The sequence below is a fragment of the Neltuma alba genome, unplaced genomic scaffold (genome assembly GCF_004799145.2).
Source record: "Neltuma alba isolate B1F8T4 unplaced genomic scaffold, ASM479914v2 tig00006419_pilon, whole genome shotgun sequence".
NCBI lineage: Eukaryota > Viridiplantae > Streptophyta > Magnoliopsida > Fabales > Fabaceae > Neltuma > Neltuma alba.
In genome coordinates this window covers 1-66,268 of record NW_021634459.1, presented here as the reverse complement: position 1 = coordinate 66,268, position 66,268 = coordinate 1, and the positions used below count along the sequence as shown (strand labels likewise).

Here is a 66,268-nt window from a genome sequence, read left to right as displayed (position 1 = left end):
TCTTAATTAAAATGAAATATCCTGAGTATGACTAGCTAGTGAATTTTGATTGAATAATTGAGCTTAAAATTTTACTTACTTTTATTTAAGGTATTTATTTAATTACTATTTTGAGATACACAAACACACACACACACATGTATACAGTTATCACGAGACGTATTTATTTGAGTCTTTGTTATTATTATTATTATTTAATAGGGCCTTATATTCCCTCATTTTCTTGCAAATTGATCATAATTAAAGCAAGCAAATGTAATTTTATCCTTGCGCGTAACATTTTCATGAGTAAATCCAAGGAGTTTAATTAATCAGATACTTCCAATTCTTTAGAGCCAGCATAAGAATAAATCAGATATAGCTAAGTTGATTATGGGCACGATACAAAAAATGAGATTTTAACATGATAAATAAAATTGTAAAGGCGTGACATTGTTGAAAAATAATGGTGCCCAGATTAGAGGCCAGATTTGGTGAGATTGAACCAGAGCGACATCTCCGGCAATGACAAAGACAAGACAAATAAATAAATGAAAGAAGGAGCCTACAAAATGCATGTGATATAATGTACTACACTTTAAAAGCAGAAAATCAGAATCACCAAAAGAGAATAAAGAAAGATATAAACAAAAGAGTGGGGCTGAATAAAAGACGAAAAGATTAGAGATGATACATAGATACATACAGAGTGATGTCTTTTTTTTTTTTTCACATACAATAGGGATGTTGTGGGTTGTCACATACGCCGTCCAACATTTTCATGAACTTTATAGATTTTCTCCAGAGTTAGCATCATGGGCTTTCATTTGACTCCACCACTCATCTCCTTGAGGAGGGGGGGGGGTGATGGATTCTGTGTTTTGATCAGCTGATCCAATATATTAATCATCTGTCAAATTTAAACATAATTGATTTTGCGCCTGTTTTACCAATAGAAAATTAACACGTAAAAGTTTTTTTTTTCTTGTGAAGTGTAAAATAAATACTCGCGTTGATAAAAATTCCCCTTAATACATCAATTAATAGGAATAGTTGCAGAAAAATGTATAAATTTTAAAAATAAAATGAAATTGGGGTGTCGTATTTGGCACCAAAACTAATCCCTAAATACCTCCAGGTAGTAATAAATTATTAATAATGATGAAGAATCGGAGAATACATACGACAATGCAGACTTTAATTTTTATTTTTTATTTTTTTGTTTACGTGGGAAAGGATTTAATTAGATTTTTTCTCTTGAGCCCAATATATCCACTGATGATGGTATCATTTAAAGATCAAACTCCTAACTATATACTTAAAAAAACCCAATTAAATACTAACTGTCCTATGTTTTCATTACATGTAATGGCAAGCGGCAGGGCATTCGAAGAGAAGAAATGATTGGTAATTGTGGGGAGATAAGAGCATGGGGCCCAGGAAGAAAAGAGGCGTAGCCGCAAAGGGGAATGGTCGGAACCCCAAAAGGGGGCCCACAGCTCACTCCGCCTAGCTCTTAGTGTGAGCTTGCGGGTTATGATCTGATTTGGAATGCACTTTACTATACTGGAGTAGGGGCCTATGGGGGCCACCAACCGCAATAAAGTAAAGAAGACACTACTGCATGGTAGTAGTTTGAATCTGGGTCACGTGAAACACGTTTCATTTCTTCTCATATCATTGAAAACAAGGCTATAGAGACTTGAGACCCCAAACCAGTCACGTTGGTCCTTTGGTTTTTTTTTTTCCTAACTGTAAATTTAAAAATAACAATTGGTAATTAAACAGTATCTCAAATAAAATTGTCTATAAGAGTATAATATTTATACTTAGCACCCAAAAAAAAAGTGATAAAGGTAAATTATGAGCATCCACCGTCAAAGCCGTGCGATTTAGATATCGTACTCCTGCTATTGTGCCGCCTTGCAAGGTTAACTATATGATGATGTTCATGAATTCACTGAAGATGCTTCTGTTAATTTAACCTGTCGTCCAAAAGTCAGGACTTTAATATGAAAGTAAGAAAAAAATATTAAATTATTGTGGAAAGCATTATTTTAACCAGCTGGTAAAACTAGAAACCGAATAACATGAAAGAAGAGGGCGGCTGGTAGATCCGAAAGAATTAAAGAGAAGATGCAATGCATTCTTTTTAGAATCAGTTTACCTTAGCTTTTGTTCTTAGTACACTTCAAAAACAACCTGCATTTTTAATGACTCTGTCGTTTTCTTCTTATTCTAATGGTCACTATAATCACAAATCCGATGCAACCTAGATTTGCAACTTACGTGTGAAACTAGCTAGAATCACCCGGATTCAGTGCTTACATTCCATTGATTTGGATTCATGAATGATTATACGGAGAATTGTTTTGCCTATGTACATAACGCGTGATTCTACGGCCTTCATCATTTGAAACTTTGAACACGTACACCTTTTTTGGTGATTCTCTTTGAAACTAAGCAAAGGATCAACGACGTCGAATATTTCTATATGTACATCACCTCAATATTTTGAAATCTGTGTCCTTTCCTGAGACGAGAGGAATTTGGTGGAGTCATTGTTTCTCAAATTTTCTACACAATACTTATTATGTGATGGAGAAACTCGATTAGAGATTTAGCCACCCACATGTAAGAATCAGTTTTGTGTAACATAATGCTCATTAAGGGGGTGTTTGGATAGAAACCAAACCATGGTTTCAGAAGTACTTTTACGGATTACGAAGTAAATATGTGGAGGAGATTATCTCGTTTTGCAGAAAGTACTTCTGAAACCATGGTTTGGATTTCCCAAACACCCTCTAAATATGACCCATTTAGATTTAATGTGAATGGTTAAAACTGAATTTTTCATTCTTTTTAAAATTAAATAGGCAAGGTACATAATTCAAAATGAAAATAATCTCTCAATTGTAAGTTTTTATGAGTATTTTTTATTTGAAATCATGAATTAAAAATTTTAAATTTAAATAATTGAAACTGTATCTGAATGCTGGAGATATCACCACAATGACGACGGTGGTTATTATTACAATGAGTATTGAGATTGGTTCTCTGCATGCATGTATTTTATCTTTATTCCTCACGCACTACATTTTATTATCTAACACAATATTTATATATACCGATTTTCACATCAAATATATGGTATTTGTCATTTGGGTTTTTGGAGGCATAAGTCACTCCTTAAATAATTAAATATATTTTTTTAAAAATTTCGCCTCATCAATCATAGCATGAGGAATATCGATGCTTCATGTCTGAGACTAGAAATATGAGGCTTTTGAAAAAAAAACATTAGTTCGGTTTTCATGGAAGTCAAATCTGGCTAACTAGTATAATGAGTACTATTAAATAATTTCCATAGAAAATATGGAATGCTTGATTCAAAATACAAAAAATTACCCACAGCTCTTATATGCTATCAAGGTCTCGCATTAGAAAACTAAATAAGAGATGTCTCAATATTTGCAAAATTTTTTTCATATTTATAAGTTAAATTTAATAATTTATGTTTACAACTTTTATATTCACAAGTCAGATTACACTATTTATAAAAAAATTAGATTTTTTAGGAATTTATTTATTTATTTTTTCTGAAAAAAATATACATAGGCATGTCGGCACACACACACAGACATGTCGGCACACACATAAATATATATGTGTGTGCCGACATGTCTATGTGTATTTTTTAGATTTTTTTTAAGATTTATATGGGAGTATGTAATATTTAGGGGGGCCTTGGGATACAAACGAGGTCCATGTCAAGGGAGTTAATTCTGCGGCCCAGGCTTTGAAATTCGGTTCCCCTTCCCACGTTTTTTTTTAAATAAATAAATAAATAAATAATTTCAGGGTTTCTTTTCGCCCACAAATAGTTTGAGCATCCAAGGGGTTGGTCTAAGTGGTAAGCAGTTTGGTACCGCTTAAGTGAAGTCTCGAGTTCGAGCCTCAGCGTGTGCAGAAATTCTGTTGAGAGACTCACTCACCACAGTCAGGTGCACAACGTAAGTGGTTGTTTAGTCAGTGAAACATTACGCCCATCAGGAAAATAAGAGAATAATAATTAATAGCAGGAGAGAGTACCCACACAATCTTAAAAGCTTAGGATTCTTTGTCGGGTTTTAAAGGTCAATATGAGTAATTATTTGCGCATACATGTTTACATATTTAATAAAGAAATCTGTCTACTCACGTGTAAGGAAAACTCACGATAGTAATAATAGTTCATCAAGACTTTTTTTGTTTTTTGCCATCTAATGCATCAAGACTATGCGATACGAATTATTTTAAAGGGTTAAAAGATAAATACTCTCACTATTAAAATATTTTTATCTTATAATTGTAAGTCATTTTTACCGTCCACCAAATTAATTTTTCTTCCCTTTTTTAGAATTAAAATTCGTAATAATTTAAAAATTATACGTGAAAGTATTCAAAATTGATACGAAATCGAGAACTAAATAACTAACTTGAGAATGTAAATAAAATTAGTTAAATTATTTATTTATAATAAATATATTGACTTTTATAAATTATTCCTCTGATCTTAAATATAAAACTCTTTTTGTAGTGTAAATTACACTATAAAGAGAGTCTTATATTTAGAACTGGAGGAGTATATTTTTAATGAAATATCTCTTGCTATGAAGTAGAAACTCAGTACAATTATTAAGAATATTTTGAATATGAAATTATACATTTAAGAGACCGAGCGTGTTAAAATTTTGTGTTTAAGACTAAATCAAATCTCTTCTTATATTAAACATTTGAGGAAGTACATGTCAAGCGGAACTTTACGGGTTTACTTCTAAAGGTGATAGTGAATTGTGACGGTGGGGGGCGTAATTAATTACTGACTAATGGATGCCAGATAACTGAAAATGATAATTTTCATGGAAAAAAAAATGTAATCATTTTTAATGCAAAGGAGTAATTTAAAGGTTAGTAATTTCCTGCTCAGGTGGTAAAAGTTAATTTCCTGCTTTTGTAAAGATCTATGTTTGAGTTTTCCAGCTAACGTTGGGATTACAGCTGCAGAAAATCTGTAACCAAAATATCTACAAATTTAGCGGTGAAATTTCCCTTAATCATGGTTAGTTTACGAGGCTCAATCAGAGATGTGAGGATTTTTTTTTTTTTGAAGGGCGAAGAAAAGTGATGATTTCAAAATGAAAGTGGTGGTGGGTAAAGCCTTGGAAAGAAAGCAAGAAGTTGACGGAAACTTCTTTACAAGTCCAAAAAGTGATTTGAGCTTATTTGACTCCTCCACTCATTATTGCCTAAAACGCTTTTATTTACTTTGCATCAAAGCTCCTGATTTAACTGCTCGATCACACTTTTCTTTTCATTTTTAACTGCTCTGAATCTTACCCATTGACCCTTTCTGTACTTCTCTTAACTGCTTCCCGCGCCATTTGGTATTTCTCAAACATCGTACTCGCTTTCGTCTCCATTATTTTATTTCTCGCGCCAAGATTCACGTGTACAAATACATTAAATTAATGTAAAGGTAAAGGAGTGCGCTTTCAACCTCGGAAGTTTTCCTCAGAGTCAAACAAATATTTGAAAAAAAAAAGGAAGAAAGAAAAAGCATTTGCTGCTGCTTTAGGATTGTAGTTGAGAACTATTCATTTCAAGACAATGGGCCCCTATTAGTCCAGATTAAATCATCATTTGAGTGAGGTTTTGTGGCCCATTACGGTCCAATGGTTGGGCCAGTAATCCATGGTCTCTCTCCTTTTTTTTTTTTTAGAATAACATTGGCAAGCCGGAGCTTGAAATAAAGATAGGAAAAGATCCTAAAACCTACTCAAAAAACGTTAGAACTGAGAATCATCTTGCTGATCTCGCATAACCATCTCTAAGCAGGCGGAGGGGATCGATGGCACGAGCAGTAGTTGGCGGTGGTCGTGTCCATTCCTTGCCATGTAGTCAGCATGCCGAAGAATCTCTCTACCAGTACGACATAGGAGGCGTTTGAATAATCCTAAAAGTACTTCTTAAAGGTTTTTTTTTCACAAATCGAGACAAATTTTTCCACATATTTACTTTTATATAAAAAGATTTCTGAAACCAAATTTTGTTCTTACCCAAACACTCCCATGATTAAACTTCCCAGTCACCAAAGAGTAATTTTCTAGTTTCAGCACACTGAGTAGTCAATGGTCTCTCTGTTAAAACTAAAATGACAAAATTAGATATTCAGTCAAGAAAAATCGGAGAAAAGTATCCCATTAAAAATTTTAGATGTTCATATTTAATATCTGATATTATTTCAAATATGATTGTTTTTAATAGTAGAATACGTACGCTTATTAACAAAAAAGCTTTGTATGGGAGTTACTTCTCTAGAAATACGGGAACTAACTCTGGAAAAAAAAATGAATGTAACATTCCCTGGCCCAGTTTAATGAGTGCGACTTGACCCATCAGCCCGTGGGAATTAGGCTTTCTCGGGCCCATAGTATCCTTAAGCCTTTGTTTCTTTTAGCTAGCAATTCTTTGTGCCTCTCAAGTCTCACCAGAGGCAAAAATAAGCAATGAGCCAAGGGCGCAGCTTGTTTTGCGGCATCCACGCGAATACTTTATAGTTTTGGCTAAAGTATATATTCAGCACTTTAATTTTATAAAAAATTTTAATTTGATCCCTTCTTTAAAAAATATATCTTTAATCTTTTAATTTTAAAATTATTAACAAAAAATAATGATACTGAGATATTAAATATTGATAAAACTTTTTCAAATATTAACATATTAAATTTAATTTTCAAAACAATAATGATTGTTAGAAAAAATCATAATTTAAGTATAACAGTTTTATAGTTAAATGACTAAATATATATTTTTTAAAGTTAATAAACTAAATTGAAACCTGTTTAAAGTTAAAGTACCAAAATGTATAGGTAATAAGTCATCGATATTAATATTGATATGTAATTAATAAAGTGTATACAATTCAAGAAAACCAAACCTGCCCTTTAAACATCTTTTAAAATGTATAGCTAATAAATCATCAATATTAATATTGATATTGGTATGCAATTAATAAAATTTATACAATTGACACCATCTATGAACATGTTTTGTTGTTTTATTCCTGCTACTTCGCACAAGACATAAAAAGAATATGTTGTTTGTCAAAAGCGACATTATATATCATATGTTCACTCCTCTTAATCCCTGTTATTAAAGACACTTACATGTTTTATTCGAAGTATTGATTTTTTTTCTCACCTTATATTTCTAGCTAATTAACAAACCCCATTTAAGTAATACTTTCATTCAGAGTAATTAAAAAATTTTAAGAATAGATAGCTAATTTTGACTTGGACAACACAATTAATTAGAACCTATAAAAAAGATTGAAGGAGATATATCGAAACAGGTCGTTTTCTGTCATCAGCAGTGATTGAACTCCTCATCCATTGCTTTTTTTTGACCGGCAACTCCTCGTCCATTGCTAGACTCTTGGAAGCCAGAAGAAATTACAAAATTAAAATAATTATTATAACAATGATAATGTATGTGGTTGGCATCGATGATGAAGCGTGCGTGTGGCAGAGGGTCGCCCCAACGTCAACGCAAATGCGACTTTACGGAACCTCTCCTCGTTTCTCTGTCACCATATTTATATTCAAACCTTCTCTTTCATGGCTAAAATATTACCCCTCCGGTCCTTAATATATGACTTAATTATTGAGTTGATTTTTATTCTAAATATGAGATCTATTTCTCATATTTATCATTTTTCTCAATTATCTCTATGGATGTTTCCTTGAACCATAATCAATAAAAGAAGAATGAATGATATTAAGAAAGATAATTATAATGTTTTCGAAAAAACATGTTATATTTTTTATAATTAACTAACATCCTAACTTCTTAGGTCTCATATAAAGGATCAGAGAATAACTCCAAAATACTTTTCTGTATGTATTTGGACCACCACCAAACCACGGTTCATATTTCTGCAATGTTGGTTATAAATATTTAATTATCTGGACATAAACATCCATTCATCCAAATTAAGCACCGTCGTGCTTCATCAAGACAGATCTCCCAACACTACTTATCATCCACAGCTAATTAACAGAATATGGCTGTGTGTTGACGATTTTATTTTAAGGTGCATTTGTGTGTGTGTGTGTGTGAAGGACCGAAGGGAGTGACATTTTTCTTTCTTTCCAGTGATGTGTATGTGCGCGCGTGAAACGTACCATTAAGTGAGAATCTTTGCAATTGGTGAGGTGAATGATAAGGAGGATGGGGTTTGGAATCTTTGCTCGTCTTGTCAAGTATTGAAAGAAGATCGAATTGGTCTTCAAAACGATTGGGGGTCTTAAAATTTAACAGGTATTTATGCGTCATTTTTCCTAAAAGTTTTGAAATTATCTAGGCATTTTATAATTTAACTGGACACATTTCCCGTTGAACATTATAAGACGACGGAGATTCAAAAATATCAAAAATATGGGGGGTCTCGTTAAATTTCATAATATATATTGATATTTTATCATAAATGTTTGGCAAAAAAAATTATCACAAATGTAATAAAATGAGGCAATAAAAATATAATAAATATTCAAATCTGATGTGAAAATTGCATATGGCATAATAATATGAGCAAGTCAAATTGCATATTTATCACTGCAAATGGCCAAACAATGACTGATCTAATTTGCACATAAAAAAATTGTATTTATTTTTATGGATGAAAGGTACAGCCATGCAAGGGCGCCGTCAAGACGGATTAGGTTTCCGTTATGGGGGGAAGGGCGGAGCAACAATCTATGCGCGCCGTACCACGTGTGGCCTTTGCTGTGACCTTCTACCTCCCTTTGCTCCTCTCCTTTGTTGTGTCCAACCCCGCCCTGTGCTCCACCTATCATCTTCTGACATCTGGCATTTTCATTTCCTTTCAGCACGTGCCTGATCTAAATGCTCTTTTTTGAGTGAAATCTTCTTCGTACGCTCTTCAATTCTGTCATCCCCATGGAAGTTCTCTCATACTATAAATGTGTCAGGCTTTCCGATTTAAATATACAGTTCGGTGTTCAAAATATTATTAAAAAGTCATGTAAATTTAAAATTTTTTTACATTCATCGGATGCTTGGTTATTTGGCGAGAGAGAATGATTTTAATGAAGAAAGAGGAGAGGAGAGAGTGAAAGGATTTTAATATTACCTTATTTGGATTTATGAAAAGGGAGAGAGGGAAGAGAGTAAAGGATTTTAATATTACTTTATTTGGATTTATGAAAAAGGAGAAGAGGAGAGGAGTTTTAATTTATCTTGTTTGATTCATGAGGAGAGGGGAGAGAAAAATAGTTTAACATGGACAATTTTGTGTTTATTTTATTTAAGATATAGGTATAATGGTCACAACAACATGACAAAATATTGCTATTTTCTTTCAAATTCTCCCAATTTTAGAGGGGAGTTGAAGAGGAGGGAGAGAGAAAAATTTTTAAAATTTTTTCTCCTTTCTCAAATTTATGTGTTGCTAAACAAGAAAATGATTAAAATCTTTCCTCTTCCTCCTCTCAAATCTCATACCAAACACATCCTAAAGGTAACAATCTCCCAAATCTATTGTCATAAAAAAATTAGTTAGATGAAAAAAATAATATTTGACACATTTTTAATGGTAACTAATTTTTTTGTCTAAAAGTTACATTAAAATTTGACGAGATAATATGAATTACATCTATTCAAATATTCTTTATGATATATTCACAAGGATTTACTAGTAATTCAAGAAATCGCACTTGATAATAATGTGCGCCCTGCGCCATAGGAAACTTTCCCTCAGTCCACGTGTCCCCCTAACAGTGGCGAGTTCCCGCGGTCCCAGTCTCCGAGCGGGGAATAAAGGAACCCAGCCGGACAGGACTATATATACCCCGCACATCTGTGAGGAAGGCGAAGCCAAACGCCGTCATTTCCAGGTCGTTGTTGAGCCCTCACTCTCAGAGCTTCTCTGAGCCGTCGCAGCTTCTCTGCCACTAAACGGACAGAGGGAAAGAAAGTGACTGATAGAATAGTGAGAAATGATCGCATCGTTTTGTTGATCGTCCCTCAACAATCTCACTGTTTCTGTTTTTCTGTCTGGCCGAGATCTTAGTCCTCCGACGAACTAGGGTCTAGGCGAGAGATCTCTTTCTTTCAGCTCGAGGTTAGGGTTTTCATGGCTTCCGAGGATGTCAAGACTAGCGAATCTGCTGTCACCAAGATCGTCAATCTCGCAGAGGAGGCGAAACTCGCCCGGGAAGGCGTCAAAGCTCCCAGTTATGCTCTTATGAGCATTTGTAAGTCCCTAGTCGCCGGTGGTGTCGCGGGAGGAGTGTAAGTTATATTCTCGTCAAACGCCATTTTCCGTTTTGGGAAATAAAGAGTGATTCAGGAGGGAAGCATATATATGTTGTGTTATATTTTCGATCGAAGTTTTATTTCTTTTCCATTGTAAATTTCTAGTTCACGGCTTTAATTTTCATGCTCCATTATGAACAAGAACAAAAATTTTCGGGATCGTGAAAGTTTGTTCTATTGTTTAGGAACAAAGACCCACTAATTGCTAACGTAATATGAGTCATTTAATTATGTAGACAGAGTGTGATTAAGATTATTTCATGTCGTCTTTCCTTCCTGCTCGATGAACAACCTGATTACATGATTCAAGCGGGAAATTGCCAGTGATATGCGTGTTTTCTCTCGTTGGATTTCATGTTAAGAGGTGCTCCCATTTTTGGACTCGGGAGAAGATCCTTCTCCTTGATTTAGTTTGTCTTTCTGACTTATTAGAGCTTTGTGTTTTTGGCTGCTTATAATGTATTTTGTGATCAAATTATTATTAGGATTCATTGTGGCTCTCGATTGTATTAAAATCTCCATTTCTTGAGATGGGAAGGTGGTGTCATGGGATGGAGTTCCTTCAAGTTGTTGAAAGTTTCATGATTTGATCTGCATATTTGTAAATCTTCAGCAGTTTTTCATTTTGATGGTTTGGTCTTCATTTGGCCTCTCAAACTACAAATATTCACTTCTTGATTTGATGATTTTAGTATTTCTCTCATTTATCTTTCTTTGGTAGTCTACTGTGAGTACAGAAAAGCGTTTCTGTGATAAGCGCTTGAACAACCGCATAAATATGCATGAAAACATTTTAGGGTTAGTCAGATATGAATCTATATACCTGCATTTGCTAAAGGCTAGATCTCATATAATACATCATTTCAATGAACTGTATGCTGCTTATGCTTTTATTATTTTATTGTTATATATCCCAAGTGCTTTAGCACATTTGTATTTAACAACACCTCTTTATCATGTATCAATTGATTTCTTAGTAATGAAAAGCAGTAGAAAAGTTTCATCCCATTTATTTTGTACGTGAATTTCCATACTAGTGTTACATTGCTTTCCAACCAAGAATTTGGTTGCATTGAAGTTGATGTTGACTCCTGTGAAAATTTATCAGCTATTGAACCTAGTATCCTGTCCAATCAACTATCATCTTGAACTTTAATTCACTCGAAACTTCTTCGTATCTGTAGGTCTAGAACAGCAGTTGCACCACTGGAACGAATGAAAATTTTGCTGCAGGTTAGTTGTTTAAGTTGTTTATAGTTGATTGGGTAAACATGTCATTTCCTCTTAACTGTGTATGCAGGCATACAAGTTCATCCTTCGAGCTACTGTTGTGTGTGCTTGTGCATGTTCATACATCTGACATGTCTCTGGGCCTTGCCGTTACAGGTCCAGAATCCCCACAATATAAAATATAATGGAACAGTTCAAGGACTAAAATATATATGGAGAACAGAAGGTTTTCGTGGCCTGTTCAAGGGGAATGGTACTAATTGTGCTCGAATTGTCCCTAATTCTGCAGTGAAGTTCTTTAGTTATGAACAGGCTTCCAAGTAAGTTTTCTTCAAGAACTACAGTGTTGCATTGATTGTTTAACTGTCGAGCATTTTGTACTATTTGATGTGCTTCTGCATGCCATGTTCACTGAAGCACTATTGGAAACATGTATATCATTTTATTTGCATACTTGTATCCTACCATTTTAAAAATCATTGTACCCTGTATCCTAGTTGTACCAGTGCAACCTTGCCATGTTATATTCCATCACTATGATGGAAGATTGGCTTTGGCAATCCTCTTTTTTTGTTTTATTTGATAGCAATCTCTAGCTGCACCTGCAAGGACATCTCAGATTTGCTTTTTATGCACCCAACTCATATATTTTCGATATCTCAGTTTTTACCCCTAACTGTTCCTTGTTATTCAACAGAGGAATACTGTATATGTATCGGGAGCAAACTGGAAAAGGTGTGTCCATGTTATCATCTTTTTCTGTGGATAATATTTTTTTGCATTGTGTATTAAGATGACATTTTTATCACTGTAACAATCTGTTTCATGATCTTTTTTTTTTTTGGCCATTGTTATGTCGTTCTGCTTCTTTGGTATTATTATCAAATCTGTATATTAAGATGCATAGCTGCATGTCCGTTTTGTTCCCCAACTATTCAAGACTAAATTATGTCATCTACCACGGTAATAGTGTTAACCCATGTGGTTCTACTTTAATTGGTCTCTCTGTTGTGGATACTGGTTTATGTTGACAGGCCTTAAATTGGGTTTGCCAGTTCTAACTGATGGAAATTTCTTCTTTTCTGAGTCTTTGTTATATTTTCTGGCCATGTATTGTGTTTCATCATGGTTGATATAAACTTGTCACTTTGTTTCTTTCCATTTAACCATACTAAACTTCATTATCAAATATTTAGATAATGGGGCACTTTGTGATGAAGAACAGTGAATACCGTCTAGGAATCTAGGATTATATGTTTTAATTTCATGCCAATTGTTGACTGGTCAAGCACTTGAATTTTAATACTTTTTTTAAGTTGCTTACACGAATTCTAATATTGTTTTGTGAAAAATCAATTCAGCATCCCTGTCCCATGAGAGTCCTTATGCTTCTGGGTACATTGGGGGCTTTATCATTTGAATCCTAGGACCGCATAAATGCATCAACTGAAGTGACCGTTTTTGGGCCTGAACATTGACAATATTTGGCAGTATGGTCTAAGTATTTTCATTGCACATCCTGCAGAGGATGCTGAACTGACCCCAATTCTACGTCTGGGAGCTGGAGCTTGTGCTGGAATAATTGCCATGTCTGCAACTTATCCGATGGATATGGTTCGAGGCAGGATTACTGTACAGGTGCTTTTTAATTTTTTAATCTGTTCCTCATATAAAATATGGCTTTGTATTTTCCAGGATGGTGGCTTCTAAAGTATAGAGATAATATTTTCTTGGTGCTGCAAATTGAACTGGATAAGAAATGTTGATAAAATATGTCCATCTTCCTATATTCTCACTGTTCTTCAGCAAATTTTTTTTTAAAAAATAATTTGCAGACAGAGAATTCCCCGTACCAGTACAGAGGAATGTTCCATGCTCTTTCAACTGTGCTCAGGGAAGAAGGTCCACGTGCTTTATACAAGGGTTGGCTTCCTTCAGTCATTGGAGTCGTGAGTAATTTTTCCATAATCTAAATTGTTCCTTTGGTCAAACATTTATGGCCATGGTCCTAACTTCATATCAAATCCAATTATTGTACTTTTTCTAAACATTGACTTCATAGGAAGCCCTGCTTCACTTTATCTTCCCCACCATTGTGCCCACCAGCTTCATGGGGGGTGTCTGTTATGAAAAAGCCCTGAAAAGAGGGATGAGTTGGTTTGTTGCAGCTGTACACTTTTGTTTTGATTTTATTATTCTTGAATATCCTATTGGATGCAACTGAATAAGAGATCAAATTATAGTCATATGGATTCTACACCTGGCCATCTATGACCTGTTGATGAATTTATATCTAGACTGAAGACATTTAGGGGCAATGTGAGCGAGGATTCATGAGAATCCCATACCAACATTGGGATGTTACTATGAATTTGACATAGATATTTACCTTTCAGCAACGTAACCTGATTATTGCTTTGAGACTACTTCTCAATTGGAAAGGCTTTGCTTAATATTGGTGGAATTGATTTATTCAAGAAATAGAGACCTGCTATTCTGTAAAGTTTCCTAAATTCTCTAGAATTTGCAAGGAACCTATCTAGTATGATCTAGAAAGGCAACTAGGCAGCAGTGGTGCCAAATGCAGGATCAGTTGTATCACAATAGAATGCTGATTGCGTGCTTCATAAGTATTATTGACATCGGAGTTCTCTTTTTTTTAAACTTCAAATAGAATCTCTCATTTGGATCCTATGATTGGATTTCCTTTTCATACTGTTTTCTTTTGCAGATTCCTTATGTTGGTCTCAACTTTGCTGTGTACGAGTCTTTGAAAGACTGGTTAGTTAAAACCAAACCATTTGGTATAAGCCAAGATAATGAACTGGGTGTGACAACACGACTGGCATGTGGTGCTGTTGCTGGAACTGTTGGACAAACGGTTGCATATCCACTCGATGTCATTCGCCGAAGAATGCAGATGGTGGGTTGGAATCATGCTTCTTCTATTGTTGCTGGCGATGGCAGAGGGAAGGCTCCTCTTGAATACAATGGAATGATTGATGCATTTAGGAAAACTGTTCGTCATGAGGGATTTGGAGCATTATACAAGGGTTTGGTTCCCAATTCTGTAAAGGTTAGTCTGCACCTAATTCTCGTTCTGCCCAAGTGCAGGGAAAACTGTCTTGTCTAATTGTCTAAATGATTTTACTTTCCGTAGATCTTATCAGAGCAGGGCAGGTTTTCTTGAAAAATGCTACAACTGCTCACTGAAAAACTTTTTGTGACACTTGCATGTGTCATCCAGATCATGTCTTTGTGGGATTCCCACCAAGTATTTATATCGATCCCAATGTTTGTCCTGTTTCGAACTGTAAAATAACAAGCCTACCTGATGAACCTAAATCAACTAGTTTAGTAGTTATAATTATATCCAATTGTTTTGAGTGTAATATTGGTGTGTCTTGAACTAATTACTGATGTTCTCATTCCAAATCATACTGGTGAAATGCTAAGATCAACTATGCAGACACATGTTCTAGGCTTTAATTTATTTATAAACCTTTTTGCTCAAAAGAAAAAAAAGGTTTATTTATAACCCTAGCTGGTGCTGTTTCAATTGAGATCACAGGATTGTTTTGTAATCACAAGACTTAAGATTGGCTGCTATTAAACTTTCATTGGTTGTGGTCCAAAACCATGGAAGACTGCTCACGTGCATGATACGCTATTATTCTCAATCCCCATTTATAGAAGTCATCGCATGCAGTATGATGATGAACATGATTTTGTTCATGAATTTATATTTACCTGATTTGTTTTGAGGGTTTTAATCTTCCTTCATTTCAAACATTATTTTGATTCACTTGATGTCTTGCAGGTGGTCCCATCTATAGCAATAGCCTTTGTTACATATGAGGTGGTGAAGGACATTTTAGGAGTGGAGATCAGAATATCAGACTGAAGGTTTGCTACCTCATGATGAGTGTTCGGGTGTGGTGACTTTTGCGGGCAAGGGGATGCAGAGAGATGGTAAATTAGGGTTGTTTTCTTCTTCGTTTTCATCTCTCCAAGTATGAGTTTAGGGAAGCTCGAGCTAGTGTTTATAAATCTAATTCCCTTGTTTCTTGTATTTCCTTGTGAACATTGTGGTAGCTTTTAGCATCTCATTCATCTTCCATGTCAATAAATGTTGGGAAGGTTCAATGCAAGGACATATCTGCAGGGCTTTCTACAGGAATCAAGAAAGCATTTTTCTCTCTGGAATATGCAGTGACTGATTCCTCGTTCCTCTTCATTACCCCGACAAAAAGAATGCACTGTTTGCTGCTTGTAGGAAGCATATTTTAACATACTAATAATGTGATTTTATATTCTATAACCATTGAACATGGGTTGTTCTGCCATAAGAGAAATGAACATATTTGTGGTATTTATGCTGCAATGTGACTGGCGAGATTGTGTTTCAATTACGAGGGTGGATGAATTTGCATGAAATCCTCTCAGGGAGGGTTAAAAAAAAACAAAAATACAGCAAGGATAGGCATCCACTGGGCTTGCTTTTTTTGTTTTAGTGAGCATGCATTTAATACCCCCTCCTCCTCTCTAGTTAGATTATCCTGAGAACTATATTTTGGATGAAGTCAGGAAAGCTGTCTATTTGGAATGAAATTGATCATCACTATGAAATTGTTTGGCAAGATCTTAAGAATATTGAAAAGCAATTTATTATTTTAGGTGTGATTAAATGGAAAAATGGTTTTGAAAAGACAGTAATGTGGTGCAACCAACTTTAAAAAAAAAAAAAAACCACTCAAATCTGGTCCTCAATCTACTGGACTTTCAACTATAGACGGAAAACAAAAATCTGGTAAATTTGCGAGGTCTGTTTTGATGGGTTCAATCTGTTGGAGTCCATAATTACTTGATCCAAAAATTCCACCTCTGGCCTCTGGGGAAGGTGGAACAAGATCGAGGAGCTGAAGACGAAGGAGGTATTTCATGGCCTTGTTGCCGGCCCTCAAATCTATGCCTAGTATTCATCCGATCCGTGCGGGAGGCCTTCCTAGTTCGCATTAATGCTTTTTTAACCATGTTGACGAAGGTTCTGGAATTTATTATTAACTGGGAAAATTATTATGAGATCTCATAAAGAAATACAATTACCAAAAAAATTTCATAGAAGTGACCACCAAGAATTTATTGCCATTTCCTGCACTTATTGCCAGCTGCTAATGTTGCATTAAATGGGATTAGCTCAATTTAAAGGAGGTACGTTTGGCTGTGAATGCATGTTGAATCCGCCGACTCACGTAAACGCCAGTGTGGTCATGGGAGGGGCCACGCCATTATGCCGCTTTTAATATCCCTCTTGCACGTGACCCCCGCCTCTTGTAGGACCCTCCACTTTCTCAATTTACATTCTTATCCTCACCTCCCCTGGGCGCCTCGTGGTAGAACACATTTTTTTTTGAAAAAAATGTTTTTATAAACTACACCTTATACAGATATGAATGGTATAACTTGATTCTTTTTCACACTTAATGAATTATATGATTAAATTGTGATCAAATAAGAGTTGGAAAAGCAGACTCATGAAGAAGCTTGGTTTTATCCCTAACAATTCAAAGCTCTGTTGGTCAGAAGATTACCAATAAAAACCATAAATCCACAATATTTATTAACCCAACGAAAGTTCTAACAATTAATAATAACCCTTAATCAACTTGTTGAAAGGAATTAAAGAGTTTACTATGCTAAACTAATCGATCACATATGTTCATTTTTTTAAAATAGTTAATGTTTCTGCTAACAGATTTATTCAGATAATGCATGATGTGAATATAAATCAAACAAGGATAAAATGTTACAAAGAAAATAATAAAAATTGCGCTTATTCATTGGATTAATTTATCTACCGCTCATGGAAGTCAAGTTCATTTTTCATTAAAATCCTTTAATAAAAGTTTCGTTTTAGAGTTCATGTGATGCTTCAACACGTTACAGTGCCCACATTGAATGGGATCAAGATTTTAGTTCCCAAGCATACAAGGGACTCTCTTCATATTGATGTACTGGGATGAATTCTTGCTTTCTTAATTTATTTAAAAAGGTGGTATGGAGAATGGCATGACCTGTGAATAAAGAGAAATCCTTGACCTTTATGTAGAGCCCAGAACTGTGTTCGTGCATACAAATTCCAAATCCAGAATAATTCCAAGCCAAGAGGGTCCTGCTGGCTGACGGCCACGGAAGAAGAAAATATCGTGGATACACTTTTCACCTCAGACATGAACATTACAAGAGTCACATTATTCAAAAAGAAATTTTTTTCACGTCCTCTACTAAATTGTGTCTTTAAATATCTTCATCTAACATTCCCCAAGTTTTGCTTTTCAAGTCCATTACTCTCAGTTCATGTCTCTGTTTGGTTTCATAATCTTGCTTCTCACTACCGTCCTTGGGAAGAAGATATTTTCCCTTGCAACTCTGGTTAGCTGGTGATCCTCTTCTTTGTCTTCTTCTGCTCTTCGCTTTATGATCTGAACTGTCATTGTTACTCTCCCTCACTCTCTACAGCCTTATCCATTGGTAGTACTTTTCTCTCTAATGCAATTCCTGGTGTCTTTAGGCACATCTTTGATCCTTTAATGGTGGTATCTTTTTGATATTACTGACTTTCACTTTTGGTAATTACTTGTTCTGGGCTGCTAGAAAATTATGTTTGGATGAACTGTTCTTCCATGTGCATGATTTCCTTCTGATGAGGGCAAAGTGGTTGAGTTCATCTTTTGGACGTGCATCGTGACCAGTTTGTTACTTATTACTCAAATATTAGATTTACGCATTTATAGGTTATTTCGACCTTAGGAATAGGAACATTTTGCACTTTAAATGATCATTCAATTTATTGGTAACTTGACTATTATTCGAGCTTATTGGAGTTCATTGATTAGATCTTGTTTCCAGATTAAATTAACTTAGTTGGAAGGAATATGCTTGGATTGGAGAATCGAGGAGATGGAAATGTTTGATATAGATTTAAATCGTGGGAAGAGTCTTAATTAAGCATTCTGTTCCCCTCAATTCAAAGATACGGCTAGAAAATCATTAAAATATTTATTATTCTCAAACTGAAGGCAGGGATTCTCAAATATACTTATTATAAATCGTCTGACGTCGAACTTTTCCCATGCTGAAAGCCTACTGATTTTTGTACCTGCTGCAAACTTATTAATCTATATTTTCTGGTGTAGATTTAGTTTCTTCGGCTATTTATTCAGAAAATCTTTGGAATTTGGCGAAGGAACCATGTTTGGATTGCATGTATTGATGATTACTAGGAGACATGGCTGCAAATGGTGGGAAAGGGACTGAAGAACAGAAGAGGAAAGCTAGTGATTATTTTGGGGCTGAAACATGTCAAGTTCACCAAGAATGAGAACATCTGCGAGGAAGGATTGGCCAGAGAGCTTTTTGAATGGCAATGATATCGGTAATGAGGAGAAGCATTTGGATAGGTGCCTTACTTCCTTGGCTGGGTCTGGACCTCATAGTGCTGGTTTATGTTCTACAACAAGCAATGGGTGCATTGTTGAGGAGTTAACTTTTAGAAATCATAGGAACCCGAATTCGGCTTTAGTTAGTCATACACTTAGTTCCAGACTGCCTCAGATAAATCAATCAGGTAACGAATCTGAATGTGTGAACTCAAGTAGAGAAACTGCACCAAAGGATGAAGAAAATATATCCGACAGGCTAAGCAAGGAAACTAGGGGAAATGCTTCTAATTTTTGGAGCTTGAAGTCTTTGTCCAGTAAGAAAATGAATTATGACCCAGAAAAAATTGCTGAAAATATAGGTAATGGGGACAAGACGATGACTTTAAGCAATGCACTTCTTGTTAGCACTGCCATGCAGGACACTTCATCTACGTACAATTTTTCTCCATTGGTACTGAAACAAAAACTGAAGGGAAAGGGAGTTGTCTGCAAAGATGCAGCAGACAACAGTGTTGAGCCCCATGGAGCATTTATTGGAAAGGAGGATAAAACACCTGCCTTTATGGCTAAATCTCATTCTGATACACTGCTGAGACCTAATTCTGCTGCTGCTGATAAGCCTTTGCAAAAATTTGTCATGTCCAGTGTAGAATCCTCCAATAATGGGATCAACTTAAGAGAGTTGTTGATTTCTTCGGGTCATAAAATTAGTAAACAAGGAAGACTACATATTTTCAAACAAATCCTGGAATTTGTCAATTTTGCACACTCACAGGGAGTTGTATTGCAACACCTAAGACCCTCTTGTTTCACTTTATTGCCTTCAAATAAAGTTAAGTACACTGGTTCATTAGTCCAAGGAGAGTTATATGATGTCCCAGCATGCAATACAGCTAGGAAAAGGCCCATGGAAGAGGATTTCTGTTCATGCCTTAGTTTGGGTGCAAAGCAGCAAAAACTCCACGAGATAAAATCTATTGGGCAGCGGCATTGCTTTAGATCTATTTGTGCCTGCAGGACTAAACCAGTGAATCTTATTGATTCCTTCAAAACTGGATCAATGGGCCCATTAATTACAGAAAGTGTGCAGCCAAATAGTTTTAGACACCAACATTCCACAGATGAAAAGCAAATAATTGACGTGACTGCCCAGTTGGAAGAGAAGTGGTATTCTAGCCTGGAAGTTCTCAATGATGGAGGCTGTACATTTTCATCCAATATTTATAGGCTTGGGGTTCTGCTCTTTGAGGTACGGAATCTTTTTTTTTTTTTTTTTTTGAAAAAAAACCCTTGGCTCCTATCATAAATCTGAATCTTGTGGTACACCTTCGTGACCAAATAATTTTCTCGAATTTGGTTTGTATATTTGCTGTATTTATAGCTTATGTTCAGATAATTTACTTTCCCAGTTTGCTAGATGATGTTTTATGGAATTTCGATTGTCATGACTTATCAAGGGTGTTTCCAAATATGACAGGTCTATTTGATGTATCATTATATTCCTAAGCTTGTTGCATATAATGCAGATTAGCAAGTGCTTTCTGGTTATGGTGTTTAATTTGAACTATTCTGGATAGAGAAATGGTTCTTTTATGCTATTCTATCGGCACTGTTTGGAAGCTACATACAATCTGAAACCTTATCCAAGTCTTTTTGTCATACAAATGTCAACTAAGTAAGAAAATGGTTTGGATTACGTGAATCTAAAATGAAAACTTTACAAGACAACAGGTTTCATCTCTCCCTGTTGTGATGATTTTACGATAATCTTGCAATGAATAAACGGGAGAGAATGCTTTGGGAAACCTTGATGTGCGTAGGGATCTATTACAAATATTTATAGGAGCGTAAAAGCTGTATGGCTTGAGATTCTACTAATGCGAGACCCGTTTGACTAGACAGAGAGATGAACTAATACTATTCTAACAAATCACTTGACATAGAAAGGAATGAATGGAGATACTGAATCATCAAAAGCCAACATCTTTTAATTTCACGACAAAAGGGGGAAGAAGATTTAGAAGTTCCATGGAAAGAATCAACTGAAAGTGAAAGGCCATCCGTTAAGTTGTTTGCAAATACATATCTGCAGTGCAGAGCTCTACTTAGTAGAACTTCTTAGATGTAATACAGAGCTCCATTTAAATGCAAATAGTTTGCAAAGTAGTGCAGAGCTCTACTTAAATGTGACAACCTTTTCTCTTACTTATTCCAGTTTCAATGCAGATCATATTATCCGATAATATATACCTCCCAAGCTGGAAATCATCAAACTTTGCTTTACTTGCTTCTTTCTCGTGTCTGAATTTTCCCCTAAACAACGGTCAAATAGGCAAATGTCTTGAAGTCTTTTAATTTACCCACTTCTCAATCGTTGAATTTTGTTAGCCATTTCTGTCATTCTTTTCAACTGTTAAGATCTTCACCCTAGAAGCTCTTCATGATCTTAGCATAACTTGTGCTCCTCTCAGTTGCTATGCAATATTGAGTCTTGGGAAGTGCATTCAGAAATGATGTTGGATCTGCATCAGCGAATCCTACCACCAAAATTTCTATCTGAGAATCCAAAGGAAGCTGGATTTTGTCTTTGGCTTTTGCATCCTGAACCTTCTTCTCGTCCCACTACTAGGTAATGTAATGCACTACAGATTTTATATTTTGTATCATTGTCACTACCATCATCCTTTTATGGCTAAATGTTGAATGGTGTTTATGAAAACTCAAAATATCAAGTGATAAAATATAACTAGCTGCTGTTCTTTATACTGGGCACCCCTTTTCCTTGTTTATTTTTGTTAATGAGCATCTCATTGTATTAAAAAGCATTAAATGTAACAAGAAAGATTGAACTAGCATTGTTTCTGCTTTATCATCCTTTCAAATACTTCATTAGGTGGGTAATTAAGCATTTTCGTACTGTACAGCGTTTGTGCTTGCTGACTGCCCTCAAAGCAAATGATTATCATGTATTTGCTTTTCTTAGTATGTGTTGAATAATATTTGGTCAAAAGAATTTTGATTCTGATGTTAAAGGTGCATCCTTTTTTTTTTTTAATCAAATCTTTATGATTTTCCTTTTTTTTTTTTGGTATATTCCAGGATGATTTCGGAATCTGAAATATTCCGTGATTTAGTGAAATTGAATTCTCAAGATGATGATATCTTGGTGTCTGATGATGATGAAGCTGAAACAGAGCAACTGATATATTTTTTAACCTCACTTAGAGAAGGAAAGGAAAGACAGACTGCCAAATTAGCTGAAGAGCTAAGTTGCTTAGAAGAAGATATTAAAGAGGTTGAAAGAAGGTATTCGCTTGGGGCAGCTTCATTATTTCCTATGGAAAAAAATGGCTTTTCTAAATTCAGTAGAAACAGTTCTCATCTTCAAGATCCTTTCAGTTCAGATATTAGCAGATCAATTCAGGCATCATGTGTTAATGAAGCCAGATTTATGAGAAATATCAATCAGCTAGAGACTGCATACTTCTCCATGAGATCCTGGATCCTGCTTACAGAAGATGCAGCTGTTGCGCCTTATGATAAAGATGTGCTAAAAAGTAGATGGAGATTGTCTCAAGCACATAATGACAATGAGGAGCAAAGAATAAAACGGAGATCCACTGATCGTCTTGGATCCTTCTTTGAAGGTTTATGCAAGTTTGCTCGTTACAGCAAGTTTGAAGAGTGTGGCATATTAAGAAGTCAAGATCTTCTTAATTCTTCCAATGTAATGTGTGCATTAAGTTTTGACCGTGATGAGGACTACATTGCAGCTGCTGGAGTTTCAAAAAAAATCAAGATTTTTGATGTCAGTGCAATTTCCAGCAATTCTATTGACATGCAGTACCCCATAGTTGAGATGTCTAATAAATCAAAGCTTAGCTGTGTGTGCTGGAACAGCTATATCAAAAGCCATTTGGCATCTACTGATTATGATGGTGTAGTTCAGGTTTGTATTACTTGCATATTGACATTGATTGATAAAAAACCCTTTTTGGACCCTGCTTAATTGCTCAAACTTCATGGGCTGACTAATTATTTTGAAAATGGCTTATAAACTTGAGGTCATACAAATTTTATCTATTTATTTATTCTGCTGTCGGTAAATTACAAATTTTAGCGTAGGAGCGAAGGAATTAACGGCTGCTTTTAGGAACCTGAGCACAACTCTTCTTCTCAGCCTTATGATTGCTCTGCTGCGAGCTACATGTAATTGAGGCTTACTATCTAAATATCAGAGGTCTTCTCTGTCCACCACTAGGGGGGATGTTTATGGATCCCTTCATGAATAAATCTGTCAAACCCTTTGGCCAACATAGACATATTATACCAAGCAATTTAGGGAGTGGTTCTAAATAATATTCGCTTAAAATAACAAATTAGTATGTTGATTGAATTTTTAATGGTCAATATATCTTTTGATACTGTTGGAAGTCACTCCTTTAAACTTTCTTTCGAAAAGCAAAAAAAAGAAAGAAGAAATTCCTGAGATACGATGGTTCTACCTCCTAGACCTGGTGGAGTAACTCTCGAGAGACACGGTGGAAAATGTTAATGGAGAGTTGCATGAATGCCGCCAAGTTCTTGATCTCCTGGGCATGGTGATAAACTCTTGGAGGTTGCTTAGTATATACCAATAACAAGTTCAACGAAGCGGTGCATTTTGCCATATTTTGATGGTGTCTGCCTGAAACTTATTCCCAAAGCAAAGTGAATTTCCTTTTTTTCCTTTAGTTTTACTATTTCCAATTGTTTGCTTATGGTTACGTCTTCACCGAGATTACTTCTTTCTACACCTCATCATTTGTCATGTACATACAAAACTGTAATTCATTTTGTTAACTTTTTTCCCTTCATATCTATCATCATTAACAATTGACGTACATGGGTGAATCCAGATGTGGGATGCAGACACTGGTCAGCCATTTTCTCAATACATGGAACACCAGAAGAGAGCATGGTCCGTTCACTTCTCTCAGTCCGACCCTAAAATGTTTGCTAGTGGAAGTGACGACTGCTCTGTGAAACTATGGAACATCAGCGAGGCATGCTTTCTTTTATGCATAATACCTGCAAAAGACGTTCATCTTCATGTCTGTCATGATGAAACTAGACATCCCCTGAAAAAGGAGAAAAAGAAAGAAAGAAAAATATAAACCAGGAATTCCTTTAGCCGGATAGACATGAAGTTGAACATTTTCCCTCCACATCATATAAGAAATTACTGAAATGTAATTGTTTTTGCAGAGAAACTCCATTGGCACCATATGGAACCCCGCCAACGTATGCTGTGTTCAGTTCTCTTCTTACTCAACAAATCTTTTAGTTTTTGGATCAGCTGATTACAAAATCTATGGTTATGATCTTCGGCACACTAGAATCCCTTGGTGCACATTATCTGGTCACGGGAAAGCTGTCAGCTATGTAAAATTTCTGGACTCTGAAACACTCGCCTCAGCTTCCACAGACAGCTCTTTGAAGCTTTGGGACCTGAAGAAAACCAGCTCTTCGGGGTTGTCTTCCGGTGCCTGTAGCTTAACCTTTAAAGGCCATACTAACGAAAAGGTTGGTCACTCTACATCGTTATTGCCCATTTATTTATTTTCCTTTATTTGTTTGTCCTAATTGCTCATCTTCTCCATGTGCAGAACTTTGTGGGTTTGTCTGTCGTTGATGGATACGTTGCGTGTGGTTCAGAAACTAATGAGGTACAATTTTTTGAGTTTTGGTATGACCTTTATTTTGTTATCTTGTGGTTAGTCGAAAGTTAATTTTTGTCATGAAACCAGGAAGTCATTTCTTTGTCATGAAACCAGGAAATCATTTCTCTTTCCACAATTATTGTGGCCCAAAAATATACTAAAATTCCTTATCATAAAAGTTACGCATCCGCTATTTTCAGAGTGATGGAAAATGGCCTTTCAGTATCGCCTTCTATGGTATATGAGATATCTATTCTAACATTACTCAGCTTTCTTATCGCATATTTAAGGCAAAATTCTTAACAGTGTACCTTAATATGTAATTAAAGAATATGCACAATGCACAGGTACCCATAGTCATATCTCTTTGTGAAATAGCTTTTTCCCCAATTTTTCGTGAACCATCCCTTTTTTGGCTAAAATTATTCAATAAATGTGGCATGTTAGTAATACATAGAATATCATTGGTCTTCATGGGTCATGAGCCTAAAGTAAGGTGCAGATAGATTTCATCTATTCTCAATGATTAAGTCGTGCATAATGGTCCCCTTATTTAAATCCTTCGGATAATATACATAGAACGCCCCACCCTTTTTAATTGCACTGATAATCGAATTTGGGATAAACAAATTCTGATTCTAGTCTTTTTTACTACCTACCTTCCAGGTGTATTGTTATCACAGATCTCTGCCAGTGCCTATCACTTCTTACAAATTTGGATCCATTGATCCCATTTCTGGACAAGAAAATATTGATGATGGTAATGGGCAGTTTGTCTCTAGTGTCTGCTGGAGAAAGAAGTCTGGAATGCTTGTTGCTGCTAATTCAATTGGAGCTGTAAAACTATTGAAGATGGTCTGATAGGAAGTCAGGAAAGATGACGAATGGTGTCACTAAATATTACTGTGCGCTTATCAGCAGACTGGGAAAAGGCTGAATGAGGGTCCAATGGCATTGGTTCAAAGGAGCATGTTGGTGGATTTATTTTCAGTAGATAGTTCATCCTTTCTGGTGGTTGGTTCACAATATGCCATGAGGAACATTCACTCACCTAATTCATATAAGCTGCTGATCAACAAATATATGAAACATGTGCAGAGCAGGCTTGAACTGCATGACTGCTGAAACTGAAGCCTGTGAGTCTTTTTAACACTGTGACACTACCACTGATGCATCTAACTATTTGATCACTACAGTACGCTGGCCTAAGCAAAATATAGAAGCTTTTGATTCAACAAATTCTGATCTAGGGCCGACTTTCCTCGTCAACAAGCTGGGATACGAGGCTGACCTTAAATGCTTACTTGAAATTGTGAGTAATGCATATTGCTTCACAGCACAGCTCTACACCCTAATGTTGCATTCCGTTTGGGAAGCGAGAAAAGTATTGCTAACACCGACATCGGTGATTACTTTTGTGTTATGTTGTAATTCATCAAAGTAGTGGAAATGCATATCATCTGTGTCTTGCATTTACGCGAAAAGCTGATCATAGATTATAGAATGGTTAAATTATTACTTTTATTCTATCATTTGAAATTCTGCAACATTGCAATCCTTATTGGTTGTGATTCCTTTCTAATCGCTCAATAAAAATTCTAGCTCCCATTCATTGTTGCCTGAAAAGAATATCTTGCTAAAGATTGATCATGAATAAGATCCCAAGTCGTTGTCTTGACACATTTGCTCTTTGACATGTTGGTTTCTTTGCTCTTTTGTACCATTGTATTGAATTTTAGGGTTCCCTTTTAGCCCATTATGTGTTAGCAATCCCAGTTCTAAGCAGCTGACACATTTCTCTCACTCAACCCTTAACCCCCTCTTCTATATGTCCAATAATAGTCCAGGCTGCTTTTATTTCGCCAGAAGAAGAGTCCTACCAGAAAATTCCAGTTCAAGTGGAAAAAAAACTATGGATTACACATCCTTCAAATTGATGACAACTAAGCCAAAAGTATAAACAAAATGAGAGACTTTTATCTTATCTAAAGTGTATTTATTTCATCTTTCCTGCTTTGCATCTATTTGGTTGGATTAGTCAGTGAAGGCTAGGAAATCCATCAAGCATTGAATGAGCCTGGCTTTTCAACTATCTATTGGTGTGATTACAAGAAGGCAACCACAAAAATCTATACAACTACTATCCTTTTTCATAAGCTGCTTATGTCAAGAATGCCTATGTTCAAACTGGTAAAATTTCTGGAAGCAAGTTTAATTATGTGATCATAAATGAGCAGAAATTTGAGTATATAATGGTCAAACTGCTTGCATGGTACCCGAAGATCTCGTGTTGGTAAGCTGATATCTAAGGAAGCTCAGAATCTGAGACATGACAAGGAGATGCTCTTCTAATTCTTGAACTAAATGTCATTAGGTGGCTCCCTGAAGTCAACTTAAGACTTCGGGAACAAAGAGACACCCGTGGAGGCCTGTTCGATTGTCTATTTGTTGTAACTGCATTGCAAATCAATTGAAGATGTCAGAAAGCAATTATGTTTTTATTCAAATATTGAATGAAGAAGTTAATGCAAGAAAAGAAGGCAAGTCAGGGCAGCCTTTGAACGAATTCTTCTTTATACTGAGATGTCTACATTGCAGATGCAACTGAATTGCTTTCTCAGGCGCGAATGTATCCATATTATGTTTTTATTCAGTGATCATATCCAAATTTCAGGACACAGAATAGTCGGCACTGTATATATCAATTATTTCTTGCATGTTTTCTATGTATTTCTCCATTCAGTAGTTCTGTTTTCAAAATATTCGGTAAAATGAGGTCATATTCTGCAGTCGAGCAAAGACAGACTCCGTCGTTCAAACTGCTTCCTTTTGGCTTGCTGAAGCGCAGAATCCTCCAACTTAATGCACCAAAATTTAATACATTTTGAGTTTTCAATTAGGATCATAATCATTTGCCTTTCCCTGTTATCGCGCATGTTGACGTGCAATGCAAGCATCTTAATGGCTTGCTTTTCTAACTATTTTGGGGGGTTCTAACTAGTTCTTGAGGTTTGCATCCCTAAGGAACCATCGGGTTTGTTATGTCAGTAATGGACTACGAGGAGGTGGTCTATTCGTTTCATTTAATTTGAAAATTAGCTGCTTAAACATAATTAACTGAAGTATCTAATAACTTAATGGATATCTGAATAACATGAGCGAGTCCAAAGATAACCTGGTTGTTTGACGCCTCTCAAGTTTGTTTTCTTGGTTTGTGGAAGCTTTATAAAGTCCAGAAAAAGATTTCCTTTCCGCTGTTGATGGAAACGGTTCATCACCATAGGTAAAATGTTCATCACCACAAGCTGAAGCATCACTTCCAATATCAGAGCTCTCCCTAGAGCTCAAACTTATCTTTTCTTTCTCTATAACTCTGTAGGCAAGCATTTGAAATGGAATTTGTGATATTGGTGATGAATCAGAGCTCTCCCAAGAAGGAAACTTTTTCAAAATCGCCAATTCCACATCATAATAATCTACCAGAGGTACTAATGAATCTAGCTGGTTATTGCAATCAGGATTCATCACAAGAAACCGTTTAATGTAACGAAGAATTCTGCAGATGGAAGAGAAGCTTGGCCGTTGATTTGGGTCGGTATGCCAACATTTCTTAGTCAAGTTAGTGACATATTTTGGTACAGTTAATGGGAAAAGTGGTCTCTCTCCTCCTCTTATGTACTTGCTCATTTTGTCTCCTTGAAGGTGATTGTCATCAAAAGGGATTTTACCAGTTAGAAGCTCAAAGCAAACCATCCCGAAACTATACACGTCTGATTTTTCAGTGTACATGGAATTTCAGTACTCTCAGTTTGTTCTAGCTCTTCAAGAACTTCCGGAGCGTACCATACAAGTGGGAGGGTCCCATTTTGATTTGAAACTACTTTGTGGTTCAAATTCTTAACTGAAGATAGCCCAAACCCTGAGATTTTGGCATGCATGTACCCTTCTGAAGATGATCCTCTAGGTTTGACGACAATTTTCAAAGGATTTAGCTCTCCATGATATATCTTCTTTGAATGCAGATATCCCATTCCTCTAGCAATTTGAAGCATGATAGCAACTGCAACTGCAAGTGTGAACTTGGGCCATAAACCTCTTTGATGTAGGTGCTGAGGTTTCTGCTGATCAATTCCATTACCAAGAAGAACTCTTTCTTTCCGCTGTCAACAAACCCACAAAGGAATTCCATTATATTTGTGTGGGAAAGTGATAAGAGTGATGTGATCTCTGGCTCTAAAGCTTGAACATCCCCAGAAAACTGCCTTACCACAAAGCTTTCACCTAACCATGTAATCTCCTTGTACCGACCACTATTCCCAAGTCTTCGCCTTACCTGGTAGTCCTTTGACCCCAGCAAGATTGAGCTGGGCAGAAACTTATCCTCCATTGATTCCGATCCTTCTAAGTTCTTTAATAGCAGTTCTGTCAATTTCCTTCCTTGCCTTCTCAAACCTGTCATTCTCTTCTCCTGGATTTTGTTGATGATAAACCACCTATCTTCCTCCCAAACTGTCTCGTAACGGTTGCAGAAATCCTGAGAAATAAGATACCGCTTCCCAAATTTCGATTGGAAAAGATTCATGTCTATGTATTCCTTCCTGTACTTGTTTGAATTGATGATTTTTCTCCTCTGCATTTCATCCTGATCCCATCCTGATGTTTCCCCTGCAGACTCAATCGCTTCAACAATAATGGGAATGCAGGAGAGCAAGTTATGGATGTAAAGCTCAACACAATCTTTGTTCTAGTACAAAGTAATGGCTACGGCCCACCAGTCTTTTATTTCCAAGCACTGCTTAACGTAAGCTTCTCCTTCTTTGAATATCCTATGGATCTCCTTCAATGGCTGTTGAAGAAACTTCCACTTGTCATGTTTCTCTTCAAATCTAAGATTCTGTCTGATCTCCTCTGCAATTGAATCGTATGCAAAGGTGAGGACATCCAGCAATAGACAACGCTGTCTCTGGTTGATTTGGATGTTGTCTTTGAACACCATTAAAGCCTTAATGCTTCCTAGCTGCCGAAATTGCTCCGTGCCAGAATTAATCTAAGGCAGGCCCTGAAAACAATATGCACGAACAGCAAGCATCCAAAAGAAAGAGAAGTGAGTGAGTTTGAAGCATTGATACTTGACAAAATAATTTTCTACCATATTGTATCAAACACAACGCAACACAGAAATTTTTATAGATGATAAGTTATATGAACAATCTAGGACAAGAATTGTAGAAACTGACCAGAGAAGAACCGTAGTGGATGTATTGGCTAATCAATTTTGGGTCATTGATCCAAGATAAATTTCCTCAACTTGCTGAGAAAGATTAATCAAACCCAGCAAGTTGGTGATGAGAAAAGTGAAGAAAAATCTATGAAAAGGGTCTTTGATGATGTTGACCTGGAGGAAAGAATACTACAAAGCCCAACGTGAAGAAATTTTTCCGGAGTTTTCTCAGATTTTCGTTCAAGAATAGAAAGTTTCATGGAACGTGAGTGTCACTGGGAAGAAGCTGGTGGTGATTAGTGATGGACGACTTAATTGTTGTGGGCTGTGCCGCGAGTTTCGATACGTGACTTGAATTAACAACTTCACTAAAGGAAAAAAAATAAAATTTTGTTTTGACGAAGCTTGTGATTTATGTAGAATACATGCAACGAAGTTATTATTTCATTTATTTGGTTTTTGTCTCCGAACTTTACTGGGATTAAGACAACTCTTATAGATATTAAACACGTTTTTTAAATTAAATCAATTTCAAAAAAAGAAGAAGAGAAACTTCCTATCAAACACATTTTTTCCTGCGCATGTGCATGGGGCGTAAAGAAGGGGTGAATTATACTGTTCATCCTTCGCAATTTGCAAATGGCATCAGTCGTTTTTCCACTCATATTAAAATTGAAATCCAAACAGCATATATTTACACGTAAAACATTTAATTTATAATATTTCTGATTAAAGATTTTGATAGATTTCATGTGTCAGACTCTGTCTTTTAAGATTTTATTCCCAACACAACACACAATGAACACGCAATACAAGATAAACGATGCGTTCTCAGGCTCTAATTGAATCACTGTTTTACACTCAACTCGGAGATTTTTCTGTGCAGAGATCTGCAGAAGAGGAAGACGATGCAGTGGTACTTGGTCGCTACGCTCCTCACCATTCTCACCTGTTCTCAGGTTACTCACTGTAACCTCAATGAGAAAGTTATGCGATTTTCTTCTGTGAACTCTTTGTATGCATTCTCGTCAATTATGCATCTAACCCCTAAGCTTCTCCATTGCTGGTTTATATTTATTTTCATTGTTACTTTTTGTTTAATTTTTCATTGACATGGTGTGTTTTTTCCTACGCTTAATCTTCTTTACTGAATTATGTTTACTCTAAAATGATGCCAATGGAGGAATTTATCAATTGAGGAATAACAGATGGGAGGACTGAAGGTGTATGAATCATTGGTGCCCGATAAAAGTTAAGAATCCATCAAGAGGTTATTTGATTTTGATGTTTATCGTGGCAGGGAATATTGACGACACTTTCACAGAGTAATGGAGGGTATAAGTATGATTATGCTACTGTACCATTTCTCGCTGAGGTTTTTAAGGCAAGTTAATAAACTAGAGTGACAAATTATCAACTTTGTTTCGAGGTGCATGAAATTGATTGATGATTGTAGTATGGACATCTTTGTCTGCCAATATGCAGCTTGCAGTATCGACTGGTTTGCTATGGAAGAAATTTCAGAAGTCATCTCTGCCAAAGATGACTACGGAGTGGAAGACTGTGGCTCTGTACCCCATTCCTTCTATTATATATTTAATTCATAATAACGTTCAATTCGCTACCCTTGCCTACGTGGACACATCAACATATCAGATAATGGGAAATCTGAAGATCCTTACGACTGGAATACTATTCAGGTGCTTCTGTTTTAAAATTAAGATCAGTTTTAATGTCATTCTTTATTGTTGATGTTCATAGTTTGATTCTCAGTTATAGCTGATGTCAAACAACTTTCTCTAGGCTGTTCTTAGGCAGGAAGCTTTCCAACCTGCAGTGGATGGCGATTGTGCTATTAGCTGTTGGGACAACAACAAGTCAGGTGCCAAATAACAGACATACAATTTCAGTTTTCTTGGTTCCAATTGCTGAAATACCTGGAATTCCTTCATAATGTGCTGTAAAAGGATATTGTAGACTAAAATGTCCTCATTAATGTGTAGTAACTAGGATTTAGATGAACCACTTGTTTTAAAACTTTCTGACTCATTTAACCCGTGAAAAAAATACATGCAAATCTACGAAGCATGAGCAATCATGTCCATGGTGTGTGGTAGCACAGCACCCGCTCCCCCCCCCCCAAAAAAAAAAAAAACCCACAAGAAGAAGAAGAAAAATGATAAAAACAGATTATGATTGTGATAGTCATGGGAGCTGCCATGCCTTGAGGGGTTCCATGGCTGGAGGCCACAAAACCACTTAGCCATCATGCTCTTGGGGCACGGCTACCACTGTTGACTCCATTAAGCTTGAATATTGACCTGCATATGTATATATGTTATTGATATGGAATCTGTAACATTCTATATTGATATAGCTTAAGGGACATGGAGAGACTTCACGCGACTCCCTTTTCTCTGCACCAATTCAGGGATACATGTTAGGAGCTTTGTCTGCATGTCTTTCAGCATTAGCTGGTGTTTATACTGAGTATCTGATGAAGAAAAACAATGACAACTTTTACTGGCAGAATATACAGTTGTACACGTAGGTATTCTTTCATATGCATATCATGTGAAGTGTGTGTGTGTGTGTGTGTGAGAGAGAGAGAGAGAGAGAGAGAGAGAGAGATGCATGCACGTCTATGCTAGCCATTCAAACTACTTATTTCATAATCTATTTGTAAGTCCCAACTAATGTGTTCTGTTTGTTTTGAATATATGCTAACATAGGAGTTTCATGCTCTCTGTGTTTAGACTTAGATAATCTTTCATTGTCCCTTCCTTGAAATTGAGAGGAATTAATATCTGTGCTGTATTTTTAGAAAGTATTTATTGTGTATTCTTCTGTGAACTAAATGATTGTATATGTAGAGTTTGAAAATGTGATAAATAAAGCATGAGTAGTGTTGTGGCACTCAAGAAAATGAATATGTTTTTCACAACCAAATAATTGTGTTACCAGTACCTCTAGGGGAATAGATACTAAACTGAGCTTCTTTCTCCAGCTTTGGTGCAATTTTCAATATGGCACGGCTTCTTCTGGATGATTTCAGGGGTGGATTTGAAAAGGGACCCTGGTGGCAACGTATTTTCAATGGATATACTATCACTACCTGGATGGTTGTGTTAAATCTTGGGTCCACTGGTCTTTTAGTTTCATGGTTAATGAAATATGCTGATAATATTGTAAAGGTATCTCCATTAGTCTCCTATGAGCTTCTTTCTCTCGCATTTCTGTGAATAATCCATGTATTCAATGTATGTCTTGATGCAGATTTTTTTCCCAAAAATAAGGTTTTCCTTGTGAGCAAAAGAAGTGATTGTAATTTGAAACTGAATCAAGCATAAATTTACTGTGTGCAGTGCCTTCTCTATGTCATCAGTGTTTTTTATGCCCGCTCTCTTTAGGTTTATTCCACATCAATGGCAATGCTACTGACCATGACTGTATCAATATTTCTCTTCAACTTCAAACCCACATTGCAGGTAAATTTCAAGTCTATGTTATGTAATTCATCTTGGTGTTGGTAACTCGTCCGTGCTCTCCCTTTATTGGCTTGCAGATCACTTTGACCTTGGAAAACCACATGTGGATATAATCATATCATATTATTTTGCAGAATGGGCAAAGCTGTTTTTCTGTTTATCTGGTTGAGTTCGATGCCTTCCATTTTGTAGAATGCTTGGTTCAGTTTTTTTTTTTAAAAAAATTTAAATTCTTTATTCAAGTGTTGTGCAAATTTTTGTCTATGCTGTGTTTATTTTTTGGTTCATTATTGCTGGCTATTTAGTGTAAATAAATAGCCTTGTTTTTACTTTCGCTGTAGATTCTAGGTCAAATCTGAATCCGTATGATTCCTTGAGAATTTTAACACTCGTTTTAGTGGATGCTGATTCTGCGTTTCTTTCCCATTTCAGCTTTTCTTGGGAATTATTATTTGTATGATGTCTCTACACATGTATTTTGCCCCACCAAGTATGCTAGTGGATATGCCATTAACAGTAAGATCAGATGAAGAGAAGCTCATAGAAGCATCTGTTGATCGTAGAGCACGTCCTTGATGTTATACTCTTGGTAAGCCAATCTGTTGTATACTTGTATATAATTAATTTTACTTTTTGCCTTTTTCCTTTCTTTTTCCCCCCAATCCATATATACAGGATATTACCACATGATGTAGGGCATTATTATCTACGCAAAATGTGTAGAACCAGGCTAGCATTTGTTTGAAGTTTTGAATAAATTAGTAGACATATCTACAGGTAACTGCAAGAACGTTGCCTTGTCATCTACTCATCTTTAATTGGATTTGTTTTATAAATTATGTTTGTGCAAGCCTCTACTAGAAATTTTACATGTTTATATGTACCTTAGCTCAGTGTGGCCATTTTTGGATACTGAAAGTTGTGAGGGAGGGATAGTAATGAGTTTAGTTGCCTGCAGTTTTCCTATTTAATTCAGTGTTAATGGTTCTTTTAACTTTAATTATATGTTGCACTTTTGGTTGGCTTTGAGCCTTCGATTAGTTTCATAATGCTAGTCCTTTTACTCTTTATATAGTTTGAGAAATTTGTGTTGGTAACTACTGTTTGTAAATCACACCTGAAAGCCGTACATTATAAAGTTTGCTTCTTCTTTTTTCCTAAAATCTAAGGCAATGATAGCAAGTTTTACAGAATGTCATAGGCATGTACTCAAACAATCTAACAGAAAGTCAAGATAGTTTTGAATTCTATGCACTCCATAGTTTACGAAAAGGAAATCATTTGTACTTTGTTAATCAAGCAAATTGCTATATGTTTGTAAGATTTGCCCCGGACTAAATGGTAGCATCACCTGAGAATTGGTTCTACGTTTACATTCTTGCATTTTCCCCCATACTAGTTCATCTGCTTGTATGTAAACAATTGGAAGTTATGGTTTCCAATATTTTTGTTCATGGCTCTGCAGGGATTTTTAACCCCGGGCTTGCCCTTCAACTGTCCTGTGGCAGTCCTACAGTCCCTTCCAATTTCCAAATGCTTGGGCTTCCCTAAATAGCTCAGTTAAATTCTTGATGTATTGCCTAGTGCTATAAAAGCGGAGGGAGATATCGAAGAAAAAGTTGGATTCAACAAGAGTGCATAGAATGTGGTTTTGATGGAAATAGGATCTTGCCATTGGATTTGGTGAGTGTTCAACATCTCTTGCTGATATTGACCCCTGTGGCACAAGAAAGTCATGGCACCATATGTGGTCTGTATTTCTCTGTGGCCGGTTATTGTACACACTGCACAATTCTTCTTCACTAATTAATTTCATTGGTGGAGTTATTCACACTGGGATGAGAACCATTTTGTACAGTAGATGCACATATTGAATGCTTTCTGATTAAATTAGAAATTGCAGGTCATGTCCCACTTCGAAGGAGTGACTTTGTGGTTATGCAGTAGTGAATTAACTGTGTCTGCGTGACCATGTTTGTGGTTACATTAAATAGACAGAAGCTAGTGGTGCTGAATCAGCGTATGCAAGGTGGGAATTCTTTACCTCTCAATTTAGTGTGGTGAATTACCTTGTCTGGGGTAAATACCAATAGCGGAGGAGGTTTGGAAACCATTATGAGATTATATTGAAGAGGTTTTTACTGTTTGGGGAGAAAACAAATTTATGGATTCTGAGAGTATTTGCTGTTAGGTGAATCCAACATGGAAAGTTAGTTGATGGTTGTTAAATGTATTGTGCTGTCTTAATTAAGTCTTGTGTTTATCGTTGTGTCAGGTGGGGTAGCCTCCATAAACTAGATGCTTCATGAGCCAATAACTGAGATTCTCTGCGGCTCCCGAAACTGTCAGTTTCAGAAAAATAGACCTAATATAATGTTTCGATCTAGAAGATTATAGACACTTAAGATTTTTGTGATCTTTTAGACGTTGTAAAGGTTAGTGAATAATACTACCTCCAGTCTTTAATATAAAACCTTGTTTGACTTTTATTTTGGTCTTAAATATGAGACCTTAATTCATTTTATCTCTCATATTTATGTATTTTTTTCCCAAAGCAGTCTTTCTAATAATGGTAGTTCTAACCCATAATCTTGATTAGCAAGGATATTTTAAGAAAGACAATACATATTTATTACAAACAACTAACTTAACTTATTTTTTTAATCTCTTTAAATCAGTTAACTAGCTTTTATAATTAGGACAAAAGGTAATAATATGAATATATGGTGTTATCAACTTCTCATTATGGAGTCTTCTGCCAATATGACTCAAGTATTTGTGATGCTCATGACAGTTCCTGCGAGTGTTGAAATTAACCGGAAGAATTGATGCCGCACAACTACCATATGTTTTCAATAGGATGGATTGCTTATAACTTCGTATATTCTCCATCTGATTTATTCATTTTTTTTCTGTAGCCCATATTTATTTGTGTTATTTCAAAGAATATAGTTTTTAAGAAATATTCTTTATAATTTTAATTTATTCCTCCAAACAATCTCTTTTGAATATTGCTTCGTGAAACATTTGTGATTATTTTGTGCATGAAATATAGCTCTAACACTTAAAAAAAAAAAGGTTTTGGGGCTGAAGACTCGATTAGTGGACAGATCATTCTAATAGGAAAATGCATTCAAAATTTCGAAGAGACCGATGAAAAATAAATTTTAGAGTTCCATTCCCTTCTTTAATTTGTTCGTTCTCTAATTATATTCAAAGAAGACATGATGCACTTGTAGCCTAGGTTTCGCCTTTCTAGTCCCTAAAGAAAAACACATCAATCCTTCCTAGTCAATCGCCACAAAAACTTGTCCTTTTCCACTTTCTTTCTATCCCTCTTTTCCCCATTCACATCCATTTTCCCCACTTTTTTTCAATTTGCATCCATTTAATTTTTTAAAATGCCAATATTACTTTCTTTTGGAGGAAAAAAAGACAGCATAATTGCGACTGCACAAACTGTAAAATCCGTCACAAGATTCTACTCTTATTATTTACATCGTTTGAAAGAAGAATTGACAATGACATGCTTTAAAAGGTTGAGAGGAAATGGAATTCTCTCCTCTTTGCTTCTGCATAGCTCTATAAATAGGGAACCCATTCGTCCTAACGAAGCAAGAATTATATAGGTGAGGATGAGATCAGAGTGAGACAAAGAAATGAGCATGAGTGGAAGAGGAGGAGGAGGAGGAGGGAGCAAGACGAAGCAGAGAAGAAGAGATGGAAGCGGTGTGGGGGAATCATCAGGAAGGGAGTTTCAGATGCCTCTGCACTATCCAAAGTACACCAAGGCTGATTACGAGACAATGCCTGAATGGAGACTCGATTCCTTGCTTCAACAGTACGGCCTCCCTCTCTCTGGTGATCTTCATCAAAAGCGACTCTTCGCCATTGGAGCCTTCCTCTGGCCTTACTCTCACTTCCCTTCCTCATAATCTTCCCACTCACTTCATTCTTATTCATACCCTTCCTCTCTTCTTCTTCTTCTTCTTGAATTTAGAGAAGCAAGTATTAACGCCCTCAGTTACAAACAGGATCAAACCCACAACCTCGTGCCGGCAAAAAAGGTTTTCATGTCACTACGCTGCACAATGCAATTGATATATGCTTTGTTATTTCATGAGCTTTCCATTGCAACAAACCCTTCTAGCTTTCATGGACTAAGGACACAAGTTTTGTATTATTGACCATAATCTGCATCATTTTGAATCGTATTCCGTGTTTACTTTTTGCTACTTTCCAGAGGCTAAAATACGAGAGTTCATGCGTGAAATGAATCTCGAGTGCTTATTAAAGTTAGAGCAAGTTTTGAAACTCAATAAATATTGAAGTTATTCATCAATAACAAAATTCAAACTCATGTTGTCGTGTGATATGATGAGTTGTATCATTATCGAGTGAATTAACGTTTTGTTTTTCGATTCCAATGTTGTGAAACTCCAAGTGAGAGGTGATTGGTGGCTGTTGAAGTTATGTTTTTTTTGCCATAAAAGTCAACTTTGATATCTTACGTTTTCACTCCCCATGATGACATGTATTTTTGGATCAAGGATTTTATAGGCCATACTAAATGGTCCACTGCCTACAAAATAAAGTATATTTTCCGGTAACGACTTTCGGTGATTACTGTAAAATAAAAGTCTGACTTTTTTTAATGGATATGAAAAGATTAAGAGAATGAGATGGGAAAGGTACCTAGTGAGCTTTTCATTTTTACTAAGAAATGGGATTTTATTTCTTTTAATATTTTGCAATGTTTATCCCCTTTTTTTAATTATTATAATATAGCATTTTTACTGCATAGTTAAATGATTATTAAATTCTTATGATGATTCCTTTACTCACATAAGCTTAACTAGCTTTTTTTCTTTTGTTCTTTGAAAATGACCCAGACCCTTATCGTGTTCACAGAAGATCTAAAACGCAACCTCATAAGTAAAATTTAATTAGATGATAAATGTCATTTGAGTCAAATGACTACAACTGATGACGATGTCATCGTAGGTTACACCACATATTTCTTGTTATTGTCATTTTGCCATTCTAATAAAAAAGCGAAACTTTAAATAAAATTCAAAGTATTAAATTAAATAATAATAATAATATATTTTATGCCAATTACTTACTCTTTGCATCAGTGGCATATATGCGGTCCAGATTTTGCCTCACTTTAATTAATTGTAAGCATTGATTTGTTCTTTTATGAGTGTTGTGTTGTGATCCAAATCTCTGGGTGTGATCTTAGATAGTTACGCACTGCCTAACACAAAACACACTTCGCTACTTGTTAAATCCAAAAGGCCAAATTTCCTTTGTCCGTGCTTCTTTGTTATCATATCCTTCTGGGCCAAATTCATAGTTTCTATGCTTTGGTTTGGAAAATTAAAAATCAGTTAAAAGAACAAAAACTGGATGATACTGGATGGACTCCATTGCGTTCCACATAACTTGAAAAATGTGTTCACTATTCACAGTTTATGAATAGTCACAGTGTCTTGAATAGGATTACCTCTAATAGGAGGATACCTATGTTTTAACCCAAAAAAAATGAATAGCACAAATTTTTTATGAGATAATATCTCCGGTCTTTAATATAAAAGTTAGTTGATTAATTTAAGTATGTAAAAAAACTAGTTAAGGTAGTTATTTATAATAAATAGATATTGTCTTTCATAAAATATCCTTATTAATCAAGTGCATTGGCTAGAACTATTATTATTACAAGGAACTACTTTAGAAAAATGAATAAATATGAGAGATAAGATAGATTCGGGTCTCATTTAAGATTAAAATAAAAGTCAAATGAACTCTTATATTATAGATAGGAAGTAGTATCAGAGATGTTTATACTGATAATAATAAATTGTTACATATGCTGAGTGTTTTGATTTTTATATACAAGGAAGAATCCTAGAGTAATATCAAACATGTTCTATTTAGTGGATCAGACAAGAGAAATTAAATTATCATGAAATATTGTCCTATCAAGGTGTATTAGACCAAAAGTCAACAATGCCGCTTTTTTTTTGAAAAAAAAACAAAAGATCAATCTGTTTAAAGGTAATAAACATTTGTCTGACCAAAAAGAAAAAAGCAATAAACATTTCACTCGCTAATGACATCCCTCTCAAAAAAGTTCGTATAAAAAGGTTTGAACTTTAATTATTATAATTGTGAAAAATCATGACCCACATTTTAATTTATTCTTATTTCCTGGTCCATGACCCAAGTAATATGATTTTACGAAAGATGGATTTAACACGCAAACAAAGTTTATACTAGTTCTGGTTTTTAATATAAGACTTTATTGATTAATTTGGAGAGATTAATAAATAGTAAATTATTTTAAAGTGTTTATATTTATCTTTTTTTTTTTAAATCAATTTAACCTAGTTATAAATTGATATATTATCTAATAATATGCATAAATATCTTAGAGAGATCATATAATATATATTATAATTAAGTAGTTTAATAATTTTTTTAATCTCTCCAAATTAATTAACTCAGTTTTATATTAAAGAGCAGAGAGAGGCGATGCATACTTAAATAGTTAAATGTGATGTCTAATATAGTATTCCGAGCAGTCTCATTGAGTCTATCCTTAAACTGATAACAACTATACATCTTTTTTTTAATTATTGTACGTAATTATTTGTATCATATTATTCGTAACTTACGGATAATATGACTTAATATATATCTTCTATTTATTATTTGGAAAAAGAAAGTATATTATTAATGCTATCTGTTGTCCTTAGTATAAAACCTATATGTTGACTAATTTCGAGATATTAAGAAAGTTAAATAAATTACTTTAAAAAATTATATTTATCATTTTTCTTCAAATTAATTTATCTAGATTATAAAATGAAATATAATTTAATGATACACATAAGTATTTCAAAAAGATCATGTAATATACTACATCATGTCCTTATATAAGAGCTAGTTAACTAATTTGAGTAGATTAAGAATACTAGTTAAGTTAGTTATTTATAATGAATAGGTATTATCTTTCGTAAAATATTTTTACTATTCGAATGTATTGGCTAGAACTACTATTATTACAAGAAATATTTTAAAATAAATAAATAAATATAAAAGACAAAGTGGACTAGGGTTATATATTTAGAACCAAAATAAAAGTCAAACTAGTTTTTATATTAAGGACAGAAGGTAGTACGCTATAATTAAGTACTATTACATATAAAATAAGTCTTATATTTAGGACTTACTTTGTTGCTTTTTAATTTTTTTAAACTAGTCAGTTGGATCTTACATGAAATATTGATTTTTGTTGTTTGATAATTCGGGCAAGCCTCATGCATTCGTTTTTTTTTTTTAAGGCGAAATATTAAAACTGATGCCCAACAGGTTTGTTGGGCCTTAAAATCCAAATCGATATTGTGGGCCTTTGGGCTTCACATTTCATGGAATCGAAAAGGAGGGGGGAAACCAAACTAGAGTGTCTTGACTTTTTCCCTTTTTTTTTTTTTTCTTTCTTTCTTTTTCGTTGGTAAGCAGATGCCAAGTCGCCCTCAATTTCGGAGTTTCCGCGATCGTTTCCCTCTTTATTCAAAAAGGTCTTCCCCGCCACCATCAACACTCATCATAAAGTTTTCCCTGAGTTTTCCGATCCCATCCAATCCCCTCTACAGTTCTACTTTCTCCAGAAACAAACGGAAAATGCCGCGAGAAATCATCACGCTTCAAGTTGGACAATGTGGCAATCAGATCGGCATGGAGTTCTGGAAGCAGCTCTGCCTCGAGGTATCAGCAAAGGCATCCTAGAAGATTTCGCCACTCAGGTTTTTTCCTCTATCTCACTAGCGCATTTGTCTGTTCTACCCTTGCTAATGATAATTCTTCTTTACAAAGAGAATGAGGGCAAAGAGAGGAATGGAATTCAATTATATGCTGCAATCTACCTGGGAATTTAAGGAGATTTGTCAATTACTTTATTATTTTAATTCAATTGGGCGAATCTTTATCAATTGCTAACGTAAAATTTTCTAAAGTAGAAGTGAATTTTAGGCTGGCCTTGGTGAAGATGCATTTAGAACTCATTGAATTCTAGTTTTTGTTTTAGCTTGATTGTTTTTTTCCAGATTGCAAACGATGAACTTGAAATTTGAACTGGGTCCATTTTGGTTCGACTGAGTCAGTGAAAGGGTTATAATGTTATACACTTTTAATCTCGAGGAAAATGATGATGGATATCCTTTCTTTCGATACTCTAATAGTCTGCTGCCCAATTAAGGCCTTCTTAGTTTCTGTTGTAATGATAGTCGTCATCCAATTTGTGGTAGGAAGTGGTGAGATGACAAGATCGGCGAGTGAAATTTCTAGCGATAAGCGTGCAAAATTATCCAACCGGGGAAGATTGATTCTGTATTTACTTATTATGTCAAAATGCTGCAGGGAGGTGATAGGAAAGATGTGTTTTTTTATCAAGCCGATGATCAGCATTATATACCACGAGCTTTATTGATTGACTTGGAGCCAAGAGTGATCAATGGAATTCAGAATGGGGACTACAGGAATCTATACAATCATGAGAACATCTTTGTCTCAGATCATGGAGGGGGAGCAGGGAACAATTGGGCCAGTGGCTATCATCAGGTTCATCACTATACTATCCTATTAGATTTGTTTTGTCCTTCGAGGCTTCTTGCCTTATGCAAAGTTCTGTAGCGTCCAAGAAGTTGTACTTCCTTCTTGACAAATATGAATAACTGAACACTGGGACTAACTGATACCAAAGGGTTGTGGTGAACTTGGAACCTAACAATGGTTTATAACTGAATATATATTTTTGTATTTTTTGGAAAGAGGACTTTCCTTTTGTTTCCTAAGATAAAAACTTATCCTGGCGTGATGACGCCATGCATTCTGGCGTTACATGAGATGTAATTGTTACACCAATGTTACGAGGCAATGGCATTTACAAGCACAGTTTTTCTTTTTCTATGAGCAATACTGATGACCTTATTATACTTAGCAGTTTTGTGTAGGCATGTCTGAAACATTTGCAAACAGTGAACTAAATACGATCCTAAAAACAACATAAAATTTAACAACAATTCTGATAACTCACTCCTTATTATATTATGAGTGTTGCAGATTAAGGGACAATATTGATGGGGATTGGCTTGTTTTGTCTTTATGCTTGGCATTCCATGTACCTTTTACCATTAATGTGAAGTACAAGTTTATTTGATGAGGTTGTTAATGTCTGGCCAGGGACAAAATGTTGAAGAAGACATAATGGACATGATTGACAGAGAAGCAGATGGCAGTGACAGTCTTGAGGGTTTTGTTCTCTGTCATTCAATTGCTGGAGGAACAGGCTCAGGTTTATTTTTCTCCCCAAATCTTTGTTCTATTTTCTTACATGTTCCTTGATTTTTCATTTTTATTATTGACGATTTTTGCATTGGTTGTATCAACAAAAGCTCAATATTGCTTAAAAGGTTGGCTTTATTTAGCACCTGGTGTAAAGTAAAAAATTATATCAGTCCAACTCTTGGGCCTGGAAATTGCACTGGACTCGCAACCATCAACTAGTTTCAACTAAAAATACATAAATGTTTGCTTTGAACTTGTTGCATAACAAGATTGAAACTTAGGAATGAGTATATTGTATACTTTTCTTGTGTATATGTTATCAAACAATATTTTTTATAACTAGTACTTTAATATATTTAAGGCAGGCATGGGATCATATCTGTTGGAGACTTTGAATGATCGGTACAGCAAAAAGCTGGTTCAGACATTCAGTGTGTTTCCTAACCAGATGGAGACAAGTGATGTGGTAGTGCAACCTTACAATTCACTTTTGACACTTAAGCGGCTAACTCTCAATGCAGATTGTGTTGTTGTTCTTGATAACACTGCTCTAAACATAATTGCTGTGGAGCGCCTTCATTTAAGCAATCCTACCTTTGCTCAAACAAATTCCCTAGTATCCACCGTGATGTCTGCAAGCACAACTACCCTGAGGTATCCAGGATATATGAATAATGACTTGGTTGGTCTCCTGGCCTCACTGATTCCAACAACAAGATGCCATTTTCTAATGACAGGATATACACCTTTGACAGTGGAACGTCAGGTGAGATCCAAGTTTTATATGTATGGTTCATGTAATCTTTTATATAAAATAATTTGTCGTGCATTCAAATGTTGGATGAAGTTGTAGCTTGCGGAGTTTTCTTGTGTTATCTCTCTTTTCCACTCCTCCTTTCATACCCACAGGGTCTGTAATTTTCAATGGAAATAAATTTGTTGGTGCTTGCTGCATAATATTTATACTTCATGTTACAAATTTAGCAGAATAAAATTAAAAATCCAATGCCATCTTCTGGCAGGCTAATGTAATTCGAAAGACCACAGTACTCGATGTTATGAAAAGACTTCTTCAGGTATGAAGACTTGAAACGGCTAAACTTCATGCCTAATGGCGTTTGCTCTGCTAACATAAATAGTATTGGCAGGCAAAGAATATTATGGTCTCTTCATATGCTCGAACAAAAGATGCTAGCTAAGCAAAATATGTATCAATTTTGAATATAATTCAAGGAGAAGTTGATCCAACACAGGTATTATTTATGACTTTTCTTGGTTTTTTTTCTTCCTGCTTGTATGGAACCTCTGTTCTCAAATCTGCAATAAATCAGTTCACCTCATGCCACTTGCTTAGGTCAAAATGTTAAACTTTTCGCTACTCGACTTTGACAAAGAAGATATTTGAAATGAAGTTTTTTTTTTTTTAAAATTTATTTATTAATTTGATGTGTTATGTAGATTTGATATCTTTGGTTTCATACACTTGGATTAGTTTAGTTCACCGTTTGACACCCAAGGAAGGGGAAGAGAGGAGGAGGGATTGGAATGAGCAAGAAATTCTAGCAACTTTTTCAGCAAATTAACGACTTTACTTAAAAATGAGCAAGTAGAGGAAACGATCCGTTCCGATTTGATTCTGGTTTCTTTGATAAGACCAGACCTTCTTGCATTTTCCTATTAGCATATTAAAATCAAATAATGATTCTTCCTCCTATGTAAGCGTAGCATTCCTAGTTTTGCTGATTTCCTCCCACTATGCTTTTTTGTGTTGCAGCTTTCCATGAAATGTTTTTTCCCCCCTGAAAGGTCAATACCATTTTTGCAATAAGTACTTTAATCCATTATGGTGCTTTCTTCCCTTTGTATTCAGGTTCATGAAAGTTTGCAAAGGATACGTGAAAGAAAGCTGGTTAATTTCATTGAGTGGGGTCCTGCAAGTATTCAGGTATTGTTTCTGTAACACAACAAGTGAGTGTTGTTGCATCTCTTTTATTTGGGATAATATGTGTCATAATCTGATTTATTTTTTCTCGTGTTTGTATGGTAGGTTGCCCTGTCTAGGAAGTCACCATATGTTCAAACTGCACACAGGGTAGGACTCTCATCCTTGTTTTAGTTTTCTTTTTATCTTTTTTATGATTTTCAGCTTTCAGCTTATCCTGAATCTTAATATTGGCTATCCTGTTAAGAATATTGAAGGAATGTGGGGTGAAATGACAACCTTTAACTGTTATGCATGATAGGTTAGTGGTCTTATGCTAGCAAGCCACACTAGCATCCGGCACCTTTTCAGTAAGTGTTTAAGCCAGTATGAGAAGCTGAGAAAGAAACAAGCCTTTCTGGACAACTACCGAAAGTTCCCAATGTTTGCTGTGAGCCAATTTTATGACCGTAATCTGATGTCACTTTATGAGCATTTGTTAGTTACTTTTTTGTTCTATACTAATACTAGCTTCATAGTCGGCATATCTTCTGAAGCTGACAATAAAAGATTGGCAGGATAATGATCTCTCAGAATTTGCTGAATCAAGGGACAATTGAGAGTTTGGTTGATGAATATAAGGCTTGTGAGTCCCCGGATTATATCAAATGGGGAGTGGAGGTAGATTCTATATTTACCTCACTTTAATCTAATTTTCTCATTTTAAGTTAATCTTGCATGTTGGTCATTTTTTCCTGTGTAGGATCCAAACAATATGCTAACAGGACAAGGCAATGCTGCGGGAACAGTGGACCCAAATTCAGTAATGTGAAGCCTAGCACGCTTTGATAAAACTGTTCTTCAGGTCTTCTTGAACTTTTATGGCTTTCTTTAACCTTCTTTAACGAGGAAGATTGAGTAACTTGCATGCCACTCCTTTAGTTCCAACAACTTGCTGACTTCTAGTTGGTTTCCTTCAAAGGAAGTAGCTTCCGGAAGGGAGAAATTTAAGTTGTGATTTTTATTTGAAACTAGATGCTCCACTGTTTTAAGTAAATAATGGGCTTAAGAAAATTTTACCCAAGCCTCCTTTTTAGTTTTCTTATACCCCCCCTTACTCCTCATCTAAATGAAGCTCCAGTGTCTAAGCTCCTTCTTGATTACTTGTTACTGAGGTGATGGGTTCGAAACCAATCATTGCAGGTACAGGGAGATCAGGAAAGGGTTTTATGTAAGATAAGTTTTAAAGGTTTTGAATGAGCTTTTTCACCGTTGCGGTATCAGACTTAACCATTTGGACATCCACGCATGCGTGACTGGGTGGTACAGAATCTCACTGTATTCTTTTGCCATCTGGATCGGGGGTGTTTTACTAGGGTGTCCTGCTGTTGCTTCATGATGAATCTTACAAAACTCAAATTTCGAAAAGGAATTCGGTTTTGTTTATCATGTGGCAAATCTAGCATTGCATGTGTTAGCATAGTTCTCTGTTATATTGTCCCCTAGCATGGTGGGTCCACTGTGGTTGGTGCTGAAAATTCTTAATGTATTAAGCAGCCAAATTCTTAATACGAAAAGGTACCGACCCTCTGTTTTAAGTAACGCCATTATCAGTAGTTCTGCAGAACAACAGTCCAATATAAAAACAATAAAAGTTGTCTTATGTGTATATATATTGGAATTCCCAAATTCCTGCAGATTTCAAATGTAGTTTTCTGAAGTCTAAAATTGTCATGTGAATGTACAGGTGTTAAATAGGTGTTTAAAGGGCACCTATTGTCAATATCCCAAGATGTGAGGTGAGAACATTCCACGTTGCTTGTTAATCGTTGTATTCTCATCGATCCCATTGAGTGGTCTCAATTTTATTGGGAATTAAGATAAATGGAGAAATTTTAAAATTTTGAATAGCTATTTTAGTCGTTTTTCCCCTTCATAGAGTTGGCGTTTTCACTTTCAATGCTGATTTGTAATCCAGTCAGATGTGAGATGCATCGCATGGTGATTTCGATTCATAATTCCTGTGAAATCAAATCGAGCAAATAGGCAGGCTGTCCTTTCAAGTATGGTATTGTAAAGACAAGTTTGGATATGGTGTAGGGCATTAGGGGAGTCACGAGCGTGAGCCTGAATGGGCTTTCATTCATGATGCCAATACCTGTATTTCGGTTCCATGATCCGCCACAAGGTTCATTCAGCATTCAACATTCAACAGATAGAACGACCATGTCACATGGGAATTGTGGTGGACACTTAGAGATGATGAGACTCTATCCTATTGTGTTCCACGTAGAAAATACAGAGGCATTTTTTTTTTTTTGGTTAGGTTTATCAGGACTCATGATAATTTAGTTCAGTTGTCTCCTATTTGTAAATCATAATTTGCTATAAAGTTTATATTTCATATTATAGTAATTAGATTGATATTCATGTGTTTTTTAACATCTTAATGTTCTTTAAGCAATGGCTCCCACATATTCCTTCCAGAAATACAAAATTGATTTGCTAAACCCGTGAATTACATAAAATACATTTAAAATTTAAGGAAATGTCAAATAATATCATAGGGAAAAAAAATTAGGGTCAAAAGCAAAACAACTAGACTACATTAAAAGTAAATTTAATATTTAATAATTTAAAATACATTTATATTAAAAATAATGTTATAATTGGAAAACTCCAACAGTAAAGATATTGGGAGATCTAAAGAATATGGAAACAAATTGAAAGGAAGAAACAATTTTGAACCCGCCACGATCCCACATGGCCTGGCATGTTTAGTTGCAACTTGCGGTGCGATTCAAGAAGGGACGTGCGGAAGTGGTCCCATGGCAACCAAGGTTAAACAATAGACTCAACCCTCACCTTGATATTTACCTACCACCTTCCCTCTTTTTTCTATTTATATTTTCAATAAAACCCTTCTTCTTCATCGTCGCCATCGCTCTCACACTGCAAATCCCTCAGCGTCTCCAAATCCAAATCCAAATCCAATGGCATCGTTGAGAGCATTTCTCGTAGTTTTAAGTCTTTTATTTGCCATTTTCTCCGTTTCTGTTGTTGTTGGTGAGGCGCAATCCCTCTCTCCTGCCGCTGCTCCTTCTCCTTCCAGTGATGGTATTTCTATTTCTCTTCTCTGATCTGTTCTTCAACTTCTTCAATGCTTTCTCACAGTTTGATCCATTAATCATTGCTTTCTCATACTTCACTTTTTCGCTTCATTCCTTTGTACAAGTTCACTCCGTCTTCGGTTGAACGTCTTCTGAAGAATTTGAAACTATTTTCAGTCATGGATTTTGACTTATCTCTGGGCCTTTGTTGGGATTTTGACTTCTTGTGAATTATGGTTTCTTATAAATACTATTCGAAGGAAGTTTTATAAAATGTAGTGTTAATTGAAAGAAAGAAAAAAAAAAACTTTTGAATTTACTATGTCTCTTTACTTCTCAATTCGTTTATATATTTTTTTCCCGCCAACCATATATAATTTATTTGTTGATATAATTTTGTTCATATTGTTTGTGAATTCAGGAACGGCCATAGACCAAGGGATTGCATACTTCTTGATGCTTGTGGCTCTGATCCTCACATACCTCATTCACCCCCTTGACGCCTCTTCCTTCTTTTGATTACTTTGTATCTCTCACTTTCTTAGTTAATTTTAACATTTTTATCCCTTTATGGGCTGCCAAATTATTTTTTGGTGGCGTTAATTTTCATATTGATATTAGTCTGTAGTCTTTATTATTATTATTTATATGATAATTAGCTAAACGGGACTTCTGCGTGTTGTAGGCAATTTTTTTTTTTTTTGGCTGCATAACGATTGTTCAAATTGCTCACACTCCACCCATAATTGTTCCATTCGAAATTCATGATCAGATTGCGCGCGCTCTACCCTGTAGCTTATAAACATGAATTAACATTTTACAAACAATAACAAGAAGCCTTATCTCATTATATGACATCGGCTATATGAATTACACAATATCTTTGTCTTCTATCAACAATTAGATCCTTAAATATAGGTTGTTAACCAAAAGATTCCATTCACAGAATAAAGAAATAAATATAAAAATAATATATATGTGATTGGTTCTGCCACGGCCCGTTCTTGACTGATTCTCAGTCTCCTGCTTCCCTATTAGTCTATTGCTTTTGGATATTGCACCAGTTTCCAGTTCAACCAGTAGGCCCAATTTGGCCCAATTTGAAGTATTGGACTGGGCACCTAAGGTCACCAGGCCCATACACACTTTAACTGCCGAGAAATCATGTTCATAGTTAACCTTTTTGGGGGAGGGGGCATTGAATTAAAAAAAATCTATGCAAAAAATTCTACACCCTTACATTATATACTTATGGCCAAAAAAATAACAGAGGAAGTCTGCATATATCGAGAAGAGAAAGAAAAGTTGAAGTACAGGTCATTCATTTAGAAAAGAAATTAAAGAAGAAAAAAACTGTAATAATACAATGTATGAAATATCTTTGAAGCAAAACAATCAAATAAATTACACACATATCCACGATGTAACAAAACTCGAATCTAAACGAGTGCCTCGTGTCAAATATGCCTATATAATTCTCCCCAAAAAAAAAAAAAAGTATTGATGGAGATCACCCTCTTCCTTTGAAAACATCAAGGTGGCTATTCGGAATGTTTCTGATATCTATGCTTGATCTGCAATATTGAGGCCTTCTTCTGCAGAAATACACTGTGGAGGAAACAGTAATGGAAGCTGCTATGACTTTAGCAGCTCCTCCAATTACTCCCTGCCACGTTTCTGGAAGAGGAAACAGAAATTTCATGCAACAAAGTAAGAAACAGTTGGTTTTCTTCTTGTTCAATCTCCAACCAGCAAAAGCAGATCTTCCATTGCCAAAGCTTGAATTCAATTCATTGATCACGCTATGTGGCTTTCCCCCATAATCTGATACTTTCTCCATCAGAATTGCTCTGCTTTCTTCTACCTGCTTCTCTGCAACCTGCCTGTTTATAAAGTGCCATGCCCTCATTTTCTGCGCTTCACAGGTACATTAACAATGGAGTGATGAGTGAATGAAAGAGAAAGCAGTGATGGGTTTATTATGAAGGGAAGAAGACGAAGTTGTAGTAAATGGGGTTACCTGCAAGTGAATGAGCATGTCTTCGACTTGTTTTAAAGAATCTCTCAGGCCAATCAATCTCTGGGTTTCTTCATCAAATATTAATGGCGCATCTGCAAATTTGCAGAGCCATTTCTCTTCATCTTCTGAACAGCAATACTTATTGCAGAAGCCCACAGAAGTGTTGTTCTTCTTCTTCTTCTTCTTGGGACTGTTGATTTCTTCATTTACTTTCTCCTGCAAATCGCTTGCCCTCTCTATCAGACTCTGCAAATCTGAATTCATCTTCTCCTTCTAATTCATTTAAGAACCCCACCGCTTAAATCAATGAAATTAAACCGCCAACCCTCTGTTTCATTTCTTTCTTTTCAAGTTTGGGATATTATTATTGTTGCCAGCTTTCACTTTTCTTTTCTGTCTACTGCATACATCTTGCTTTTCTCTACTTTATTATATCTAGGACGCCACTATATAGTATATACCCTGTTTCCATGCTTCTCATTTCTTTGTTCCCCGCCCCCCCGGTTGTGCAGCTCTATATATTTTTTTTTAATTTACCAGAAAAAAAGTCAGTTGAATCCTAAAAAATTGAATACAACTTCTCATTAAATGGACATGAATTGTACAATTTTAAGTGAGTAATCTTTTTTTATGAACCAATGTTCTTTCGTAATTTAACATTATTTGATTGGGTCGTTTTAAAAAATAATCTTTTGTATATCAAATGGCTTAATTGTTTGAAAAACTTAATAGATCAAATTATTGAATAATACCCCTCATTCTTCAAAAGGTTTGTGGGGCAAATTGCTGTAAAGCCGTAAGCAAAAAACATAATTAAAAAAATTCAATAATAATAGAGCAACTTGTAATAATAAATTTAAGTATAGAAAATGACAACTTCTCACTTATTATTATTGAGACTATTTTTTTTTACAAGGCACTTCATTCAAATTCTTCTGTTTTAAATATGAAAAGTACCGCCTAATTTGTTTATTCTTTTCTAAGAAGGCTCAGTAACAACATCCATAAAATTGTATAACTAATACATCGTTGATAAAATATATGTATACTCTTCCAGTCCTAAATATAAGACTCTTATACATACTAGTATAAGGGTCTTATATTTAAAACTGAAGGAATATATATATATATATATATATATATATATCCTTTTCATTAGGTGAGGTTTGATAGGAAGATGAAGTTGCTTGGTGCTTAGCCGTCGTGAACCCCACAAACTGAAGCCAACATCCCCTAATGATGCCTCTTTATATGAATAACCTAACATGTTCATGAGGTGTACTCATATGTGGCTGCATGTGTTGGCTTTCACAAGTCTAAAGTATTGCACATATTTATTTATTTTGTTAAATTCAAACAAAATTATATAAATGAGTCTCACATAAATAAATCCTCACAACAGAACAAAAAATTCTCCTACTTTTACACGACAAGAATGATTTTTAAAAATATATAATTAAAAACGATAACGATAGCATAATAAAATGCATGTCCTAAATATAATGTCAAGGCCATTAACGGTGGGCAAATTTCTCTATTTTTTTCTCCTCTTGGCAATATTCTCCCCATCTTTTTTGATAAATAATTAATAAATAATAGTCATTGCATCATAATAATCTCTTGATTTCTATGCTTGTGCGCATATTTTAACTTGAAATATCCGGTTGTAATATAGAATTTATAAAAAAAATTTGATATTATACATAAACTTTAAATAATACTCCTCCGGTCCTTATTATAAGACCCAATTTGACTTTTTATTTGGTTCTAATTATAAGACCCCAATCCATTTTATCTCTTATATTTATGCATTTTTTCCAAGATAATCCTTCTAATAATGATAGTTTTAATCAATATACTTAATTAGCAAAGATATTTTAGGAATGACAACACTTATTTATTATAAATAACCAACTTAACTTACTTCCTTAATCTCCTCAAATAAATCAATTGGGTCTTATAATTAGAACCGGAGGAGTACTACTTATCATGGACAGCATATTGTGCTTTCATATATCATAAATCTGCATAATAATATTTCTTTTGTATCTTTTTGACTAAGTGCTTTAGCAATTCCTTCTCCCCATTTCTTCTTTATTAGCCTTCTTTTTCCTTCTCTTCTACTTCCATTGTCTCTGGAGTGTCCAGTATAAGGAGACACGCGACTCACATTATTCTTTTTGAAAAATTATATGCTTGTGATCCTGGAATTATGACAAGTGGATTCCCTGTATTTGCAAGAAACTCAACATCAACTATATTTTTCCAATCCTAATGTTGTCCTTTATTTGTATGTTTTTTGTTTAATATTATTAATATAAATAGATCATTTTTTAATTAAAAAAAGAAGAAGAAGAAATATACTATCTCCGGTCCTAAATATAAGAGCTAGTTGATTAATTTGAGTAAATTAAGAAAACAAGTTAAGTTAGTTATTTATAATAAATAGGTGTTGTCTTTCCTAAAATATCCTTATTGGTTAAAACTACCATTATTAGGGACTATATTGGAAAAAAATAAATAAATAGGAGAGATAAAGTGGATTTGAGTCTTATATTTAATACCAAAATAAAAATTAAATAAAATCTTATATTAAAAACAAGAGCTAACATTATGCAAGATATGACTCGCCATGTTACCAAAAACTCGTCACGGTGAATAAAAACCATTTTTGGGACATTTGTGCAGAAACACCGTATGTCACCCCTAGCTTCACAAAAATTCATTAAAAAGAGTCACGAGGAGGCCCAAATCATATAAATGGGCCTAAGACCATTACACAACTTTTTGGGTTAATGAATGGGCCCTACGGTAAGGCCCAAACGTCTCACCGTCAGCCCCTAATGCTGGGCCAATAACGCATTTTTCCCAACCAGCAGGGCAATGACAATCTTAACCAAAAGGCAACAAAATAATTATCTACGTGCTTCGTTGGGCCCCATAATAATGCCGAACAGAAAATTTATCAGAACCAGAAGCGCATAATCTGTTCCCTCCCCATCCAAACGATAAATTGAAATAACGTAATATTAGCACGAGACCATCCCCATTCATTTGAAACAGAAACAGCGCTCTAGTGGTTACCCCCCCCCCCAAAAAAGGGGGGAAAAAGAAAAGAAAAGGCCCTCTAGTGAATTGGGGGGTAGGTGAAATGGGCCTGGTGGACCCTACACGTCTTGGGGGAGACCATGTGTCAGGAATCAAGCAACACGCTCCATTAAAAAATGATGGTATTTCTTCTGGGGTTGATAGCCATACAAGATTTCATTGGCCCACTAGGGCCCATTAGGATATTAGATGGGCTCAAACCCACAGGACTCCTGACTTGATCATGAAGCCACCTAGCTTTCGCATGATCTATCACCTCATCACCTCTTTTCAAGTTAGTGAATTCCTCAACTTGACATACCCAAGTTTAAATTCCAGTCAGAAGAGATGCTTTACCTTTGGAACAGCTTGAATATAATTAACTCTAGTAGAAAAGTACATGCCCTTTTTTTTTCCCTTATTTCATACCATTAAACACACGCATGCGAATGCTCGTTTCAAGTCTAGAACCTTATTCGAAAGTGCTGTCACTTGGATACTTAGGGGGTGTTTGGATAGAAACCAAACCATGGTTTTAGAAGTGTTTTTACGGATTACGAAGTAAATATGTGGAGGAGGTTACCTCGTTTTGCGGAAAAATGATTTTGAAACCTAGGTTTTGATTTTGCCAAACACCTTTTTAGTGGTCACTTGTGAGGACCCATCTCATCTCGTGTGCCTCTTTTTCTTTTCTTTCGTTGGTGATTTTCTTTTTTGGGGGTTGGAAAGCGTTCAATGAACTGAAACGATAATAAATGGCATGTCGTATTGGGTCTGACAAAGCGAGGGTGGCAGGGGAGATGCGAAGCTGGATCCCTGTTGGAGGGGCAGGCCCCCCCTCTCCTCTGCTATTGCCGTTTATCGACGTCTGCTCGCTCGTTTCAACGCTGCTCAATCATCTGTGATTATTTTTAATAATATTTATTACGTAGTATCATTCTAAATGCAAAATCTTATAGTAGTAAATTCTAAATATTAGTTTCTGATTTAGAATGAAGAATGAGTAATTTTAACATGTGGCTGGAAAAGGGTGGGGTGTCAGGGCAAGTTGGATGGCTTCTCTGCTATTCTGCCCCCGACACACTTCGACCGACAGCCGCTCGTACGTAGCATCCTTCAGTTGTACTGCAAAAGCGTAAGCCTCCGAATATGGCTCTCTCTCTTCTTTCTATTCCAATACTCAAAATCTGGAAACTACATTTCACTTCTCAAAACAAAGCTACTATTATTCTTCAAATCAAAAACTCACTGGCGTTTTCAAATACTATACGCAGGTCTTCTAATTAAGTTTCATCTCCTGGATACAACTTTGCAACCCAATGAGAAACCTGAAGTTCTCACAATGTCGTGTTTTTAAATGCCAGGAAGAGCCTACCTTGATTCATAAACACGGTTCATTTAAAGAGTGTTTGGGTAAGATCAAAACCATAGTTTCAAAAGTGTTTTTACAGTATACGAAGTAAATATGTGAAGGAGTTTGTCTCGATTTGTGAAAAAGTATTTCTGAAAAGTGATTACGGGAATATCCAAACACCCTCTTATTTTATTTTTGTCGTCCACAACAGATCTTTGCTGCCACTACTTAATTTTCTTAAAGAGAAAACAATGAAAAAATCTATAAGCTCAAGTTTTTTAGGTCTATGGTCAATAATATTCCCACCAATTTTTTTTTCAATTTATTCTTGCAGTGCCTGTATATGGGAATTCTATTTTGTTTTGGATAAAACAAGAGGTCAGGTTAATTGTTATGCAGGTGTTTCTGTGAAGGCCACCAATAATAGTAAACAAAGGAGTAGTCATGGCCATCTACTTCTGGATTTAAACAGACAACAAACATTTGATTCATTCAAAGTAGCCAGAGACAAAAAAATTTATTAAAAACAAAAAAAAAGGTTGTGCGCCATTTATTTACACTCTTACTGTGGTAAATTACAAATTTATTTTTGATGCTGTTACTGCTGAGAGATGAGGTACAAGGGAAGAGCAGGGAATAAATGTAAAGCTGGGGGACACTTTTTCAAACAAAAGACAGTGATGCAAGTTTCTCTGTGATTTTTGAATGTCATGGTCTGAAAGATACACATGCATCAGACAAAGGCTCTGCTAAATCTGCAAATCCTCCAAGTTGTTGTCCTTTTCTTTTTCTTTTTTTTTTGTGACCAACCCCAAACTTGCATTTAGCTATACGTATCCGTCACGGGCCAACCCTTCCCCTTATTTTCCCCCGTAATAAATGCAAAAAAAGGAGCGAGCAGTTGTTATTTTTTTGTGACCAACCCCAAGGTGCTTTTCTTTCTTTCTTTGTTTTTATTTTTTTGTTGGCCAACCCCAAGCTTGCATTTACATAGACAAACACACACGTTTGTGCGCTATATGTATGTGTAAAGGACAGTAAGACCCTTTCCGTGCGTCCTTTCGAGGGACAACGCCGTGCAGCTGTCCGTCAAGGGCCAACCCTTCCCCTCATTTTCCCCCTGTAACAAATGCAACCGGAAAAAAAAAAAAGAAGAAGAGATTCTGTTTTGGTTCGCTGAAAAGAAAAATATTGAGTTGAAGCCGGCGGTATATACATATAATAAAAAGGGGAATTAACTCTTATCTAAGAGAATTAAATACCAAAAGGTCATTTGAAATAATCAAATTAATCTAAAATTTTAAGAGATCTCATTGTAAGGGATTTTATTTGTTTAATTAATAATTTTTTTTTGTAATATGTATTGACAACTAAAAAAATAGTCATTAACAACTTAATACGTATCATAAAAATGTAATACATAAGTTGTGAATATCAGTTGCGGTAATTATTACAAAAAAACAAAAACAATTTGGTAGTTAAATAAATAAAATCTCCCGTAATGAGATCTCTTGAGACTTTAAATTAATTTAATAATTTTAAGACACTTCTTTGTATTTAGTTCTGTTAAAGGGGAATGATTCAAGAAGAGGAAAATAGAAGAAAGAGGGGTAACACGTTGAAATGGTCCATCGCATGCGGGCTCTGCTAAAATTATATATTTTGCCTCCGATCCTAAATATAATATTCACTTTGTGGTAAGATCGAAGAGAGTATATCATTATCAAAGCGTAGTGCTAATAACGGAGGTGGAGAAAAATAGAGAAAGAGGGTGGTTAGAGGGTGGGAAAGTGGTGGCTCCCAACTAGCTGGCACTGCCCTGCTTTGTGTCTAGGAAAAAACAAGAGGAGGCTCACACAGGGATTATTAGTGCAGAGTCATGCTCCATGCTCTCTGCCGACAAGTATTATTACTGTATTAGTCTCGGGGATCAACCTTCCCTGTGACTCTCCACGTTACGACATCTCTGGGTTCCACATATCTTTAATGCCCACGACAACCTTAGCTCGTCTTTCTTATTACGGGGATTCTGCAGAATAACCATGTTGCATTACAATTACGAGCTTCATTAACCAGGTAGTAGTTGCAACATCGTACAGTAGGATTTTATTGTTGAAACCCCATCACTCGATTTAAAGCAAGTTGGAGCAGCGCATAACCTTTCTAATCACCAAGTAGCTAGACTAGGGCCCAATGAGCATACTAATATTCATGATTAGGGATCAACAAGTGAATAATGAATCCATTTTTTTGTCAATTTCTAATATCATGAGCATTGGAACAAAATCTTCAGACCCACCCAACTCCTGGAATTAAAATCTGCAGATAAGTAAGTGAAAGAAGGAAAGCGATACTTAGGCCACTGAAACCACAAGAGAACATATATAAAGGCTGTCCGCGATAAAGAAGGTTTGACCCTCCTAAAGACGAAGATGCAGCATGTGCGGCTGTCAAGTGCCAAAGGTGGCAAACCGTAGATCGTGAAATAGTGAAAACAATTCTGCTTTTATCTCTCTCTCTCTTCTCTCTCTCTCCTCACTTCGCTTTTTGGCACATGTCTATCCCATTCCCTCACACAAAATATCTATCCCTCCCACCAAACCCATCCTTTTTTCGTTACGCACCAACCCCATCACCCCGCACTATTTGCATTACTTCCGTAATCATCACCTTTTTCCGATCTCCATTCATTGCATTAACATCAAAATTGCTAATCACTTTACTTAACAAAAAGCCCCCAATTACAAAACCGTACCTTCCAAATCAAAATACATTAACACCAAAACTTTTTCTTACAGAACAAAAATTAATTTCCAAATTTAAAAAAAAAAAACTCATCGCACCATGCTCATTTTCTTTACACACTGCAGAAAAACATCGAACTTCAGTCTAGTTCATCGCTGTTCAATCCTCCCCTGTTAACTTCGCCTTCGGATGATGATTTAGTTGTCCGTCTCAGACCCAGTTCTCAGCACTGTCTTGCTCTTGAAAGTAGCTGTCTACGTCCCATTTACAGGATTCAAAATCTTGATCAAGATGGAATGGACTGTCTCTGAAATTTAAGTTATCATTTGATGTGAACTGGTCGAAGAACATTGGGAGAGGGGCTTCACACTCTGAATATCGGGTAGAAAATGGAGAATCTAAGAACAATAAATTACTGTCTCGAAAATATGACTCTGCTTCTGCTTCTCTGGGCTCTGTTTTGGGTTCTTCTAGAGGCTGAAACCTCAGGACAGAGGTTGGGGAAGAGGCACGAGGCTCTTTAATCAAGACAGTGTTGTTCATTGAGGTTGATTCGGATTCCTCGACGGGTTCGGCAGTTTCAAGCGGTGGTTGGAGAATATTTGTGGTGGCATTCGGACCTTTAATACGGATAGCTGCCCTGTCGTACGACATGGCAGCCTCTTCCGCCGTGTCGAAAGTGCCCAGCCACAGCCTTTGCCTACTCGTCGGATCTCTGATCTCCGCCGACCACCTGCCCCAGGGACGCAGTCGAACACCGCGGTACTTCTTGACCTTCCGCTCGACCTGGTTGGACTTTTCAGGTAGGGCCTTACCGGAGTTGTTCCTGTACCTCTGCTTGGAAGAAGAGGTATTCGTACCTCCTCCATGAGCCTCGCTGTTCGCTGAGAAATTGGAGCATTTCTCAATTCTGATTTCGTTAACGAGCCTCCTCGTTCTTCTGGGTTGGAAGCGTTCATCTTCGTCATCGCCGCTTGAGGTGTCAGTCGCGTAGTGATCGGTGACACTGATCCGAACAATCCTCGGAGCTCCATTGAGAAACTCCGATTTTACAAACTTGTTCGTGATTATCTTAGTTTCTTTCATAGTGAAGAAGAAGAAAGCAGTAAAATTTGCGCATCAATGGCGAAATAAAGAGGAGCCACGGGAGGAACGAGAGGAAAGGAGAGTCGAGGAGAAGTAGCAGAGTCAAAACGCAAGAATCGCGAGTATATATACTAAGAGGATCTTTTATTTCACACTGCAGATTTGCGGGATTTATAAAAATTTTAGGAAGGTTCATTAAGAAAGAAAGTTTACTAATTTAAACTAGCGTTGCTGTTAAATTTCAAAAAAAAAAAAAAGTGAAAATAGGAATCTTAAAGGGGGACCAAGGCGCGGATTCCGGTGAGTCCGATGCATGCGACTCGCCGCATTTGCGAATAAAGCCGTTCCGCCATACGACATGTGGACTGTTTGGCCCGGTAAAAGTGTCTGTTTTCTCTTTCTATTTTTCCCCCCAAAATATCAAACAATTTGGCAAAAAAGTGGTAGTATGTTTTAATTTTAATTATTACAGTTTCTGACTTTATTATTATTATTACTGATTTATTTTATTTGAAACCTTATCAGGTATAACTTAAAATTTTTTTTAACTTGATTTCTTTCATGATATGACTATGTTATTCATTTTAACCATTTGTTCATCCATTTGAATCTAAACAGTTAATTTGTCATTCTCTTTCTATTTTTATACCTGGTAAAAGGGTCTGTTCTTCCTTCCTTTCTTCTTTTTTTGTTTTTGTTTTTGAAAATAATATACTTGTAATACTTGGTGTCCAAGTCATGTGATGGCATTCCAACTAACTTGTTGTTCATTAATACTATATATCACTACAATTAAAGATACACAAAATCAGATAAAATAATACTAGCATTTCATTTAATAACGTGTGAGTTGTATGGGAGTACGTACATTTCGAACGAGAAGTTGACCGTGCTCTGTGCTCATTTAATTTCAATTGAAGGATATAAGTACACCTCAATTAACCACTCAGGTTAAAAAACAGCGCATGTTAACTTTTTTAAAATAAAAGTATACCCAATACTCTCATCTGTTTTTTTTTTAAAGTGTACACAACACTCTAATTTTTTAATGGTATAATTTTATTCATGGTTTATCAAATTTGGTGCAATCCCGCCTAATTTTCAATTTTCTGATGCGTATATAAAAATTGTTAATGATTTAATAAAAGAAGCCAAAATTATTAATTTCAACTGTTCATTTGAATATAAGAAAAGGAGTGATTAAGTAAACAAAGAAATTGATACTGCACCAAATTTAAAAAAACCACGAATAAATTTGTAGATGTAAATGAGAAATAATATAAAAATATTTGATGCTGCTTTTTCCTTTTTCATACGTATACAGTATTACATGCTTTTAGCAGAAATATATGTTGCATGTTTTAGCATGGAGACCCGGCGGGTTTTGTAAAAGCAACGGGAGTGTATTACTCCTCTGATTTTTAATATATGATTCAGTTATTAAGTTGATTTTGATTCTAAATATAAGACTCATTTATCATATTTATCAATTTTCTTTAAATTACCCCTTTAGATACTCCGTCAACCATAATCAAATAGAAGAGGGAGATGGGGTATTAAGAAAGATGATTATGGTATTTTAGGAAAAATGTGTCACATTTCTTATAATTAACTAACTTACCTAACTTCCTTAATCTAATCAAATTAGTTAAATGGGTTTTATATTAAGGATCGGAAGAATACAATAAATTCAACACAACTTAATCTTGGCCCAAAAAAAAAGTCAACACAATTTAATATTTCCTTGCTTTATTTATCAGTTTCAAATTTAAAGAGGTATGTGATCTACTCTTTACGGTCTTCGTCTTATATATGAGTTCCAATAAGCTAATCATGTTTAAAGAACTAACAACTAAATTAGTTTAAAATAATAAATAGGCTATAAATATTTTTTTTTCAAATTTGTATTTATTTATTAAGAGAATAAATGAGAAAGGCAATAAATGAAAAAAAAAAGAAAAAGAGAATATATGAGAGTAATATTAATTAGATACAGAAAGTACTAAATGCAGTTAACTAAAAACAGAATAGGAAAAAAAAGTAATATATACTCAAACAAACTCAAAAATGAAGTTTATATTTTGGACCAAAGCCCTCTCTCAAAATAAAGCTCGCATATAGGACTAGAAGAGCGGAAGAAATATCTTATAAAATTCAATTTAGAGTTTATCTAAACATTTAATGTATTTTTTAATTTTATTATTAGTTTTATTTTTTCCTCATTTGTCATACTCTTTTATTACATTTCTCCATACATTTTTTTATTCTTTTTCTCATTTATTATAAAGACATATTTAAAACTAAAACTATATTATTTTTAAGTAACTAATTGTTTATTATTAATAAATTAGTTATTTAAAATTCATAATAAGTAAAGTAAATTATCTCTCCTAAAAATAATTTGTTATGCCTTGCCGTCCAAGTAATACGTCATTTTTGGTAATTGACATAACTTTGGAAAGTGAACAAGTGAGTTATGCAAAATGATTGATTGGCTTTTTTAAACATGCGTCGTGTTTAAAATTTTCATTTAATTAATCAATGATGTTTCCATCTTATTTTTCAAATAAAAAATACTACATCTACTTCTTAATATAAAAACTCATTTAATTTTTATTTTAATTTTAAATATAAGATTTTGAATTCACTTTGTCTCTTATTATTTTATTTTTTTTAAAGTAGTTCCTATAATAATGGTAATTCTAACTAATATACTTAATCAGCAAGGATATTTTAGAAAAGATAACACATATTTATTATAAATAATTAACTTTTACTAATTTTTTTAATTTACTCGGATTAATTAACTAACGATTGTATTAAGAATCAGAGGTAGAACAAGGTTCCTGTTATTTTTAAAAATTTTGCTGCGTTATTGTCCAGTTCTGCAATTACAAATAAATGCTGGTTGTTTGCTTTTTTTTTTTTTAAATCAAACGATTAAATATTTAAATCGTGTGATTTTGATTCTGATTTGATCATAACTTAATCTTTAAATTTTTTAAGCATAATTTTTTTTTAAAGTTTTGATTATTTAATTTGTTGATCCATATACAAATGACTTGGTTATGGCCCGGTTATTGTAGAACAATAAGAATATTTGAAATTGTAAGAATCGATGTATTGATGGCTAACCCAATATCATTTGGTCTAGCCACAGGTCAAATAAATCACAGAGTGAGCAAATTAATATTTGAATCTTACTTTGGTCCAATAATTTATGGCGGGAAACCGCCCTAATTGCACCTGAATTGGATTTAAAAAAATGTGCGGGACAACGGGTGGCCTGAAAGGTCAATAAAAATAAAAATGCAATATAACCAACACAACGTAGATGTGATCTCCAGTTTCAAATGATGTGATCGAATATGAGTTGGCACAAAAATGCAATATTACATTCACTATTCAATATAAGATTGATATTTAATTTTATTGTAAATATGAGATTTAATCTATTTCATATTTTATATTATCTTTTTTTAAAAAATAGTTATTGTAATAGTTATATATCAAAGGTTTCATGAAATGATAGTTTTAACTAATACATGATTGTTAAGAATATTTTAAAAAAAAAACACCTATTTATTATAAATAATTAACTCAACTAATTTTATTAATATATTCAAATTACTCAATTAATTTTTATATTAAGAACCAGAGATGGTATGAAGCAATTGAAAATGAAAACTGTAAGAAGTCGTGGAAGTAAGGAACTCTGGTCAACCCAGTAAGACATGCCCAACAGACCAGAACAAGTAGTTAAGTAGTGATATGAAGACAACTTAAAATGTTAATGGCTCTAAAGGTATCTATCTTTAACCCGACACAGTAGATTCACACAATCTCACAGTGATCATGGAGGGAAAACACAACACTATTTAAAAAACAATTTTTAACGAACATTCTACTTTCATGAATATAAAAGCCTGGTAAAATGTTTGTTTTGATTTTAAATTAAATGTAAGTCCCAATTGCATACGTTTAAAAAGAGATTGTCATTAAGAAATGTAACTCTTAATACAAATGATTAAATCAACGGGATATTTTTAAAAAAATAACACATTTTTTTTCTGAATTTCTGAGCGAGTGGTCGTTAGCCAAATTGCACCACTATCAGCACTCCCGGTACAATTGTGTTCAGCCTTATTGGACGCAGCAATGCATTCTCAAATATAAAACTCGCCTATTCTGCCCGCCACCTGCTACTATTACTTTATTACTTTCTGTGTGAATTATAAAATTTTATTTATAAACTATAAATAAATTTTTATAATTAAGATTGGAGTAAGTATTTTGTAAGAAAAATTACTATAAAGTTTCTTTTTTAAAAATAAACTATACTTATTTCACCAAAAAATGCTATATTTTAACATCTCAAATTTATAAAGCAGAATGCGAGGACAAAATCCTAGATTGTCGATAAACAATACAATAACAAGATTAGCCACGTCTGTGGTTATTTCATACTGACTTGTTAAAAAAATATTGATACCCCTCTTATCCTAAATACTGCTTCGAGTACTTAATATAAAATCTTATTTAACTTTTATTTTGATCTTAAATATCATCCTCCAATCTACTTTATCTCTCATATTTATGTATTTTTTTTCAAGATAATCTTTCTAACAATAGTAGCTATAACTAATGCACTTGATCAGCAAGGATATTTTAGAAAAGATAACACATATTTATTACAAATAACTAACTTAACTTCTTTTCTTAATCTCCTCAAATTAATCAATTGGCTCTTATAATTAGGACCGGAGATAGTATAAAAGCTAGTTGACTAATTTGAGGATATTAAAAAAGTAAGTTGAGTTAGTTATTTGTCCTAAATAGGTGTTGTCTTTCCTAAAATATCCTTACTAATCAAGTGTATTAACTAGAACTATAATTATTAGAAGGATTATCTTGGAAAAAATTGAGTAAATATGAGAGACAAAGTGGATTGAGATCTTATATTTAAAACCAAAATAAAAATTAAATAAGATTTTATATTAAGAATCCAAAATAGTAATTAGGACCACAAATAATATAAGACTTTTATACTACCTCCGATCCTAATTATAAGAGCCAGTTGACTAATTTGAAGAGATTAAGGAAGTGAGTTGAAATAGTTATTTGTCCTAAATAACTATTATCTTTCCTAAAATATCCTTGCCAATCAAATGTATTGACTAGAACTATCATTATTAAATGACTACTTTAAAAAAATATATATAAATATGAGAGATAAAATGGATTGGAATTTATATTCAGAATTAAAATAAAAATTAAGAAAATAGTATATATTAATAAGTATAAAAATATTATATTTAAATCGAAAAAGTACCACATTTTTTATTCGCGCTTGTGGTGGCGTGTGCCGTGTGGGGACCAAGGGTGAGCTTGGCGACCCTTCGCTATGAAATGGGTCACGTGAGGAGGGGACCACACGTTTCATTCGTTTGTGCCTTGCTGGTGATATCATACGGTCACAGTCCTGTTGGGCAGCAGAAAACTTTGACTGCCATGAAAATTAATGACGTAATCATGGTAATTCTTATAATTACCGTGACCATAATTGCCTTATATTCCTATTTAATATAAAAACTAGTTGAAATTTTAATTTAATTTTAAATGTAAATTTTTAATCTATTTTGGTTATCATATTATCTATTTTATCATTAAGTACTCTCTATAGTGATTGTAAGAAGTTTTTCAATACATATCATTAATAAAGATATTTTAGTAAAAACAACATCTATTCAATACAAATAACTAACTCAACTAACTTATTTAATATTTATAAATTAGTTTTTGTAGCTCCTATATTAAAGATGAGAAGTAGCATACGCTTTTCTCATCCTATTTATTAATTTTTATTAATTTTATTTAAAATTTAATAACTTTTTAATTTTATTTCTATTTAATACATACACTTTTTAAATAAAATTATAGTGTACACAATAATAAATTAAGAACAAAATTGTATATATTCATATTAAAAATTTAACAATGTAATTTATAAATAAGATAAAAAGGTTTTCCACGCATCAATAAGATTAGATGAATCTTACTCAGCCCGATCCTATATAAATAAACAATTACTCAGATAAAAATATGGTTACAATTAGTTAAATATAATAAATATATAAAATTGTATTTTATTTTCAAAAAATGTCTTCAATTATGAGGAGAGATCGAGCGAGCAAATGAGTAGTAATTAAAAAGAAGGCTATAAAAATATGAATACAGTGAATCTAATTAAAGTAAAGATAAAAAAAACTGATTAAAATTTCATATAATCTGAGTGCGTGACATAAGTAGGAATAGATGGGTAAAAAAATCTCCCATTATTTATATTTATATTTTATATATCAGACCAAAATTAGTATCTACATTCTGCATATACGTCTATATGTTGTTTTTTTTTTTAATAATTTAAGGCAAAATGATATTAGAAGAAGATAAGGTTGCATATCCATCGCAGAGATGGGAAAAGTCAATTTCCTTTAATAAGTCACAAAATTGGAAGGTACGAGTAATTTTTAACCAAAAAATCCCAGAATCTGTTAAAAATTACATTTAATTATGGGCTAAACAGAGAGAAATGCATAAAATGCAGCTTTTATTCGGTCAACTTGATAATAAAATCAAAGAGAAAAGGTTGGGGAATTTAAAAGTTATTGCCACTTTTATGGGGAAACATGAAGATAGGGCCACAAAAATTCCACGTGAATATTGAATAAGGCCACTGCTCTGTAACTGTTAGTGACTTGGCGATCAAGCAACAAACAAACACGCTCTTTTTGGTCTTTTCTGCCGCTATTTAAATATTTTCGCCCCTGTATTTTTCAGATCTCTCCTGTCACGAAAATTCAGAGAATTTGTTTCCTTATGTCGCATCTGAAATAATAAAATAATACTTCCTCGAGTCCTAATTATAACTTATAAAACTCTATTTACAGATTACAAACAGAATCTTGTAATTAAGATCAGAGATAATAATACTAGCTCTGATTATTAATATATACTCTTTCGGTCAAATATAAGACTTATTTTTTTATAATATAAATTATACTATAAAATAAATCTTATATTTAGGATAATTTAACTAGTTGGGATGACTGGGCGAGCGAAGATGAGGTTGTAAGAATAAATAAACAAATAAGTATCTAAAATGGTGATGAAGATACTCTAGTTTATAAAGCATTTTTAGTATGTTTTACATAAAAAATTTTAAACTGTATTAATTTTTTATTAAAATATAATAATTTTTTAATTTTATTCTTATTTAATGTAAACATATTTTTAAAAAATCTACATTATGATAAATAAAATAAAATAATACATTCATACTTAAAATTTAATAAAATAAATTATAAATAGGATAAAAAATTCTTTTGTATATTATAAATAGAACTAGAGGAATAAATAAATTCAAACTCAAAACAAATTTTTCAAAAGACAAAATATTGGGAAAGAATAAAAGATGATGGAGGGAACGAAGACGGTGAACATGGTGGCGTGGTGCCTAGAATGGCAACTTGCTTCTTTCGGGCCTGGCAGCTAATATCAACCGTTCAATTCTTAGCTCCGCTTAACATTCCAAAGCAAACTCTTTGTTCTTTTAGCGTGCTTTGGTCACTTGCTGTGGTAGGAAAAGCTGATTTCCTTTTCATTGGAAAAAAAAACCCGATGGCTGAATCACTATTTTCCTGGATGTTCAAAATAGAAAATAGACGTAATTTATTTTATTTCTAGATTATTCAGTGTCAAAACACAAGTTTATCATTGGCTTTGTTGCATAATTCGTAGAATTTTATTTTTAATTAGTATCATTTTCCAGAAATATAAAAATGAGATTGTGTCTTACAACTAATTACATGCTGTTTTGGATTTTCTAAAACATCACCCCATGTACATATATATAAAAAATAAATTATTTGCTTTTTTTTGTTTAAATATAAATATTTCATATTAGAGATAATTTTGTTTAAAGTATTATTTAATAGACAATTTTGTTTGAAGTATTATTAAGCATTAAACGTGGTTCCAATCTTAATTCATTAATCTATGCTGGTTTTTTTTTTTTTTTCCTGAATTAATCTATGCTGGTTTAAACCCTTGTGCTAGATATTTTCTCAACCTAGTGCCAGAAAAAACATAAGTA

The 66,268-nt window shown here is 34.6% G+C and overlaps 7 protein-coding genes and 2 pseudogenes across 28 annotated transcripts; 6 read left to right on the top strand and 3 right to left on the bottom strand.

The window, feature by feature from the left end:
* The first annotated feature begins 9,905 nt into the window (after positions 1–9,905).
* LOC114750359 (mitochondrial adenine nucleotide transporter ADNT1) lies at positions 9,906–15,995 on the top strand. The gene is made up of 8 exons (XM_028938942.1): positions 9,906–10,332; positions 11,541–11,589; positions 11,743–11,906; positions 12,284–12,321; positions 13,112–13,224; positions 13,422–13,535; positions 14,318–14,662; positions 15,407–15,995. The coding sequence occupies exons 1-8, from the start codon at positions 10,175–10,177 to the stop codon at positions 15,488–15,490; spliced, it is 1,065 nt and encodes a 354-aa protein (XP_028794775.1). The 5' UTR covers positions 9,906–10,174; the 3' UTR covers positions 15,491–15,995.
* A 1,899-nt stretch (positions 15,996–17,894) lies between these two features.
* Positions 17,895–27,572, top strand: LOC114750358 (protein SUPPRESSOR OF PHYA-105 1). 11 transcript variants are annotated; one of them, XR_003740661.1, is made up of 9 exons: positions 17,900–20,277; positions 21,500–21,657; positions 22,128–22,977; positions 23,927–24,073; positions 24,276–24,593; positions 24,677–24,736; positions 25,397–26,042; positions 26,769–27,023; positions 27,105–27,572. XR_003740661.1 is itself a non-coding variant. In XM_028938940.1 (8 exons), the coding sequence occupies exons 2-8, from the start codon at positions 18,946–18,948 to the stop codon at positions 25,589–25,591; spliced, it is 3,060 nt and encodes a 1,019-aa protein (XP_028794773.1). In that variant the 5' UTR covers positions 17,895–18,026; positions 18,833–18,945; the 3' UTR covers positions 25,592–26,356. The 11 variants fall into 11 exon arrangements, 8 of the variants coding, with proteins under 8 accessions (XP_028794773.1, XP_028794774.1, XP_028794770.1 ...); XM_028938940.1 differs by lacking the exons at positions 26,769–27,023; positions 27,105–27,572 and having other exon boundaries at positions 17,895–18,026; positions 18,833–20,277; positions 25,397–26,356; XR_003740660.1 differs by lacking the exon at positions 26,769–27,023.
* LOC114750319 (wall-associated receptor kinase-like 17) lies at positions 26,702–30,211 on the bottom strand (annotated as a pseudogene).
* A 499-nt stretch (positions 30,212–30,710) lies between these two features.
* Positions 30,711–45,735, top strand: LOC114750335 (CMP-sialic acid transporter 1-like). 12 transcript variants are annotated; one of them, XR_003740657.1, is made up of 10 exons: positions 30,711–30,910; positions 31,252–31,335; positions 31,437–31,651; positions 31,755–31,833; positions 32,329–32,498; positions 32,959–33,145; positions 33,362–33,439; positions 33,872–34,043; positions 34,905–35,122; positions 35,715–35,928. XR_003740657.1 is itself a non-coding variant. In XM_028938901.1 (9 exons), the coding sequence occupies exons 1-8, from the start codon at positions 30,860–30,862 to the stop codon at positions 34,013–34,015; spliced, it is 1,008 nt and encodes a 335-aa protein (XP_028794734.1). In that variant the 5' UTR covers positions 30,711–30,859; the 3' UTR covers positions 34,016–34,040; positions 45,724–45,735. The 12 variants fall into 12 exon arrangements, 7 of the variants coding, with proteins under 7 accessions (XP_028794734.1, XP_028794738.1, XP_028794736.1 ...); XR_003740655.1 differs by having other exon boundaries at positions 35,343–35,928; XR_003740656.1 differs by having other exon boundaries at positions 35,334–35,928.
* Positions 37,087–37,740, top strand: LOC114750337 (uncharacterized). Its single transcript, XM_028938907.1, has one exon. It carries the CDS (start codon positions 37,099–37,101, stop codon positions 37,372–37,374), a length of 276 nt encoding a protein of 91 aa, XP_028794740.1. The 5' UTR covers positions 37,087–37,098; the 3' UTR covers positions 37,375–37,740.
* LOC114750334 (tubulin gamma-1 chain-like) lies at positions 41,024–47,132 on the top strand (annotated as a pseudogene).
* Positions 47,133–47,621: 489 nt separating this feature from the next.
* LOC114750311 (arabinogalactan protein 20-like) lies at positions 47,622–48,436 on the top strand. Its single transcript, XM_028938879.1, has 2 exons — positions 47,622–47,828; positions 48,243–48,436. The coding sequence occupies exons 1-2, from the start codon at positions 47,705–47,707 to the stop codon at positions 48,338–48,340; spliced, it is 222 nt and encodes a 73-aa protein (XP_028794712.1). The 5' UTR covers positions 47,622–47,704; the 3' UTR covers positions 48,341–48,436.
* A 765-nt stretch (positions 48,437–49,201) lies between these two features.
* LOC114750313 (uncharacterized) lies at positions 49,202–50,118 on the bottom strand. Its single transcript, XM_028938880.1, has 2 exons — positions 49,842–50,118; positions 49,202–49,733 (listed from the first exon to the last, which is right to left on the bottom strand). The coding sequence occupies exons 1-2, from the start codon at positions 50,103–50,105 to the stop codon at positions 49,332–49,334; spliced, it is 666 nt and encodes a 221-aa protein (XP_028794713.1). The 5' UTR covers positions 50,106–50,118; the 3' UTR covers positions 49,202–49,331.
* A 6,834-nt stretch (positions 50,119–56,952) lies between these two features.
* LOC114750364 (ethylene-responsive transcription factor ERF069) lies at positions 56,953–58,177 on the bottom strand. Its single transcript, XM_028938948.1, has one exon. It carries the CDS (start codon positions 58,111–58,113, stop codon positions 57,238–57,240), a length of 876 nt encoding a protein of 291 aa, XP_028794781.1. The 5' UTR covers positions 58,114–58,177; the 3' UTR covers positions 56,953–57,237.
* Between the last annotated feature and the right edge of the window lie 8,091 nt (positions 58,178–66,268).

What these genes read in the sequence shown, in the direction of transcription:
- LOC114750313 (XM_028938880.1), bottom strand. Translation starts at nt 50,105, where the DNA reads ATGAATTCAGATTTGCAGAGTCTGATAGAGAGGGCAAGCGATTTGCAG. An exon ending in ACATGCTCATTCACTTGCAG is followed by an intron (nt 49,734 to 49,841) that starts GTAACCCCATTT and finishes TGTGAAGCGCAG; the next exon opens with AAAATGAGGGCATGGCACTT.
- LOC114750335 (XM_028938901.1), top strand. Translation starts at nt 30,860, where the DNA reads ATGCAGTGGTACTTGGTCGCTACGCTCCTCACCATTCTCACCTGTTCT. An exon ending in CCATTCTCACCTGTTCTCAG is followed by an intron (nt 30,911 to 31,251) that starts GTTACTCACTGT and finishes TTATCGTGGCAG; the next exon opens with GGAATATTGACGACACTTTC. An exon ending in ATGCTGATAATATTGTAAAG is followed by an intron (nt 33,146 to 33,361) that starts GTATCTCCATTA and finishes CGCTCTCTTTAG; the next exon opens with GTTTATTCCACATCAATGGC.
- LOC114750337 (XM_028938907.1), top strand. Translation starts at nt 37,099, where the DNA reads ATGAGCATGAGTGGAAGAGGAGGAGGAGGAGGAGGGAGCAAGACGAAG.
- LOC114750359 (XM_028938942.1), top strand. Translation starts at nt 10,175, where the DNA reads ATGGCTTCCGAGGATGTCAAGACTAGCGAATCTGCTGTCACCAAGATC. An exon ending in GAGGCAGGATTACTGTACAG is followed by an intron (nt 13,225 to 13,421) that starts GTGCTTTTTAAT and finishes AATAATTTGCAG; the next exon opens with ACAGAGAATTCCCCGTACCA. An exon ending in TTCCTTCAGTCATTGGAGTC is followed by an intron (nt 13,536 to 14,317) that starts GTGAGTAATTTT and finishes TTTCTTTTGCAG; the next exon opens with ATTCCTTATGTTGGTCTCAA.
- LOC114750364 (XM_028938948.1), bottom strand. Translation starts at nt 58,113, where the DNA reads ATGAAAGAAACTAAGATAATCACGAACAAGTTTGTAAAATCGGAGTTT.
- LOC114750311 (XM_028938879.1), top strand. Translation starts at nt 47,705, where the DNA reads ATGGCATCGTTGAGAGCATTTCTCGTAGTTTTAAGTCTTTTATTTGCC. An exon ending in TCCTTCTCCTTCCAGTGATG is followed by an intron (nt 47,829 to 48,242) that starts GTATTTCTATTT and finishes TTGTGAATTCAG; the next exon opens with GAACGGCCATAGACCAAGGG.
- LOC114750358 (XM_028938940.1), top strand. Translation starts at nt 18,946, where the DNA reads ATGTCAAGTTCACCAAGAATGAGAACATCTGCGAGGAAGGATTGGCCA. An exon ending in TTGGGGTTCTGCTCTTTGAG is followed by an intron (nt 20,278 to 21,499) that starts GTACGGAATCTT and finishes TGCTCCTCTCAG; the next exon opens with TTGCTATGCAATATTGAGTC. An exon ending in ATTATGATGGTGTAGTTCAG is followed by an intron (nt 22,978 to 23,926) that starts GTTTGTATTACT and finishes GGGTGAATCCAG; the next exon opens with ATGTGGGATGCAGACACTGG.